The sequence below is a fragment of the Xenopus laevis genome, chromosome 3L (assembly GCF_017654675.1).
Source record: "Xenopus laevis strain J_2021 chromosome 3L, Xenopus_laevis_v10.1, whole genome shotgun sequence".
Lineage (NCBI taxonomy): Eukaryota > Metazoa > Chordata > Amphibia > Anura > Pipidae > Xenopus > Xenopus laevis.
In genome coordinates this window covers 24,946,860-25,018,948 of record NC_054375.1, presented here as the reverse complement: position 1 = coordinate 25,018,948, position 72,089 = coordinate 24,946,860, and the positions used below count along the sequence as shown (strand labels likewise).

The 72,089-nt window shown below is 41.0% G+C and overlaps 2 protein-coding genes and 2 long non-coding RNA genes across 8 annotated transcripts; 2 read left to right on the top strand and 2 right to left on the bottom strand.

The window, feature by feature from the left end:
- Positions 1–2,732: 2,732 nt before the first annotated feature.
- On the top strand, positions 2,733–7,238 carry LOC121401113. Its single transcript, XR_005966139.1, has 3 exons — positions 2,733–2,899; positions 3,745–3,783; positions 7,155–7,238. It is a non-coding gene; the product is annotated as an uncharacterized LOC121401113 (long non-coding RNA).
- A 6,810-nt stretch (positions 7,239–14,048) lies between these two features.
- Positions 14,049–55,781, top strand: LOC121401097. 4 transcript variants are annotated; one of them, XR_005966104.1, is made up of 14 exons: positions 14,049–14,144; positions 14,440–15,385; positions 26,206–26,436; positions 27,149–27,327; positions 36,095–36,175; positions 43,221–43,433; positions 44,141–44,235; positions 45,076–45,264; positions 46,422–46,511; positions 49,511–49,679; positions 51,060–51,699; positions 52,564–52,605; positions 53,719–53,853; positions 55,651–55,781. It is a non-coding gene; the product is annotated as an uncharacterized LOC121401097 (long non-coding RNA). The 4 variants fall into 4 exon arrangements; XR_005966103.1 differs by having other exon boundaries at positions 45,043–45,264; XR_005966107.1 differs by lacking the exon at positions 52,564–52,605 and having other exon boundaries at positions 45,043–45,264.
- LOC121401070 (serine/threonine-protein kinase N2-like) lies at positions 51,090–53,791 on the bottom strand. The gene is made up of 10 exons (XM_041585432.1): positions 53,706–53,791; positions 53,526–53,601; positions 53,347–53,438; positions 52,993–53,166; positions 52,329–52,391; positions 52,059–52,135; positions 51,834–51,976; positions 51,596–51,703; positions 51,409–51,489; positions 51,090–51,290 (listed from the first exon to the last, which is right to left on the bottom strand). The coding sequence occupies exons 1-10, from the start codon at positions 53,789–53,791 to the stop codon at positions 51,090–51,092; spliced, it is 1,101 nt and encodes a 366-aa protein (XP_041441366.1).
- Positions 54,953–57,623, bottom strand: LOC121401091 (serine/threonine-protein kinase N-like). 2 transcript variants are annotated; one of them, XM_041585464.1, is made up of 3 exons: positions 56,531–57,623; positions 55,733–55,790; positions 54,953–55,462 (listed from the first exon to the last, which is right to left on the bottom strand). In XM_041585464.1, exons 2-3 carry the CDS (start codon positions 55,778–55,780, stop codon positions 55,181–55,183), a joined length of 330 nt encoding a protein of 109 aa, XP_041441398.1. In that variant the 5' UTR covers positions 55,781–55,790; positions 56,531–57,623; the 3' UTR covers positions 54,953–55,180. The 2 variants fall into 2 exon arrangements, with proteins under 2 accessions (XP_041441398.1, XP_041441399.1); XM_041585465.1 differs by lacking the exon at positions 56,531–57,623 and having other exon boundaries at positions 55,733–56,523.
- Positions 57,624–72,089: the final 14,466 nt, after the last annotated feature.

The window sequence follows — 72,089 nt, the reverse complement described above, 5'->3', positions numbered from 1 at the left end:
CATTAGAACTACAACTATGCCGCAGGGGATGCTGGGAATTGTAGTTCAGCTATAGCTAGAGAAGAACAGGTTTAGGCTCAGCGAGACAGTGATTTGTGTTGCCTTTCTGTTCCTTAGCTCTGCACTACCCACTACAGGTCTCACTACCCCTAGCAATGGAACACGGGCAGATTTTGGGCACCTTGACACCCACAAGATTTAGTAGATTGGGGGGCAGGGCTGCCATCAGTAACCATTTTTTAGGGAATTAGGCCCTAGGGCTGTATTACTGAGTAACTGTAGGGATTAGCAATTCAACATTGTTTTATTAAATAATTCCCCTAACATGTACCTATTTGCCTCCCACAGCCGGGGTATATGAAGGAAAAGTGCATAAAGCGTACTAAAAACTAATTAATTATTTTTTTTTTTATTGAGAATTTAATTAAAAGTAGGTAGGTGTGTGTGGTATGGATGCTGGGATTTTCATTTGGAGGGTTGAACTTGATGGACTTTGTCTTTTTTCAACCCAATCTAACTATGTAACTATGTAACTCAATTAAATGTAGTTACATGTTAAGGTTGGTACATAAGAGCAATGGAGAAACCAGGGGGCACTGGGCAAATTTCTAAGGAGCCTGTCATACTGGGAACTAGAATAGAATGATAGAATTAGGACTTTTATGACATAGCCCATGGGTCTCCAAATGTTATCTTTTTATGGGGTCCCAGTTGAAAGAAAGTGTATATTTGCTGCTAGTCCTTCATAACTGCCAAATGCAGGGTCTGTGTCTCCCAACCAGCACGAAGATTAACGGAATCTCCCAAGCGCCTTTTAAGGGAATAATCTCCAAATTACCTAAAGTCAGTAAAATGATCATCATCTACTAGTCTGGGGGGTGTCACCCACCATTTCCCATCTTTTCTTACTAAAATAATGGTTATTTGGCCAAATAATCTCTCAGAAGGAATTTACACTTAACACAGAGCCAACCAACGGACTAAACCAACGGTCAAATCCCTGGGTATGATGTCTCCTCTCTTCTATGGGACCCTGCTGTATGTCCCCCAATCATTTGCTAGCACCCCCAAACTGTCCCTATGGCACGTGCTTCTGCTTCCCACCCCTAGTTCCAGTACTTGGATAAAGGGAACATGTATTTAGCTACAATGTTGGTACAAAAGAGCAGGACAGATACCCAGGGGGCAGATACCACAGGACAGAGGGGCAAAACTCTAAGGAGCCTGTCAGTACTGGGAACACCCTATGGTGTGGTACACTGCGTCCCCAAATGTTACCTTCAGTAGAAAAGGTGTACAGTATATTTGATTGCAGCGCTGCATATTTGCCAAATCCTGGGTCTGTGTCTCCCAACCAGCACTAAGACTAAAGGCATCTCTCAAACCCATTTTGGGGGACAATCCTCTAAATTCACTAAAATCAATGAGAACAGCAACATCCACTAGTCTGAGGGATGTCACCCAAATGTTTACCCTTTTTTTTGTTGTTAAGAAATGGGTTATTTGACAAAAAAATCTATCAGAGCAAAAGTACACTCACCTCTCTCTCGCAAGTCAACCAACCGGTCTGAACCAACTGTCATCCTTAGGGGGTGAAGTCACCTCTGTTCCCTGCTCTTAAAGGGGAAGTGTACCCTGTTGATGAATGAGGTTTATATGGCAATAATTTCCCATTAGATGTGCAGTACATACCCAGCTTATTATGGACACGGAGCTTTGCTTTGTATGTTTATGAGTTTGAGTCAGTGCAGTTTCTGTGCTTTATATCTATCAGATCCATTCATTCATCACTGCTGCTAAGTCTAGTTTAACCTGGGGGTCCTTTCCTTTACCTGAATAGTGGGTAGAGATGGGGGGTTACACTACACAATAGGAAGGGCTTTGTGCTTAGTAGGTGAAATGGTATATACAAGGTATGGATGGGGGGGCAGGTTATACTAATAAAGGGGCAGATGAGTGTTTAAGCAGCACAAATCATTCATTACTCTGGCAGTGACCAGGCTGCTTGACTGTTGGACCTGTACAGAGAGCCCACTCATTTCCCAGCATAGGTATTCTTCTGTATTAAACACTGTTTGCTCATAGCCTGTACAGAGATACTATAGAGCTGTGCCAGTATAGTTACTCTTCTATAATAAGCACAAGCCAGTAGGAACAGCCCCCTAAATTCCCTTACAGCCTGTACAAAGAGATACAGTAAGGGGGTTATTTATCAGAGGTTGAGTTTGTGAGGTTTTGAATTGCTCAGTTATTGAGTTTCTGAGCACAGAGCACTTAAAAAAATTCAAACATTGTGGAGGCTAAAAACATATTCGAATTGTTCAAGGGACCTCTGCCATTGACTTCTACATGACCTCGACAGGTTTTAGCTGGTGTATTTTCAGATTTGAGCTATTTCTAGCTTTGGTTCATAGAGTTTCCATGAAAGTCACATACATATTTGCATTTACTATGTGCAGTTCAGCAGACAATGCCCTGTATGTTTGTGCACAGCCTGTACATGGAGATAAGGTAGATTAGGGCAGACAATGCCCTGTATGTTTGTGCACAGCCTGTACATGGAGATAAGGTAAGTTAGGGCAGCAGAAATAGTAACCCCCTTATTGACAGAACCCACAGGGTTAGTACATGGGCAAGATGGCAGCAGGTCATGTTTCAATGGGCACCTGGAGCAGGAGTGCTGCGACCATGAGGCAAGATTGCACTGGACTCGCTCCGATTCTGAATTTCCCACTTATGTTCATGAAAACTAATGAGAGGCAAAATTGGTACTTCAGAGAGAACCTACAGAAGAAATGCCCTCCTGGCTGTGGAGAAGGTGGAGCTACACTTGCTTCCTGCCCCCTAGCTTGCACCCAAAGTCTTGTGCTAGAAGTTCAGCAACTACACACGTTTCATGGTATGAACATAGTTCTCATCAAGTGTTGAACAGACTGTAGTGCAAGATTGTGTTGTTCCATCCCAAGGGGGTTTGTTAATTGTGCAGACGTAATACCATATCGGCATGTTCCAAGATATGTCAGACAGAGATGCGTGGCATATAGATTCAACATGCATTAAATTGCTGGCTATTCACTTTTTGCTTTTTTTATTTTTTTTTGTATTTCAATAGCGTATATTAAGCAACATTTTTTATTACGTGTTAAAGCATTCCGTATCATATAGTTGTATAAATGGTAAAACATGTTTCTGTTGCCTGGTTAAAGATAGGGAATGAAAAGGAGATGTGAAAAGGGGAGAAATAAGAACGAGGAAGGCAACATTTGCAGCAAAGGTATAGGATCCATTATCCAGAAACCCATTATCCAGATATCTCTGAATTATGTAAAGTGTGTCTCCCATAGACTCCATTTTATCCAAATAATCCAGATTTCCTTTTTCTCTGTAATAATAATTCTGAAGTTTGTAATTGATCCAAACTAAGATATAATTAATCCTTTTTGGAGGCAAAACCAACCTTTTGGGTTTATTTAATGTTTACATGCTTTTCTAGTAGACGAATTACAGTAAGAGCCATTCTCTGAAAAACCCCAGGTCCTGATCATTCTGGATAAGAGGTCCCATACCTGTACATGCATTTGTATTGCAGAAATCGTATTAACAGAAAAATTCATCATATGGATTGACCATTCTAGTCATTGGGAGATGTAATCTGATTCCTGATGCACATTCAGTCTTGAATCTATTATGCTACCGTTGGATTTTGTATTTATTTAACTAACTATTCTTTGTTTTTCCTTGCAGGTAGAGAGTCCAGTGCTGTCCTCTCTCCTAATAGGATTGGTAAGTATTATGTATAGGTGCTGTCATCTCTTCCATTTCACAGATTTCTGATGTAAGGCAAGATGAGCTTGGGGAATTGTCTGTAACTGTGAGATCTTGTGTGTATAGTAAACAATGATTTTCTGTAACTGTGGGTTAACATAAAAAGTAAGGTTTTATCACTGATTTACATAGTAACATAGTAGGTTAGGTTGAATACTCATTTTCTGCTGGATATTTTGCGACAACCCCTAAGCTTAGCTTCTCAACAGCTGCTCAGAGCCTACTGAGCATGTGAGTGTCACAGACACTTCCAAGATGGTGACCCCCTGTGTTTGAAGTCCTGGATCATTGCTGCTATTGAGAAGCCGAAACTTTAGGCTGGTTCAATATAGAAAATATGGCATTTTTCACTATATTAATTCTTAGGGTTTAGTTCTCCTTTAAGTGTAAAGGGGCAGGGAGAGTGTATGGTTATATATACACTCATTATACATATATACAGTATATTCATTGACCCTTACCCTTACAAATTTTCACATTAAGATAATAAGTGTGCCATCTTACAAGTTATCCTTAATTTACTAATTGTTGGAGTTTGACTGTAGGCAGGACCGCCATCAGAAATCGCAGAGCCCCATATGACAAAATTCCCTGGGCTGCGCCCACCACAAGCCCCACCTTCAGGTCCGCCCCCCACCACACAGTAAAAAAAACAAAAAAAATATTGGTGGCTAGAGTTTCCACATGTTAATAAAAAATAAAAAGATATTGGTGGTCAGGCCCCCCCCCCAAAAAAAAAAAACATTTGTGGCCAGGGGCCGCCCTATTAAAAAATATTGGTGGCTAGGACCACATGAGAAAAAAAAGTTGGTGGCCAGGCCCCCCCCCCCCACATCATAAGAAAATTGTTGGCTAGGGCCCCTTAAATGTCCATGCCTTCCCGAAGTCAGCAGCTCTCAGAAAGATGGGGGGCCCTGCTAATCAAGTAAGTGTGGTTTGGCCGGCCCCCCCTTACCCTCGGGCCCCCTACAACTCTCCCCCCTGTCCCCCCCTGATGGCGGCCCTGACTGTAGGCCATAGTTACCTCTACACATTTGTATATTCCTGTAGTACAAATATAGCCAATCCATGTGTCACACCAATAACTGAATAAGTGAGATACCACCAAATGTAAAATGACTGTACATTGCACTTCAGAAACTACATATATTTCTATTTTTTATTACACTGTAATTTTTTACACACGGTTTCCCCTTGAAGGATTTTCACATCTTCATATTCCTAAACAAGGACTACATTTCTTACAAAGGGAGTTTAGTTTCATTAAAATTGGTGGCGGAACTACCGGGGGAGCAGGGGGTGCAATTGGACCAGGGCCCCCCAGTAGCTTGCACACTGATGAAGCCAGCCATAAAACTGTGAATGGATGGGGGTTGGGGGGCCTGGCTGCATGTCCCGCACCCTGGCCCACCCAACGCTAGTTATGTTACTGATTAAAATGGAAATGATCAGTTATGCCAAAAACATTTTCCACTCTTCCCCTGTAGTGATGTGCAGGTTGACCTGAAAGGGCTTGAAATTCGGGTGCCTGCTGCGGGTCTCGGTTGGTTGGGGCACTGACTGGGGAAGTACACTACTCCTCTGCTTTGGAAAATGTCTTCAGAAGCTCACAGAAGTAATGTTCAGAGAGGGGTGAGATGCAGGTTAGGGTCGGGTGCAGGTTGTACTGAGTATTTATTAGGCATTTTTTATAGTTTTGTTTTAATGGATGTTATTATAGGGATGCAACTTGCCTGGTCCATGATAAAACACTTGTGCTTCAGCACTGTACCCTTTAATCACACTGGTAGACTAAGGTTTGGAATGATTTGCACAAGAGACAAAACTTTAGATTATTGCTTGAAAAAGTCCTTAAAAATTCTTTTGGGTAACCAGATTCCTCCATACATTTTCTAACATATGGAACATTAACTTTACAGTGGATTCATGTGTAGGGCATTATAACACATGGTAGTGGGACAATGCACACAGTAATCCGTTTGGCAATTCTCTGTCACCATCAACTTTGCAAAGAAGTCCGGTTGATCGCCAGGGGGGTCGCTTTGGCAGAATGTGCGCTGCTGGGAGACAGGGCTGTAGTTGTGTCTAGGCTTATACTAGAGTCAATAAGTTTTCCCAGTTTTCGTAGGTAAAATTAGGTACCTCGGCTTATACTCGGGTCGGCTTATACTCGAGTATATACGGTACTTCTGTAGTTTAACTTTCCTTCTCCTCTAAGTTTACCACACACTGGACCTTTCCAGTACACTATGTAACAGGAAAGATCCCCAAACTGCATTTAAAATGTCTTTATTATTGGCACTAGGCACAGACTTGCAGCATTGCAATCCCATGGGAACATAACAAAGAGTCGTACAATCTGTATCAGTGCCCAGGGCAGCTAAAAAATGCATTTTTTAGCACAGTTTGGTGCTGTTTTACTAAATAAGGCATTCCCCCAACAATATTTGGATTAGGATTCTCTAGCAAATGATGGAACTGCTTCAACAGTCGGAGTTCCCTCAGTATTAACAGCAATAAAACCAAACTCATGAAAGGGAAGATTTTATTATCCCATTTATTTGAATAAAACTGTGATACAATCTGTTTGTCATGTCACCAGAAAAAGGAAATCCTTCTAAAGTAGAAATAAAATATTCTACAACTTTTGTACAGTTAGGACACTCCAAACTCTTCGCAGACATTCATTGAAATGTTTGTGTGCCTTGGATTTATTCCCATTAGAAAAGCATTTTTGGACTTTTTCAGGTCAAGCCCCCGCTTTTTGAGGAGCAACTTTTGGCTGGGGTATATTGTCCCTTTAGGAAGCAATGTTTACATCCCCTTAAAGTCAGCAAATTAATACAAAGCTGCCCAAACATGATAGCTCCCCTTTAAGGTACATGTATAGGATCTGTTACCCGGGAAACCCATTATCCAGAAAGCTCAGAATTACGGAAGGCTGTCTCCCTGGACTCCATTTTAATGAAATAATCCAAATAATCCAAAAAGAATTTCCTTTTTCCTCAGTAATAACACAATAATACCATGTACTTGATTCCAGCTAAAATATAATTAATTCTCAATAAAGGCAAAATCATACTATAGTATTTATTTATTGTTTAAATGATTTTTAAGTAGACTTAAGGTATGGAAATTATGAAAAGGTTATAAACCCCTAGTCCTGAGCATTCTGGATAACAGGTCCCATACCTGTACCAACTCTTATGTGAATATTTTCCCAATAAACTGCAATACTAATGCAATAACTTGAACTTCTTTTTAAATGCAATGGTGGGATGTTTCCTGCTAGCCCATTATATATTGTGTTCTTTACATCTATGTTTCAGACATCTGTGCATCCAATGCCTTGTGGCATCTCCAACAACTGTTATGAGGTGTGTCCCCTGAAACAGAACAAAGAAAGAAAGGTAAGAACATTGTTAAAACCATTGTTAAGACAAATCGTATCTACTGGATTAATAAACAAAGTACAGATCCTTGGGATGGGATCCTTTATCTGGAAACCCTCTATCCAGAAATCTACAAATTACCGAAAAGGCCTTCTCCAATAGACTCCATTTTATTCTAATAATCCACATTTTTAACAATGATTTCCTTTTTCTCTGTAATAGTAAAAACAATAGCTTGTACTTGATACAAACTAGGGATGCACTGAATCCACTTTTTTAGTATTCAGCCAAATTCCTAATACTTTGTGAAAAATATGGCCAAATACCAAACCGAAACAGAACCTAATTTGAATATGTAAATTAGGGAAAGGTGGGGGAAAGAGAACTGCGTGTCCACTGCGCGGTTCAAAAATGTTTTCCTTTTTTTTTGCTTTCTTTTGTCTTTTATTTTATGTAGGGTTTAAAAACCCAATAAAATGTTTCATTTTTGACTTCCTTGTTTGTTTGCCGAAAAGCCATGTATTTTTTTGGATTCAGGTTTGGTTTTGCCAGGCACTTGGTTTCAGCCAAATCCAAATTCTGCTAAAGAAGGCTGAATCTTTACCGAATTCTGAAATGAATCCTGGATTCTGTGCATCCTTAATCCAAACTAAGATATAATTAATCCTTATTGGAAGCAAAACCAGCCTATTGGGTTTATTTAATGTTTACATGATGATCGAGTAGACTTAAGGTGGGGAGACCCAAATTACAGAAAGAGGCGTTATCTGGAAAACCACAGGTCCCGAGCACTCTGGATAACAGGTCCAATACCTGTATTGGCAAATAGGCATGTGCATATGAGTAAATAGTATGCTTTTACATGTTTTCCTTTGAGCCACTGCATAGTAACATAGTAAGACATGTCTATCAAGCTCAACCTTTTTAGTCTATATATAACCTGCCTAACTACTAGTTGATCCAGAGGAAGGCAAAAAAAAAAAAAATTAAAACCTCTCCAATTTGCCTCAGAGATTGAAAAAATTCCTTCCTGACTCCAAGATGGCAATTGGACCAGTCCCTGGATCAACTTGTACTATGAGCTATCTTCCATAACCCATTCTGATTAGAAGAAAGAAGGTTCCGTCTAAATCTTCGGAAGGGGTTTTTTACAGTGAGAGTTATGAAGATGTAGAATTCTCTCCCTGAATCAGCCGTACAGGCTTTAAAAAGGGTTGGATGGCTTTTAGCAAGTGAGGGAATACAGTTAAATAATATGGCTCATAGTATAGCTATAGTTGATTCAGGGACTGGCCATTTTGGAGTCAGGAAGGAATTTTTTCCCCCTCTGCGGCAAATTGGAGAGGCTTCAGATGGAGTTGTTTGCCTTCCTCTGGATCAACTGGTAATTTGGCAGGTTTTGCTATTTTGCACTTGCTTGTAAATGAGCCATTAGGTCTCTGTAGTTTCATACTTATTGCTTTCAAATGAGAACACAATATCAGTTTACATCTCTTTTGTACCATTGGGGAAACAGATCCACACCACAAAATAATTTTTTGGAATCTTGTGGTTGAGTTGGTTTTGTCCTCAGGGATTGTGCAAATCAACTCTACTTATAATGCAAATTTGTTTTTCCACTCAAGCGTTTCATTTTATTTTGAATCCCCTGAGGCTACATAAAATAAATTATAATGTCAGTGGATTTAAATATACCATCAGAAAATAGATACAATCTTAAAGGTATCAGATTTTAAATGGTAAAATTAAATATATCAACAGTTTACAGGATGCTTTATACAAACAAGGAGAATTTGTATGTTTGTTGGCCGGATTAAAATCTGAGCATGAGGCCAGGTTCCATTGATTTAAGTAGGGAAACAAATTACTCTCAAAAGGCTATTTAGAACTTCTAGGAGTGGCAACTGCATGTTCCTGTGTGTCCTTGTGCCGTCTCAGCTGATAATGTCCTGGAAAGTATCATTGTCTGGTCTACTACTTATCCATCTAAAGTCCAGCACCCAAGACATCAGCATGTCCTCTGTGCAACTAGTGAGCCATAGCTGGTAGACATCTCTCCAATGGAATTTTTATTGCATTTATTCCTCTGGCTACAGCAACAGGGGCTAAGCATGTTGAGGTGCAAGGGCACGTTCTCCAAAGTTTGAACCATTGATGGTCTGTATCTTTCTCTGACAGACAAATTAGTACCTTGGGTGTGGAGTGATAAGCCGATTCCTATGGTCAATCACACTCAATGGTCAGATGCATTCAGAATACTCACAGGTCCACATTTCAATTTGGTTTTCCCCCTAGGCCATGACACCTATTTGAACCCCTGCACATATTATACAACAGTGTAAATTGTATAAATAACAGATAATAATGTTCCTCCAATTTCTACAGCCCAGTACATAAGTGGCATCCCTAAAAACCTGCTGCTATAGGCCCAGGCCTACTTTTTGCCCCAGTAAGTTCAGCCTGAGGGAGGGTATTGAAACTACAGTGTCCCCTGGGTGGACAAATAATAACAGATAATAATGTTCCACCAATGATACTGCCCCAGAATTTTAAAGTACAGAAGTCTACAGGCCTACTTTTCTGGAGTCATCCTGATCTACGTTTGCCCAGTCATCAGCAGTAATAGGTCCATCTCTCAGTACTTTGCACCCAAAATGTACCTGTTCCATTGAAATGAATAGAATCATTACACAAAGTCCTGTGATTTCTAGCTGAAGCAGGGAGTACAGTGCTGGGGTAGGTCAGGGTTGAATGGGGGGCAGGGTCAGACTGGGCTGGTGGGACACAGGGAAGAAAACAGATGAGCCCAGGCCCCTATTGGTCCCCAGACCCATTCTCTGCCTGAAACCATTGCCTCTGCCTTACCTCCCTCCCTGGCCCTGATCGCGGTTGTTAGAAGAAAGATTACATGAGGCTGTGGCAGGGGGCTTTGTGGCTGGGGCTCAGGGGCCAGTCTAAAGCTGATTAGGGATAGTGATTGGGGCAGAGCCAGGGGTGGGACATGCCTGCTTCAGTTGCTGACAAAAACCTTCATATCCAGGTTGGTCTCTCTGCTCTCTCCATGAGCCATTTTCATGCACTTAAGTCTAGATATCGGTTGTTGCAACAGTAGGGGGCACATCACCAAAGTCAGGCCTAGAAAACCATGGCATGTTTTATACAAAGAGCATCAGTCACACTCAAATTCCACACTAGCTATTGCTTCACAGAATACAGATCACTAAATTGAGTGTGAGAATATAAAAATACTGGAGTCCATGCTGGGATTATTTTCTGAGCATACACATTTGGTGCAGGATAATCCATTTTTATTTGACTGTCAGCACCTGTGTCTGCGGTTTGGGGAATGAGATTTGTAAAGCATGGAACTAAATGTGACTAATTCAGAATGTTAATCCTGATCAAACTGTATAAATAAGTGTAGCTACTGGGTCTTAATAACACTTCAAGGTCCAATACCAACAGATCTCTAAAGTAATTCTAATAATAATTCTAAGATGAAATATTTTCATTGTATGAATTGAGGGGATTTTTTTCAAATAAACACTATAATGCTGACATCTGGATTTGGCCATTGGGTCACATTTACGGACAGCACATGATTACCCACTGAACTGAATGAGGCTTGGCACTTGTCAGATCTAATGCTTTTATGAGACTCTATCAGGGCCTGGAACTAGGGGTAGGCAGAAGAGGCAAGTGCCTAGTGGTATAGGGGAGGGCAGGCACTTACCTCATCTGCTGCTTACCCCCATTCTGGACCTTTTTTCCTCACTGCTTAGCAGTTGTCTTCTGCGCTACCGGGTCGTTCATGCAGGCTTGCGCATCGCGAGGTTCGACAGCACGCGGTCCGGCAGTGTGCAATCAATTGTGCACGCACGTAGCCAATTGTGAGGCTGGGCAGAGAGCTGGAGGCTTGGTCGCCTCGGGTGCCTGACTGGTTTGGCCCACCTCTGGACTCTATTAAACAGGTCACGGCAGTATATTGCATAGTTAAGAACTGCCTCCTAAAAATGTTACCATTTAATCCTTTAGCCTTATATAAGTGGGTTGCTGCCTGCAAAAAAAACTTTCGCCCCTTTGCAGTGGCAAAGATGTTACAGGCCCCACAGCAAAATCATTTTAGGGCTCCTAAAATATGCAGAAGTTTTATTGTTTTACCAATAGATACAGTATTAAATTGACTCATTAATTAGGGCCTTATGGGCTCCCATACCACTTGGGCCCCCCTGCAGCCGCAGGGTCTGCTTCCTCTGTGGTTACTCCCGTGCCCCTTAGTGTTTCAAAGGGCAGCACTACAGAAAGCGATGCGGTGCGCAGGCGACCAGGCGAGGCACCGACTGTCGGATTGAAGACGCAGCGTGTGTCTATCACATACATTAAAATCGGAGTCTCCGACACTGGTCGTCTGCAGTTTCTTGCAGCGTGACCCGACGCTGGTCCTTTGATTACCCAGGCAGCCATTATCCTTTTCCCTGGGTCCATTGTAAATTGATCTGGTTATTAGTTGCCCAGTAGGCAGTAGTCTTTAAAAGGGTTGTTTACCTTTGAATTAACTTTTAGTATTATGTAAAGAGTGATATTCTGAGACAATTTGCAGTTGTTTTTTTTCATCCAAATGAGCCTAGCAACCATTCATTGACTTGGATGAGAGACTGGTATATGAACAGGAGAGGGCCTGAATAGAAAGATAAGGTCAAAAAGGAGTGATAGCAATAGATGTGTTAGCCATTTTTAGATGGGGTCAGTGACCCCAATTTGAAAGCTGGAAAAAGTCAGAAGAAGAAGGCAAATAATTCAAAAACTATAAAAAATAAATAATGAAGGCCAACTGAAAGAAAAGTTACTTAGAATTATCCATTCTATAACATACTATAAGCTAACTAAAAGGTGAACCACCCTTTTAAAAATAATCCATTAGTTTATTTAGTTTCAAAAGTTTTGTAAAAGTCTCTCTAGGAGCGAAAGTTAGAGGCAGGCTATTTAGTCAATAACTTTCTGGCTCCGACAAAGAGAGCAGTTGGGTGATTACCCTTGCTGTCAGTGGTGTAACTATAGAGGAAGCTGACCCCGCAGACGCAGGGGGACCCAGGGAAAAGGGGGCTTGGACTGTGGGGTCTGCTTCCTCTATAGCTAATAAAAAAAACCTCCACCCCAGCCTTCATTTTACCTGCTTTGAGGAAGGGGGGTGTAAGTGGGGTGGAGGCGGGACACGGGTGGAGGTGGGATGGGAAGTGAGCGGGAGGATGGGGATCAGAGTGTGCCAGGCCCCTCTGAAGATTTTTTTGCAAGGAGGCCCAGAGCACTCTAGTTAAACCACTGCTTGTAGTGAATATTCCACCAGACAGGGACCACAAGTGGGTGAGCTCAGGAGCAGGGAAAGTGCCCCATGGGATCCCTAGTGCTTGGGAAAATCACCAAGACAGGTTACACTACCCCCCTGAGATACACACACTCTGCTGGGAGTTGCCGACAGCACAAAGGTATCTGGGAGGCACTGACAGAAAGGCACACTAAAAATCACAGTATAATCTTACACTGCTAAAGGACACTTAAGGGTGGGCTACATAAAGTAAATCTCCTCTATATTTGGCCATATCATAAAGGCCTGACCTATGGATAAAAGGGATATAAGGGGTCATTTACAAAGTGCAGGGTATGGTTGCAAAATGCAAACAAAAAGGTGCAAACCACAAGGCTGTGGACTTTGCACTCTGAAATAAAGTGCCCTATGAAAAAAAAGTGTTGTGGGAGGCACATAGGCATCCCTCCTCACATCCCCTAACGTGTGTCATTCAGAAGCAGAACTTAGGCAGCCCCAGTGGACGCAGGACAAAATGAAGCTCTGTTCTTACCACCTGCCCTATGGTTTGTCCTAAGAGGCTCACCTAGTGCTCATTATCAATGACCCCTATAAACTCTTGATGATTGCTCTCCTGCAATATTGCTCCACCCAAATGCTGAACCCAGAGGGTTCTCGGCTATTATGTTGTTGTTCCTTTACCTGACTTATCACTGTAGTGACCCATAGGGTTAAGCAGGGCCAGAACTAGGGGTAGGTAGTAGAGGCACTTGTCTAGGGCGCAACGATGGGGGGGGGGTGCTGGGCAGGTACCAGTTAAATGGTCTTCTTGCTGGGTGTCTCTCACCTCCGTCACTCTCCCCTGCCCTCTCCCTCCCTACTGTTGAGCACACACCCTCAAAGGGTCACTATTGATCCATTTCTTCATAAAGCTGAGCTGCCATGTGCTCAGTGTCAGTCTACTTCCTGGTTTCTCTCCAGTCCGGAGTGCGGGGACTGTAGACAAGATGTAGGGGCCAAAGGAATTGAGAGGCCCGTGGAGGGCTTGGGGTCCAGGTCCCCAAGCCTTGTGAGCTCAACCAGTGTCGGACTGGCCCACAGGGATACCAGGAAAACTCCCGGTGGGCCCAGGTGTCAGTGGACCCTAATGCTGCTAAATATTTCGCCTATTTCATGGTCATTCCCTATTTCTATGAGAACAATGAGACTTAATAGATGGAATAATAGATTATAGTATGTTAAAAAAAGAGACTAGGAGAATAGAGGTTGAGTGAAGAGAGGAAGAAAATAGTACTGAGAGTGGGCCCCTAGTCTGAAGTTTTTTGGTGGGCCCCTGGTGTCCCAGTCTGACACTGCGCTCGCTCAACCATGGAGTTTAGAGCTCAGAGGCAGCAGAGAGAATGTGACAGGAGCCCATGGATGGATTTTCAGTTAAGGGGTATTTGTTGTGCTTGAACTGCATATAGTGCTGGGAGCTGTGCCTTGAAAAATAAACAAGGTTTGCTGTTTTCTCACTGCAGATAGAGCTGGGAGCTGTGCTCTGAAGATTTAAGCAAACTTCATGTGCATTGGATTGGGAATGTGGAGACACTGTGGATGTCTGTACCAGCTCTGTGTGAGTCCCGGTGAGTCTGACTAAGGGAGATATTGAAACTCCAGCGTGTGTCCCCTGTACTTTTCTTCTCTGCTAGTTATATAAAGTTCTATTTGTAATTGCCCTAACAACCACACATCAGTTTGGAAATAAAATTTGGAGATGAATAGTAGTTGGGCTTGTTACATACAACAGGACCTTGGAGGATATTGTCTCATTATCTAGTGATTGATTCAGTAAGACTTACTTTATGCAAGTAGATGTTACTAGCCTTGTGAGAAAAACTACTTTCTGTCTGTTTAATTACCTACATTTACCATGTCTAGAGTCAGTGACAAAGATGGGTATTTCTAACCCAAAAAAGCGCAAGAAAGAGGAGTCGTGGAAGCGCCAAAAAGATCAGAGATGAGCGTGTGACCTGCCAACCTGCAGCGGAGGAGCCGGTTCCTATACAAGACCAATGGAACACCCTCAGAAACATCGACAGAGAACTGAACATCTTTGAGGACTACGGGGAAGAGAGCTCTTCTAGCCCTAGAAGAGAAATTCCTAACATCGGGGATTCTCACAAAGCAGACCACCATTGAGGAAAGTCATTGGTGGGAAGTCACCACCATTTTAATCAAAGTGCACAGACACTTTTCACTGGACTTCTCCACCTTGTGCCTTGCTGTAAAATACATGGCAAGGAACATCTCCGTAAGGCAACTGAGACCTGGCATCCTGAAACCAGTGGGGGCGACTAGTTTGTATCTGGCCATTAAGATCATAGAAGACAATCCACCCAATGCAGAAGAGTTTGCGGATCTGTTTGGTGATTCTTTACCGAATGGAGTGTCGCCTGTACCAACCGACCATAGACTTTTTTCTAGAGCACTTCACCTTAATGAGTGTATCCATGGAGATGTTTTTTTTTTTGAGAACATCACTAGAGCAGCCAATGCTCTTACAGCTGCCAGGGGCATTGCAGCACTGACCATAAAGAAGTATGAATTTCATACTTATTTACCATCTTTAATGGCTCAGTGCTGCCTTAAAGCTGCTGAACCATCCTTGGATACAACTCACTAGTGGAGTTGCCCAGCGACCATCCAAGTCACATCATGCAGAAATGCCTCAGAAAAACTTTACTCCTGGCATCAGCCAACAAGGACTTTTTACACCAACTTATGCCAGGAGTCTTTCCTGAGGTATTTCCAAAGTTTACTTCTCCCCCACCATCCAGAGAGGAAGAACAGGAGCCAACATAGACAACATTTCAAAAAGGAAGGTGTGAGTATCCCCAACAATAATGAACCAATCAATTAAAAAATTGAAAAATGTATTCAGACATAAGAGCAAGACCTAACGTTTCGTGCCTGCTGGGGCACTTACTCATAGGTAGGGCGGACTCCCTGTGCGGGGAAAGGGGCAGGCGGGTGGGCTCCCTGTGTGGGTAAAGGGACAGAGGGGCCCCTTTTTAGAGAGAGAATAGGCGCACAGTGTGTTTTACTCCTCTGGGATTGTCTCCCCATGAGGGCCAAGCTGTTTACTACAGGTGACAGATGGGTGCTGCTGTGTATTAGTGCCCCCCCCCCCCGTGTTCTGGGTCATTATAATTAATATATCTTCATAATTATTATATGATAAGAGGATCTCTTGAAGTGGGAAGAAAGATGCCTGATGTTGGGCTGCCCTTATGTTGCGGAGATTCCCCTGGTGAGAAGAAGTGCAGCCGACAAGCAGGCAGCAAGGAGGGCGGGGAGAAGCACCAGAAGCAGGGTGGGGTGCAGCCCACAAGCAGGCAGCAGGGAGGAAAACAAAACCCGTTATACCCTCTCTCATTGCATAAAGCCATAGGATTGGACCATAGGATTTCATGGGACCGAGAACTAATCACAACCTGTTCCTACAACTGAACCTTAAAGCTGTGGGCCTAAAATCAGCCCCCATAGTGACTCGTCAGGGTGTGTAGATAATTGAAATAGATGTTTCTAAATCCTGAGGTGTGTGGTCCTCCTGCTACAACTCCCATTACCCCCTGTTACTATGTGGCCCTCCTGCTACAACTCCCATATCCTACCCGTTAAACTATAACTCCCTTATCCTCCTGACTGTGCCACATGCCCAGCACGTCTAATACCAGAACTGTTGGCGCTGGTGGGACCCTGCGCTAATGAGATATTTTGTTACAAATATCTTGTTTTTATATTCCATGTAAATCATTTCCCCTTTTCCTGTTCCTGGTGGTATCTCATCCCTGCCCCCACTCTCCCCGCTGTCCTCATTACATTCTATTGCGCTGGTTTCCCAGGGACGAGACAAAAGCCCCAGTTATTGGGCAGTGGGTGCCCGCGGGTATTTCTATTCATTGCACAAATACAATTAGTCAAAACAGAATCTTCTCCAGTTCTGTGTGCCAGAGGTGCGGGGAGTTGGGCAGAAAACCACACACAATGAGCTTCATGTGCTGCGTAACAACTGATGCCTTGTGTTTATTATAAAGGAGAAAGAACAACCCTGTCGGCCAATCAGAATGCAACTCCTGTGTGGGTAAAGGGGCGAGTGGGTCTGTGTGGATAAAACACATTTGCTATAGTAAGTACATATCTAACATGTGACTTATGGTACATATACTGTAATCACTAATGCAGCCATTGAGGAAGCTTAAACTGCCTTTTCCATTCAGTACCATGGACAGCACTCTGTGGCTGCAGCTCCTATTGACTGACACACTGGTTGGTGGCACCAAGCTGTCACAGCAAAGAGCCAGTTCTATACTAATACAGATAAGATTTGTATGTAATTATTCCTATTAGATATCCTTGTACCACTGATATAGGCTGGCTCTGTGGTCGGGCACGTATACATATAGGTTTACATGTGGCATATGGGGGCCCCAAAATGAAGACACCCCATTTGAGCTATCAGTTCTGCCATTCCTGCAAAATTAACACATTTACAGAAAGTACACATTCCCCCGAATACAAATTGGGTATGCTTATCTTTCTACTACAAAGCACCAAGCCATAAACCTTTCCTAAATTTTTCGGATTTCCAAAAATCACCTCAATGCTTTTACCTTAAAGTATCTTATCTCTCAAATAGTACTAGTTACCAAGATAAAAAAAACTAAATACTAGGGCTGAGAAGGCATTTGCCCTGGACCCTCCGCCAACATTATGGACCTCCCCCTCGACTCCCTCTGTTGCAAAAAGGTGAGCGCGCAAGGGGGGCAGCAAACTTCCTCAGGCAGTGGAGGGGCCACAATCTCCCCTGATCAGCAAGACAAAGAATTTGGGTCTGAAAGGGCAATATAGAGCTATGGGTTCGAAACTCAGTAATAAAGTGCCAAACTGATAACCAGGACATGTCAGTGGGCCCTGGTTCCCCCAGTTGTGACAATTCCTGCCAAATAAATGGATATCTGGTTGCTGTCTATCTGCTGTATAGTATAATAAAAAAACTTCTAAACCCTTATCTATGAATTACTTCTATGGCCCACTACTAGAAATTGTCATATTGGGCAATGCCGGACTAAGTCTGAGCTTGTTCTGTACTGACCAAAGTCATAATACTTACCATGAAAGTGTCCCAGGGAAATGTCTTGTTTTCCTCTGTCTTTTGATCTCAATTCTATCCCTTCTGCTTTATCCTTCTCTTTTCATCTGCTTCTTACTGGCATATTCCTGATACAGACAACAATGTATGAAAATTATTATGTAAAAAAAATATCAGGATTTTTTTGGGACAACTTAAGCTTTTCAAATCTACTATAATTTATGTGCAATCCCACTAAATACATAAAATGTAATCAAACCCTGCTTGAGAAATCAACATACTTTAGTTTCCAAGGCAAAGACTTCCGCTAACAGTAGGTTCACCCCACAAAATAGTTTCTAAATGTCCTACTTACTTGGGTCCTGCCAGTGGTTCTCCTGCAAAGTGGCTTCTTCAATAGATGTTCCTCCTCTGATGCACATCTGCCCCTGTGACTTATCTCCTTTCATATTCTTCTAAACTCCACCCTCTTAGAACCTCCTATGTGTTTCACTGCTCCCTCTATTGACCAAACACTATATATACAGCTAAAGTCTAATCTAACCCATCTCTACACTGCCATCTAGGGGCAGAAAATGGTAATTACAGTAGAATAGCTTTAACCGATTTGGCTGCTTTGATATGAAAAAAAAAATCATGTTTCACATAATACAATCACATATCTCAGAAAAATAATTTATTATATGAACAAGTACACAGCAGATATAGAAATTGTGAGGTCTCCTGAACGCGACAATACCAAATAAATAATGTTTTATGGATATTTGTCACTTGTATAGATCTCCAAACTACAAGCAGTACACTTTCCAAAGCATCATTGCACAAAACTTAATACTTCAGTTTCAAGGCCAACCTTCCACTAACAGTAGGTTTACCCTAGAAAACTACACACTATTTGAAAAAGCAGATTCTGAGGAATCAGAATCCCAAAATGGGTAAATATATTAAGTTATACCAAGTTGCAATTCTATCCTAAAGTCATACATTTTTATAGAAATTGTTAATTTTTTTGAAAAATTACCTCATAGCTTCCAGTCTACAGCATCATATCTACCACATATCTTTAGTTACCAAGGTAAAACACTCTAAATATAAATGCCAGGAGTCCATTGAACAGTTTGATTCCAAATGTGTATAGGTTTACCTAAGTATGTGGCATATGAGGGCACCAAAATGAAGATACCCCATAAGAGCTATCAGTTCTGTAATTCCAGATACTGCAAAATCAACACATTTACATCATTTTATGAAGGACAAAGCAATAAATAGGTATATTCAGCCCAGAAAACAATATATTTTTGTTAAAGGAGGAGCAAAGGCAAAATTTATGCACTACCTCCCTCTAAAGTACTTACATAGATGACCTTAATCGCTATATTTTCAGCTCACCTATGCAAATACAAAAGCATAAAATAATGCTTGAAGTTCTGCTCTGCTTCGGTACATGAGACGCCATCTTGCTAAAGGATTAGACGTTCCTTCTCCTCTCCATACGTATTGCGCATGCATGAAAAAAAACTTCCCCTGACTCCCAGGAGCACGTCACATATGACGTTACATTAGTGCCGCACCGTAACCTGCATTAAAAAATATTTTTGTCCCCTCGCTGTGCACCGCAAGCGATTCATGCTGCCAGGTAGCTGTTCCCTTCATGAATAAAAAGGAACGATTGTGCGTCTCTATAGATACGAGACGCTTGCAAGCTGATTGGCTGGGGGGCGTGTGTACAGGGATCAATGGTGACACGTGCATAGCTGGATCTGCATGCGTGACATCTTACAAGGGAGGAAAGCTGTGCCTCTGAAGCATGCGCAACAGGATAGAATTTGGCCCAAAACGACTCAAGGCTGCCTCGGGCAGCAGGGAGGAAGCTGTCTGGAAAATCAGTGACGTCATTGGAGTCCTACGCTAAATTCTAATCAGAGCGCAGTTCCTGCTACTAGACACCAGGGAGACAGTATTACCTCCGTTCTGTAAGTAATTAGTCAACCAGACTTGTGATAGAACTTTATTTAAGATTTAGCTTTGCTTCTCCTTTAAGTGCACATTTCCTCAATTCCAAATTGGGTATGCTTGTCTTTCTTCTCCAAAGCACCAAGCCACAAACCTTTCCTTAATATGGCGATTCTGGTGACATTTCCTAAATTCACTTCAAACCTTTCACCTTGCAGCATCTTATCTCCGACATACTATCAGGTACCAAGATAAAACACCCCAACGCCTGGGGTCCACTGAATAGTTATATGTCCAATATGTATAGCTTTACCTAAACATGTGTATATAGCGGAACTAGCTGGAGGCTACCAGCTACAGTGCTGCACGATCTGCTGGGGGGCCTTGAGGGGGCACGGACTCTGGTCCAATCACACCTCCTGCTCCCCCAGTAGTTCTGCCATTGATAGGGGCCCAAAAGAAAGACACCTCCACATTGTCTGTCATTTCAGGTACTGCAAAATCAACCCCCAGACTAATAGCAGAATGGAACAGAGGCAATTGCATGTAAAATACCCCCAAACTAAAAGCAGAATGGAACAGAGGAAATTGCATGTACACATACCCCCTGACTAATAGCAGAATGGAACAGAGACAATTCCATGCAAAAAAACCCCAGACTAATGTATTATTCTTAATACAATGGCTTCTTGCAGAAGGGGTATCATTATAAAAAATGAATATACGGTTACTTATGGATTTTTTGTCATACTCAAATGTATAGGAAAGGAATGGGTTAAAGCAGGCTGTTTCTTTTGTCAGGGTCAAGTCAAACATTCATCACCTTGGCACAGATCTATGACCCCTCGGGTCCTGAAGTTTTCTGGATAACAGATCTTCTGTAATTCGGATCTTCATACCCTAAATCTACTAGAAATTAATTTCAACATTAAATAAATCCAATAGGCTGGTTTTGCTTCCAATAAGGATTAAGTATATCTTATTTGGGATCAAGTACAATTTACAGTTTTATTATTACAGAGAAAAGGAAATAATTTTTTTAAAATTTTGTCTATTTGGATAAAATAGAGTGTATGAGACACAGCCTTTCTGTATTTCGGAACTATCTGGATAACGGATCCCTGATTCATGGGGGGGGGAGGTTCATCAGTTGGCAACCAAAAATAAACTCTCATTTTTAAAAACCAAGAATGTATTTATTAAAAGATCAGAATATAAAAAGTGCAAACAAATATAAAAGCGGAAAGAATCCAAATTAGGACAGGAAAAGCTTATTTTGAAAAGATCTGCGAGGTTGGCAAGTATCTGGTTAGTGTACAGCCAGTTTACTGTATTCAGTAAAATTATAGAACAGATCCTGGGTCTGAATATTTTTACAAGGCACTGTATTCTTCAGGTTCCTTTGTGCCATACCATATTGTAGGATATTATCTTTGCCCCCAATATTTCTTAGTTTTATTCAGTTGGCTGTATCATTACACTAACAAGTAGGGATGGGCGAATTTTTTCACCTTGTTTCGCCGTAAAAATGACGCCCATAGACTTCTATGGCGTTGTGCGTCAAAATAAAAAGACGCGCGTCCAAAAAAATTTCGCTGCGCGACAACATTTTTTTGACGCCCATAGACTTTAATGGGTGTCGGCGGCGAATTTTTGGCGAAACGAAACGGGTCAAATTCACCCATCCCTACTAACAAGCACATGTCTCTTTATCACTGGTGGATATACCAAAAATAAATAAATAAATAACTGTGAAAACATCCTTAAAAAGGGGTGGTTCAACTTCAAATGAACTTTTAGTATGTTATAGAATGGCCAGTTCTAAGCAGCTTTTCAATTGGTCTTCATTATTTATTTATTGTTTTTGAATGACTTGCCTTCTTCTTTCTGACTCTTTCCATCGAAAGACAAATGCTCTGGAAGGTTACAAATCGATTGCTACTTTTTATGCCTCATGTTTCTATTCAGGTCTCCTATTCCAGTCGCTTACTAACGTCAGTGCATTGTTGCTAGGGTAATTTGACCCCTAGCAACCAGATGCTGAATAAAAAGCTAAACAACTCCAAAAAAAAGTACAAACAATAAAAAAATGAAAAGCATCTCAGAATATCAGTCTCATATCCTACTGACAGATCATTTAAAGGTGAACAGACCCTTTAAGGAGAGCCAGAAAGCCAAAGATATTAAAAACGATAACTTCCACAATTCCCTGATACATCAGGAAGCGGATACCAGTGGATACCCCGACATTTTATTTTGGACAGGAGGGCGTCACACACACTAAGCAGCAAAACCCCACTCACTGAAACCCTTTATTTGGACCTTATTTGGACCCACGCGCAGATTCGGGAAAGGACTGCCCTTGCGGAACTCGGAGGCAGTCGCTTTATTATGCTGCCACGATCCTCCCCAATTCGGAGGCGCCACGTGACGTTGCGGTCCGGCTATACTGCACGATAGAGTAGATTCCCTTCTCCTACTGCTTTGCCGCTCTAGTCTGTGGTCGTCCTCGTTCGCTGGTGTCGCGGAGTGTTCTGCCAAAGTGACACTGAGGGTGACGCGCCGCATTCCCACGAGTCCCCGGCATCTCCTTCCGTGGCTGCTGCTCTGGCCGCGGATCCGTGTGGGGGACTTTTATGCACGAAAGGCGCCTGCAGATCCTATTCCAGGAGGACAACAAGGACGGAGACCTCTTCATCAATGACTTGGCGGTGGGACTTGCTTCGGGGTGCATCGCACTGAGCTGGAGCTGAGGGTGAGCAGTTTGTTGGGGGCCGGGATATACCAAGTGCTCATAGGGGTGCATAAGGGAGCAGCATTAACTAGCATGCTTGTATAAATATATTATACATCACTGGTTGCTATTGGTTAGGCCACTCCATAAGGTCATGGCTTGATAGTCGTAAAGGGAAACCACCCAAAAACTTTCAGTAGTGATTATATTTAACTTTAGAATTATTACAAACGTGAAGTGTTTTGGAAAGCTGCTTAGAAGTCTTTTGCCTTTCATTTATGCAAAAAAAGCAGTTTTTGGACAGAAATTCTGATTTACTAAAACCACTTGTTTTCCTTTATTGTGTATTTCCCTCCCTGTTCTGTAGGACCTGCTGTCCTGTCTGTCTGTCCCCTCTGACCCACCATGGTATCTGTTACTTGCAGCTGTCTAAAACTAGGCTCATCCATGACCTGCAGGTGCAAATCCTATTTCTAGCCAGCGTTGTGTGTATATATACAGGTATGGGATCCATTATCCAGAATGCTCGGGACCTGGGGATTTCCAGATAAGAGATCTCTCCGTAATTTGGATCTTCATACCTTAAGTCTACCAGAAAATAATTTAAACATGGAATAAATCCAATAGGCTGGTTTTGCTTCCAATAAGGATTAATTATATTTTAGTTTAGCTACTGTTTTATTATTACAGAGAAAAAGGAAATCAGTTTTAAAAATGTGGATTATTTGGATAAAATGGGAGGTGGGCTTTCCATAATTTGGAGCTTTTTGTATAACAGGTTTCCGGATAACAGATCCCATACCTGTATGTGTATATATCAGCTGCCAATACACAAGGCATGTTATCAAGTCCAAAAAGAGAGCAGCGTCGCTGTTTATACTTGTGAGTGATATTGGGAGCTTGAAGTTAGGAATTGCCTTATGTTCTTTGTGGCCAATAAACTTTTGCATTTATATAATAAATGACAAAGCCTATTTCTGTTCAACTTAAAGTAGTGGCTACTAATTTCCCTGTGTGACATAGGCCTTGTCGTTTTCAGAGCCTACTCACTGCTCAGCAGGGCTGGGCTGGCATTTAAAATAAAATGGGCCCTGGTATTTCAGGTACACAGAGGCCCAAACAGCCCCCACCAGCCCAATAAATAGTGAATGTCTATAGCATTTTACAGCAGCCTCTCTAGCATTTGCCAGAACTCGCAGATTACTAGTCTGGGCCTGCTGCTCAGGATGGCCTGGTATGGTGTGTGTGATTAGGGTTGCCACCAGGCCAGTATTTTACCAGCCTGACCAGTAAAAATGATGTTTGACCCCAATGTTATTAATAGGGAAAAAAATTAAATATACTGGAAGGCCAGTATTTTTTTCCAAAAAAGGTGGCAACCCTATGTGTGACCTATTAATAGTAGTAGCAGGCTGAGCTGCAAAATGAAGCTTTTCTGTTGGTTTTATTAAATGGGCTAAAAGAGGAACCCTTGGTATCGCATTATAAGCCTGCATGTGTGCTGAAGCCAGATCTCTTGTTGCATAATCTGCATTAACCGAATAGCTTTGCCCCACACAGTGATATGTAGACAAGCAGCACCCTTATTTGACGCTGCAAGAAAAAATATTGTATAAAATTGACCGGCTAATGCACGTTAATGTATTGACATTTGTACGTTGAAAGCTTGGTAGTTAAAACACGCGGGAAGCACCTGACTGGATAAATTCTAAGTTTGCCGATAAACACATGATTTTAGTAGTAGACAGGAGTGTATTGCCTCAAGCTGGGTGAAAAGTAAGGCAGGTAGCCGTTCTGCTCTGTGCAATGACAATAGCAAAGCTGTCATTTGCCTAAGAGCTGCCACTTCATTCTGTGAGGTCTCCCAAAAGTACAGAAGAGGCCTGAGTCTGAGGACCCTGGTGGGAAGAAAAATTATTCCAAACATGGTCTACGCAGTTCAAGGGAATGGCTTATTGGTTATGGAATGTCAAAAAAATGTCCAATACTTTGCATATTTGCAAGGGATGCAGGGAATACAGAACTTTGGCAGAATCTTTAGTGAATGGCTGAACCTAATCAAAACACTTCAAGTCATGTGACTAAATAACTTTATTAAGTATAGCATGAGGGAATAATAAAATGCCTTTTTGTAAATGTCATTTTGCCTCTGCAAGTGTATTCTCCATAGTCACCAAAACAACAGCAGTGGCCACAAACACATAGGGGCAGATGTATGAAGGGTCGAATATCGAGGGTTAATTAACCCTCGATATTCGACTAGGAACTAAAATCGTTTGACTTCGAATATCGAAGTCGAACGATTTAGCGCAAATCCTGCGATCGAACGATCGAAGGATTATTCGTTCGATCGAACTATTAAATCCTTCGAATCGAACGATTCGAAGGATTTTAATACAACGATCGAAGGAATATCATTCGATCAAAAAATCTCAGGCAAGCCTATGGGGACCTTCCCCATAGGCTAACATTGACTTCGGTAGCTTTTAGCTGCCGAAGTAGGGGGTCGAAGTTTTTCTTAAAGAGACAGTACTTCGACTATCGAATGGTCGAATAGTCGAACGATTTTTAGTTCGAATCGTTCGATTCGAAGTCGAAGTAGTAGTCGAAGGTCGAAGTAGCCCATTCGATGGTCGAAGTAGCCCAAAAAACACTTCGAAATTCGAAGTTTTTTTAATTCGAATCCTTCACTCGAGCTTTGTAAATGTGCCCCATAGTATATATAGGTATGGGATCCATTATCCGGAAACCAGACTATTGGGTTTATTTAATGTTTACATGATTTTCTATTAGACTTAGTATAGAGATCTAAATTACGTAACGATCCGTTATCTGGAAAACACCAGGTCCCAAGCATCCTGGATAACAGGTCCCATACCATACCTGCCAGCAATCAGCACCCATTTAAAAATATAAATACGCAAAAAGCTCTGCAACATATTCCATCCCAGTGTTCTAATGTGTTTACTATGAATTTCTATATTAGTAAGTAATCCTGCATCAAAAGTTTATTACAAAATAGGGGATCATTATAAAGAATTAAAGGGACAAATCATTTAGAGCAATATAGAAAATATAGAAAAAAGGTGGAATCATATAAAGCAAAAGAGCATTATGGAGAGGGGCTATACTGGGAAAATAGGGGGCAATATAGGAAGGGGATTATTAGGTAGTAGCAATAGGAGTTATGGGGCTATTTAAAGTAGTAGTAGGAGTTTATGGAGCAATGGGGGATAATATTGACACAAAATACAATAGAAGTATAAAGAGAAATGTGTATATAGTACAAGGATAGTAGTGTGGAGAAAAAGTCGCAATGGGAGGCATTCCAGGGAAAGGTTATATAGAATAATATAAGGCATTTGTTATATTATTTTATTGGTCACACTGATATACTGGAACATCCAGAAGAGCAAATGGGCTTTCTAAATATAACTGAAGGTGGAGCAGCTCTACAATCTGTGAACCTCTGAATTACAGGGGCAGTTTATATGTAACAACAGGAATTGTATGGATTTACTTAAGAGATGCTTGGAAGAGGTTAAGAACAATTACAGAGAACAATTACATTCACTCAAAAATAAATAACCCATTTCATATAGTGCCAGAAGATTTTGTTTTACAACCCACTTAATCCAGTGCCTGCCGGCGGAGAATCAGCCACTATGCCCCCTATCTATGTCTTGGGATAGTCATGTTTATTACCCCTGTTTTAATGTTGCCGGTGCTTTTGGACTACATTATTATTTTTTTAAATCTATTATTTCACATTCACTTTTATTAACTCTATTATTTCACAGTGCTGTTTTAAGTTACTTGTTTCGTGAATGTGCCCTTTAACCATGGTCTCCTTTCTTTCTTGCAGACTTTTTGCTGCAAAATGCAGTGGGTGCATGGAGAAGATCGCTCCTACGGAGTTTGTGATGCGTGCCGTGGAATGTGTATACCATCTAAGCTGCTTCTGCTGCTGTGTATGTGAGCGACAGCTCAGGAAGGGAGATGAGTTTCTACTCAAGGAAGGATAATTGCTGTGCAAAAGTGACTATGAGAAGGAGAAAGATCTGCTGAGCTCTGGAAGTCCAGATGGCTGATTCTGGTGCGTATCTAGGCTCCTTAACTTGCTAAATATTTGCCATTATATTAAGCTTGATATAGCATGATATAGATATCAGTGGAGTAACTATAGAGGAAGCAGACCTTGGCAGTTGTTGGTGGCCCCACTGAACAGGGGGCCCAAACTGTGGGCTCTACTTCCTCTATAGCAAAAAAAAACCCTACTCCTCAGCTGCTCTCTTACCTGTGGTGATGAAGGGCGCACAAGTCAGGTGGAGTAGGGGTGGAGGCGGGTCAGGAAGTGGGTGGGAAGATGAGGATCGGATAGTGCAGGGCCCCTCTGAAGAGTTTTTTGCAGGGGGGCCCCGGCGCACTCTAGTTATGCCACTGAAAACTGCACCGGCCCAGGGTTATTCCAGGGAGCACCAAGAAGCGCTTCTCTTCCGGCTTCTTCTTTCTTCAAATTTCTCAGGGCAGACACATACGCAGTAGAATGAAAAAGCTGATTTTTTTAGTTAAAGTTCAGCTTTTCACTCTAATGCGCAGCCGCGAGAAGAAAGAAGAAGCCAGAAGAGAAGCATTCCTAGGTGCTCGCTGGAATAACCCAGAGTTTTCTGCTAATAGGAGCACCGGGGACCCAGAGTTTCAAGTAAGGGGGTGCTTAACATTTGGCACCCCCAAGTGGTAAACCACTTTCCTTTATGTAGCAATGGGATTTTTTTTTTTGCAATAATAAGTATTCTTATGTGTTCCAGTAAAAAGTGATGATGAAGATGGTGATGTGAAACCAGGGAATTGCCATGTAAATCAGGGGAAAGGCAATGACGATGGGAAAGACCCAAGGAAACCAAAGCGGCCAAGGACAATCCTCACAACCCAACAAAGAAGGGCATTCAAAGCATCTTTTGAGGTGTCATCTAAACCATCTTTTGAGGTATCCTCCTTCCTATTGCTGTACCTTTAGCTTTCCTGGTATACTCCTTCCTATTCCTATACCTTTAGCTTCCCTGGTATACTCCTTCCCAATCCTGTACCTTTAGATTCCCTGGTATACTCCTTCCCATTCCTGTACCTTTAGATTGCCTGGTATACTCCCTCTTATTCCTGTACCTTTAGCTTCCCTGATATACTCCTTCCTACTGCTGTACCTATAGTTTCCTTGGCTAGGGGTAGGCAGAAAAGGCAGCTGCCTATGGTGCAATGATAGGGGGGCACTGTTCATCACCAATGAGAAATTGTGTATGGTTTGAATTCCCCATGCAACCCCATCCTCAGTGTAGGGACCACCAATCTACCACCACAAGTAAAGAGTTTGGGCAAACAAAGAGCTAAATTTGTTTATTACCCTGAGATGAATACTATCCAGTCCTGGACCTTTGCTCGCCTTTAGCCTTGTTCTAGTCTCTTAACTCAACTCATAGTTAGAGCGATCTTCAATAACGCTGTATTCCCTCACTTGCTAAATGACAATGGGACCACTCCCTGGATCAACATGTACTATGAGCTATCTTCAATAACCCTCTATTCCCTCACTTGCTAAAAAGTCATCCAACCCCTTCTTAAAGCTATCTAATGTATCCGCCTGTACAACTGATTCAGGGAGAGAATTCCACATCTTCACAGCTCTCACTGTAAAAAACCCCTGGTGAATAAAGCATTAGACCTACTGGTGAATAAAGCATTAGAAAGATGATTATATGGCCCCTTATATATTTATACATAGTTATCATATCATATTACCCCATAAGTTCCTCTTCTCTGGCCAAGCCTGGGCTGCTTTGATTATTTTGTTGCCCGGGCTGCTTTGATTTTTTTGCCCGGGCTGCTTTTTACTCCCAGTCCAGCCCTGTCCATTAGTGATGTGCGTGTTTATCCGAAATCCACAGTGACCCGTGGGTTTAACTCCAGTTAGGTGGGTTGAAATTTGGCCAACTATTGCAGGTTAGGGAAGTACACTCCTTTTATGCTCCCGAAGATTCCCAGGCGCAGACAGAAGTAGCATAGTAGCATGAGAAGACGTGGGTACAGATTAGGAGCAGGTCCTACAATGGCAACATTTTGCAGGTTAGGCTCAGGTGCGGGTCGAGTTTTACCTGACCCTCACATCACTAGCCCTACAGAGCATTTGTTTTTTAGATGGAGTCAATGAAAACTAGAAGGAATGAGAAAAATATTTCATTAATTATAAAAATAAAGTAGCAGAATTAGCCATTCTATGTTAACTTAAACGTGAACCCAATACAGGACCCCACTAAAAACTTTGTTTTACTCCTTACTGCAATAACCTTTTCCATCTCTATTTTGTCTTGTCTGATAGCTTTTTTGCCTCCTAGTTTAGGCTGTCCCAGATAACTTGAACGCCTTTAAAGCAAGCTTTTTCATACCAATCTCAACACCAACAATAAAGGTTTTGATTTGCGATGACTTTCTTCAATACAAGAGGAATATATTGACATGTATACAGACTTAAGGTTGAACTTGATGGACGTGTGTCTTTTTTTCAGCCTAACTTACTATGTTACTATGAATATTTATTTAGCAGGTTTTTAAAGACATTCCATAATGAAATCTTTCCCAGTAAATATACAGTGGTGTGAAAAACTATTTGCCCCCTTCCTGATTTCTTATTCTTTTGCATGTTTGTCACACAAAATGTTTCTGATCATCAAACACATTTAACTATTAGTCAAAGATAACACAGTTTTTAAATGAGGGTTTTTATTATTTAGGGAGAAAAGAAATCCAAACCTGTGTGAAAAAGTAATTGCCCCCTGAACCTAATAACTGGTTGGGCCACCCTTAGCAGCAATAACTGCAATCAAGCGTTTGCGATAACTTGCAACGAGTCTTTTACAGCGCTCTGGAGGAATTTTGGCCCACTCATCTTTGCAGAATTGTTGTAATTCGGCTTTATTTGAGGGTTTTCTAGCATGAACCGCCTTTTTAAGGTCATGCCACAACATCTCAATAGGATTCAGGTCAGGACTTTGACTAGGCCACTCCAAAGTCGTCTTTTTGTTTTTCTTCAGCCATTCAGAGGTGGATTTGCTGGGGTGTTTTGGGTCATTGTCCTGCTGCAGCACCCAAGATCGCTTCAGCTTGAGTTGACGAACAGATGGCCGGACATTCTCCTTCAGGATTTTTTGGTAGACAGTAGAATTCATGGTTCCATCTATCACAGCAAGTCTTCCAGGTCCTGAAGCAGCAAAACAACCCCAGACCATCACACTACCACCACCATATTTTACTGTTGGTATGATGTTCTTTTTCTGAAATGCTGTGTTACTTTTACGCCAGATGTAATGGGACGCGCACCTTCCAAAAAGTTCAACTTTTGTCTCGTCGGTCCACAAGGTATTTTCCCAAAAGTCTTGGCAATCATTGAGATGTTTTTTAGCAAAATTGAGACGAGCCTTAATGTTCTTTTTGCTTAAAAGTGGTTTGCGCCTTGGAAATCTGCCATGCAGGCCGTTTTTGCCCAGTCTCTTTCTTATGGTGGAGTCGTGAACACTGACCTTAATTGAGGCAAGTGAGGCCTGCAGTTCTTTAGATGTTGTCCTGGGGTCTTTTGTGGCCTCTCGGATGAGTTGTCTCTGCGCTCTTGGGGTAATTTTGGTCGGCCGGCCACTCCTGGGAAGGTTCACCACTGTTCCATGTTTTTGCCATTTGTGGATAATGGCTCTCACTGTGGTTCGCTGGAGTCCCAAAGCTTTAGAAATGGCTTTTTAACCTTTGAAATTGAACTCAGGTGTAATAAACCACAGTTAAGTTATTTTTTAACAAGGGGGGCAATCACTTTTTCACACAGGCCCATGTCGATTTGGAGTTTTTTTTTCTCCCTTAATAACGTAAACCTTCATTTAAAAACTGCATTTTGTGTTCAATTATGTTATCTTTGACTAATAGTTAACGGTTTTTGATGATCAGAAACATTTAAGTGTGACAAACATGCAAAAGAATAAGAAATCAGGAAGGGGGCAAATAGTTTTTCACACCACTGTATTGCAGAGATGCCTTGCCAGAGGTGTACTGTCAATTTATTGCAGTTCTGGATCTATTGCCTCAGCTGTACTAAAGGAGCACCTCTTCTAATCAATAAATCTGTCACAGCACCTAACGTTACAATTCCAGCAAGGGCTCAGCAAGACAAGTTTGCAGCAGAACAACACACTGTTCATTAGATGGGGGTTTTTGAAGGGAAATAATTAACACACACCCCTTCAACCTAAATACTGCAACTCAAGAAACAGAGGCCAGATTCTCTGCCAATCGCAGAGTCTGGGGAAATTATACATAAGGCACAACATTTTAAAGGGGTGGTCCATCTTTAAATAAACATTTAGTATGATGTAGAGAGCAATATTCTGAGACAATTTGGTTTTCATTTTGTTTTTATTTGTGCTATTTGAGTGCTATTTTGTGCAATCTGTCATTTCACCAGAATAAGGAAATCCTTCTAAAGTATAAATAAAATATTCCTACAACTTTTGTACAGTTAGGACACTCCAAACTGTTCGCAGACACTCATTGGGGAAAATTTACTAAAGGGCGAAGTGACTAACGCTGACGAAAATTCTCCAGCATGATGTCATTTCGGAAATTTGCTGATTTACTAACGGTTGCTGGCGTAACTTCGCTAGCGAAGGAGATAGACTCTAGCGGTACTTCACACCCTAATGCCAGGCGAAGTTGCGCTCTGGCGAACGAGTGTAACTACGTTAATTCACTAAGATTGAGATTTGACTGAACGTTACCTCTTGCGCCAGACTTGCCTTCGTCAGCTCAGACCAGGCGAAGTGCAATAGAGTAGATAGGACCAGGTCAAAAAATAGATGGCGTCTTTTACTTTTCACAGGTTGATAGGCTGCAAAAGATCATATTTTTTTTGGGGTACCCAGCTTCCCCCCTACATTCCCTAACATATGGCACATAAACTATACCCTGGGCTCATGTGTAGGGCAATATAACAACTCTAGTTTTTTTTATTAAGGTTCCCTGGACTTGTGTAGTACAATGTATTGGCTGCAACATATATGTCCATTTAACTTGCCGGCCTATGCAAATTAGCCAACGCTTAAGTAACTTCGCTTTGCTTGCCGCAGTAAAGCTAGCGCAACTTCACACGCATTCGGCGCCCTGGTCGAATTTTCGCAAATTACCGTTGTTCTGGCGAATCTACGCCTGGCGAAGTGTTGCGATGTCAGCAAAGCCAAAGCAATTTCGGAGGTAAGGTAAATTTATTTCCATTAGAACAGCTTTTTTTGGACTTTTTCAGGTTGAGCCCCCGCTTTTTGAGGAGCAACTTCTGGCTGGGGTATATTGTCCCTTTAGGAAGCAATGTTTACATCCCCTTAAAGCGAGCAAATTAACACTTTAACCACCAAGCACGTACAGCGTACTTGCTGGCGGTTCAGGGCTCAGGCTGCCAAGAACGTACCTCGTACGTTCTCCTGCAGCTGAGCCCTTCTCTCTGCATCGGCGGCTTTTGCCACCTCTGCAGAGAGTCAGGAGGGTTGACAGCCCCCTGGGCAACAAGGCTAGGGGACTGTCAAGTCGGTTCTGCGACACGATTGTCACAGATCCGACTTCAAAGTGGCAAACGCTGCTGCTGCTCTCTTTCCTGATCTCTGTCGCACATCCACCCACTCACTTCCTGCTGTGCAGTGACTCTGCAGAGACACTGTCCTGGCTGCCTCCAGTGTTTCCGGTGATCCTCCTGCTACAAAAACGGTAAGTGCACGTTTTTTTGCACACTTACCTGCACGTACACATACTTATACAGTACATTTATACACTTACACACACGTAAAGATTGGTATTTTTTATTTTAGCACACTTTGTCCCTTTTGTCAAGACAACTTTTAGAAGTGCACAAAAATGTATTCACAAAAACTCCAACAGGTGTTTTTTTTTTTTTTTTTTACTTATTCATTGTACCGTTTGTTTTGCCTAAAAACATGTTATTTTGACAGCGTGACTATTGGATAATCTATTTTGGCCACTAATTACACTGTCAGATCAGTGATTTTATTTCATTGATTTACACTATTTTTGCGGTTTTATTTTAATTTTATCCCTGCATTATTGTTCCTTATGTATCTTTAGTATAGTTTTGCTGTTTGGTGCTTTGGTATAGAAACATTTATTTTACTTAGTTTGATTCGCCAGAATATATGCTTTCCAAAAATATATAGTTTTCTGGGGATCTTTTTACAGTTTGGGGGTCTTACGGCACATAACGCACAGTTGGGGCTCTCTTTTCTGCAGCTTAGCTGGCTAGCGTGAAAATTCATATGCATGTTTTTCATTTGGGGTCCGTACACGCCACATACTTTGGTAAATCTATGCATATTGGACATCAAACTATTCATTAGACCTCTGACGTCCAAATTTAGGGTGCTTTTTCTTTGTACGTAAAACATTGTGTGCGATAAATGCGGCAAACTGCAACAATTTTAGGCGATTTTCAGAAATGTTGTAAAAACCTCTACGTTTATGAAAAGCTTTGCAGTTTGGTGTAGAAAGACGTCTTTATCTTTGTTGGATTCGTCAGAATGTGTACTTTCCGAAAATATATGGCTTTGCTGTTAAGAGGGTCTTGAGGCACATAATAAGAAGTCAAGGGTCTATGTTTACAGAAGGCGAATCGCCATTGGAGAAAAATCATATGCACTATTTTCATTTGAGGTCCGCACATGCCAGCTGCCTTTGTATATCAATGCATATTGGGCATAGAACTGTTCAGTAGACCCTTGGCATCAATATTTATGGTGTTTTACAATTGTATGTAAGAAATTGGGTGAGATAAATGTGGCCAATTGCAATATTTTTAGGCAATTTTCAGAAATGTAAAAACTGTTGCTTTTATCGCCAAATTTAGGAAAGGCTTGCGACTTGGTACTTTGGAGTACAAAGACATGCATACCCAATTTGTATTCGTGGGAATGTGTACTTTCAAAAAATATATGGTTTTCTGGGGTGAACTTACTTTTTTCTACCTTCGCCCCCCCCAAAAACGATGTAAATGTGTTGATTTTGCAGTACCTGAAATGACAGACCATATGGGGGTCATGTTTTGGAGCCCCTAATATGTCACGTGCTTGGGTACACCTATACATATTGGGCATCAAACTGTTCAGAGGACCCCAGGCTTTCATATTTGGGGTGATTTCTCTTGATACCTAAAAGAATGTGGGCAATTCGATGCTGCAGGATAGAAATTTTGAGGTGATTTTTGGAAATGTCACCAAAATCAACAGATTTAGGAATGGTTTGCAGCTTGGTACTTTGTAGTACAAAGACATGCATACCCAATTTGGATTCGTGGGAATGTGTACTTTCCGAAAATATATGGTTTTCTGGGGTGAGCGTACCTTTTTCTACCTTTGCCCCCCCAAAACGATGTAAATGTGTTGATTTTGCAGTACCTGAAATGACAGGCCATATGGGGGTCTTCCTTTTGGGGCCCCTATATGTTACCTGCTTGGGTACACCTATACATATCGGGCATCAAACTGTTCAGAGGACCCTAAGCTTTCATATTTGGGGGTGATTTATCTTGATACCTAAAAGTATGTGGGTAATACGATGCTGCAGGGTTGAAATTATGAGGTGATTTATGGAAATGTCACCAAAATCACCAAATTTAGGAATGGTTTGTGGCTTGGTACTTTGGAGTACAAAGACATGCATACCCAATTTAGATTCGTGAGAATGTGTACTTTCCTAAATATATGGTTTTCTGGGGTGATCTTACTTTTTTCTACTTTTGCCCCCCCCCAAAAAAAAAACGATGTAAATGTGTTGATTTTGCAGTACCTGAAATGATGTACCAAATGGGGGTCTTCCTTTTGGGGCCCCTATATGCCACGTGCTTGGGTACACCTATACATATTGGGCATCAAACTGTTCAGAGGACCCTAAGCTTTCATATTTGGGGTGATTTCTCTTGATATCTAAAAGTATGTGGGTAATAAGATGCTGCAGGGTGGAAATTATGAGGTGATTTTTGGAAATTTCACCAAAACCACCAAATTTAGAAATAGTTTGCCGCTTGGTACAAAGTCATGCATACCCAATTTAGATTCGTAGGAATGTGTTCTTTCTGAAAATATATGGTTTTCTGGGGTGAACTTACTTTTTTCTACTTTTGCCCCCCCCAAAAAAAAACTATGTAAATGTGTTGATTTTGCAGCACCTCAAATGACAGACCATATGGGGGTCTTCATTTTAGGGCCCCTATATACCACATGCTTGGGTACACCTATACATTTTGGGCATCAAACTGTTCAGTGCACCCCAGGCTTTCATATTTGGGGTATTTTACATTGATACCTAATGATGTGTGGGAGATATGATGCTGTAGATTGGAAGCTTTGAGGTCCTTTTTCAAAAAATTCACCAATTTCTATAAAACATAACTTTAGGAAACAATTGCAACTTGGTAGTTTGGAGTACAAAGATATATTTACCCATTTTTGATTCACCAGAATCTGTTCTTTCTAATAATGGGTAGTTTTCTAGGGTAAACCTACTGTTAACGGAATGTAACGTAACGTAACTAGAGGGGGGGCGGGCCCTGGTGCGTGACGTGCAGCTGGGCCCCGCCCCCCCTCCGTATGGCCGCATTTTCAGTGGCGCACGGGCTGCCAGGGGGGGGGCCGTGAGGGGGTGCGGGCCCTGGCCCGCTCACACCCCCTGCTCCCCCGGTAGTTCCGCCATTGTCTGGCCTTGAAATCAGAAGTATGCCGTTTGGGGAGCGGTGCTTTGGAAATTTGGTAGTGTACTGCTTGTAGATTTTGAGCTATACAAGTGAGAAATCTCCTTAAAACTATATATATATATATATATATATATATATATATATATATATATATATATATATATATATATATATATATATATATATGGTATTGCCGCATTCAGGAGACATAGACCTTTCCAAATCGGCTGTGTTCTGGTACACAAAGTAAATGATGTTTCTGATATATGTGATTGTTCTTTGTGAAACATGATTTTTTTCATTTTATTAGACACTTAGAAGCCTATATTTTTTTACAGAAGTAGAATTACACCAAAATTCTTGCATATTTTGAAAGTCCAGGTTGTCCGGAAAAAAACAATATATTGTTTTCCTGGGTAAACTAAAAGACCACCCCAGGAAAGGCCCTTAAAGTGAAAGAGTGCAAAATATCTAAAAACTGCTTGGCAGTAGATGTTCGCATCTAGGACAAAACGGCTGGCAGGGAAAGGGTTAATACAAAGCTACCCAAAAATGATGGCTCCCATTTAAGTTAAACATATAGGATCTGTTATCCGGGAAACCCATTATCCAGAAAGCTCAGAATTACGGGAAGGCTGTCTCCCTGGACTCCACTTTAATCAAATAATCCAAAGTATTTCCTTTACCCTGTAATAACACATTAATACCATGTCCTTGATTCCAGCTAATATATAATTAATCCTCAACAAAGGCAAATCATACTATTGGATTTATTCATTGTTTAAATGATTTTTAAGTAGACTTGCAGTATGGAAATTATGAAAATGTTATAAACCACAGGTCCCGAGCATTCTGGATAACAGGTCTCATACCTGTACCAACTCTTATGTGAATATTTTATCAATAAACTGCAATACTAATGCAATAACTGTTTCCTGTTAGCCCATTATACATTGTGTTCTTCACATCTATGTTTCAGACATGTGTGCATCCAATGCCCTGTGGCATCTCCAACAACTGTTATGAGGTGTGTCCCCTGAAACAGAACAAAGAAAGAAAGGTAAGAACATTGTTAAAACCATTGTTAAGACAAATCCTATCTACTGGATTAAAGGAAAAGTCAAGTCGCTTTGTCATTTGTGTATTACTGTGTAGCCTACCTTAGCCCAATGTGAAACGCAGTAGTTGCGCTTTGAAAAGCGCTCCAGTTTCCCTGCACCGTCGCATTGTATTCACCATTGCGTTCTGATTAACCCGGCGGCCATCTTTTCCTATGTGCGCGCTTCCTTGTTCCAATGCGCATGCGCCAATTGCCCCATCCTCCTGACCTCTACACTGAGGTTTCACCGACGCTTAACAGAAGATTTTTTTGCTGAACTGCGCATGTGCGCATCGCCAAATTTCAGCGTGCATTCCTAAGGGAGGGGGGAGAGAGGCTGCGAGTGCTGGAAACCAGACGGAAGAGTAGAACAACATTGCTGCTTCACGGATTCATTGTCAAGGACTTCAGTGGTCGGTATGTACACCATTTTAAAAGGCTTTTCTCTGGTAAAATTTATGTTAGAGGGGTTGACATGTCCTTTAATAAACAGATATGGGATCCTTCATCTGGAAACCCTTTATCCAGAAATCTACAAATAACCGAAAAAGGCCTTCTCCAATAGACTCCATTTTATTCAAATAATCCAAATTTTTAACAATGATTTCCTTTATCTCTGTAATAGTAAAACAATACTTGAACTTGATACAAACTAGGGAGTCCACTATTTTAGTATTCAGCCAAATTCCTAACCCTTTGTGAAAGATGTGGCCAAATACCAAACCAAATCAGAACCCTAATTTGTATATGTAAATTAGGGAAAGGAGGGGGAAGGTTAAACAATGTTTTACTTTTTTTTTTGCTTTCTTTTGTCTTCTATTTTATGTAGGGTTTAAAAACCCAATAAAATGCTTCATTATAAAACATTTCTGACCTTGTTTGTATGACGAATAGCCATGTGATTTTTTTGGATTCAGATTTGGTTTTGCCAGGCACTTGGTTTCAGCCAAATCCAAATTCTGCTAAAGAAGGCTGAATCTTTACCGAATTCTGAAATGAATCCTGGATTCTGTGCATCCTTAATCCAAACTAAGATATAATTAATCCTTATTGGAAGCAAAACCAGCCTATTGGGTTTATTTAATGTTTACATGATGATCTAGTAGACTTAAGGTGGGGAGATCCAAATTACAGAAATAGCCGTTATCTGGAAAACCCCAGGTCCCGAGCACTCTGGATAACAGGTCCAATACCTGTATTGGCAAATAGGCATGTGCATGTGAGTAGATAGTATGCTTTTATATCTTTTCCTTTGAGCCACTACATAGTAACATGGTAACATAGTAAGATGCACGTCCATCAAGCTCAACCTTTTTAGTCTACATATAACCTGCCTAACTGCTAGTTGATCCAAAGGAAGGCAAAGTCCCTGGATCAACTTGTACTATGATCTATCTTCCATAACCCTCTATTCCCTCACTTGCTAAAAAGTCATTCAACCCCTTCTTAAAGCTATCTAATGTATCAGCCAGTACGACTCAGGGAGAGAATTCCCCAACTTCACAGCTCTCACTGTAAAAAACACCTTCCTCATATTTAGCTGGAACCTCTTTTCTTCTAATCAGAATGGGTGACCCTGTGTCAGCTGGAAAGACCTATTGGTAAATAAATCATTAGAGATGTTATTGGACGATCCCCTTATATATTTAGACATAGTTATCATATCACCCTTTAAGCACCTCTTCTCCAGTTTGAACAACCCCAATGTGGCCAGTCTTTCCTAATTGCTGAGATTCCCCATACCTTTTACCAGCTTAGTTGCCCTTTTCTGTACCATCTCTAATTCAATAATGTCCTGTTTGAGCACTGGAGACCTAAACTGTACAGTGTATTCTAGATGGGACCTTACCAGTGCTCTATACAGTGGAAGAATAACCCCCTCCTCCCACAAATCTATGCCCCTGACACTGTTTATGGGAATAATTCAGTTTCTAACATAAACGTGAAAATGTCTGTGTATAATGTTCTCTTTAAATATTCCCAGAACCGATTATAGCACCCCAAAGTAGGACTTGTAATCTTAAATTTCACATGTAGATGATGAGAATCATTCCTGCAAGCACTACATCAGTCATCTTCTTATGTAACATATTGGCCTGCAACTTCAGAATGACTGTGTCCACAGCAACAGAAAGAGCAAATGCCCTTGGAGACCATATGAACAATAAAGAATTTAATTTACAGCAAAGTATAAATATATAAGACTGACTTTTCCTTAAGCTTGATTGTTGGATGCTCCATACATTTTCCTAGCAACTTGCAGCTACTAGTATTGACTGCTTATACCTCCATTCCGCCTGTTCCGCCCAATTGTTTATATAGTCCATAGAGAACCCAGGAACTACTGCCTGTCTGGACCACATGGTCTAGTGGGTCGTGACCATGGATGAAACTGGCTTGCAACAAAAAAACTTATGTTAATGCATTATTGACAGCTCTCTCAATGGCATACACCATGCCAACTCTGAAACTATGACCCAGAACTTGTGCCCAGCTAGAGGGGGCATCACATGCAGCTTTTACTACTTAGTGAGTGCCTGATGGAATTCTGGGCAACGAAACACTGCATTGTGCATACATTTGTATTTGAATTGCACTTTATATAAGGGGATCACGGTACGTAGAAGGATCACCGGCACACAGGAGTTTAGTCAGCAGGGCAAGCCCTTGCAATTTTATTAATGCAGTGCGATTAAAATGATTAAAAAAGGATTAAAATGAGCATGAAGCCAAAACTCAGAGGTTCCATTTGAAGTAGGAAAACAAATTACTCTCAAAAGGCTATTTAGAACTTCTAGGAGTGGCAACTGCATGTTCCTGTGTGTCCTTGTGCCGTCTCAGCTGATAATGTCCTGGAAAGTATCATTGTCTGGTCTACTACTTATCCATCTTAAGTCCTGCACCCAAGACATCAGCATGTCCTCTGTTCAACTAGTGATCCATAGCTGGTAGACATCTCTCCATTTTTATTGCATTTATTCCTCTGGGGGTCTGTATCTTTCCCAGGCAGACAGGTACAGCTTGTATTAGAAGACAGGCATTTGAATCTACCACCCATTTCCCAGTGTGGTTCCCTGCTTTTATGGTGTAAGTTACATAACAGATAATAATGTTCCTCCAATGATACAGCCCCGGACTTTTAAAATACAGAAGTGGCACACCACCCCAAAAAAACCTGCTGCTTTAGGCTCACATACCTCCCAACATTTTGGAAATAGAAAGATGGACACAAAGATTTGTCACATGTATCACAGCGGTAGCAGTATGTGTGGTCACACACCCCCCAATTTCCATGTTCACTTTACTAAATTTGGCAGGTTATGAAAGTTTGAACACATTTCAGTGGTTTTATGTGTTATTACAGTTTTGCTAATGAAGGTGAATTGCCCTTTAAGCTGCAAGTCAGTTCCCCAAGAGACCTGCTTATCTTAAATTGTTACAATTTCTTTGCTTATATCAAATTGTTTAATTGAATCTAAGTGCACCTGCCACATATTCTGGCCTCTCTGCCAAAAGCCAATTACGTTTTAGAAACTTTGTATATTTTTCCAGCTGTTCACTGCAGGAGATCAAAGAGAATATCGGGACTTTTCAGTAACAATCCGGGACTGCGGGTTGAGCTGTCAAAATTGGTACTGTCCTGGGAAAACTGGGACAGTTGGGAGGTATGGGCCCAGGCCTACTTTCCTGGCGTCATCCTGAGCTACAGTATGTTCGCCCAGTCATCAACAGTTATAGGTCCTTCTGTCAGTAATTTGCACCCAAAACTTACCTGCTCCAATGAAATGAATATAATCATTATCCTCTGATTTCTAGCTAGAGCAGGGAGCACTGTGGAGGGGGAGGCCACGGACGAATTGGGGGCAGGGTCAGACTGAGCTGGTGGGGCACGGGGTCCCCAGACCCGTTCCTGCCTGAAACCACTGCCCCGACCTCCCTCTCTGGCCCTGATCGCAGCTGTGATAAGAAAAATGTACATCAGGCTGCTGCTGGGTAGGGAAGGGGGTTTTGTGGCTGAGGCAGCAGCCCCGGTGAGCCCCAGTCCAAAGCTGAATGGGGGTGGTGATTGGGGCAGAAGGGGCAGAGTCAGGGGTGGGGCATGCCTGCTTTAGACACTGCCAGAAACCTTCAGATCCAGGTTGGTCTCTCTGCTTTGTGATGTTCATGCAGATCCAGGCTTAAATATCCTGCATCCAGTAATCTTCTTCTTGTGAACTACAATTCCCATAATTCCCCACAGACCTCCCAACTGTCCCATTTTGAGTGGGACAGTCCCTCTTTTGACAGCTCAATCTGCCCCTGTTAATTTTAAGATTAACAGGTCTCTTGGGACAAGTTAGACTCACATCTTAAAGGGTAATTCATGTTTATTAGCAAAACTGTAATAACTGAAAAAAACACAGAAATGTGTTCAACCTTTCATAACGTGCCAAATTTTTAAAATTGATCATGGTTATTAGGGTGTGGTTAAAAAAATCCACTGCGCTATTCGCGGTGACTCTTTTTGGCCCACCTTTTTATTACCAAAATGTTGGTAGGTATGGACTATTCCTGCTTAAGATACATTGACACAATTCAACACCATGAAACTGGGGATATTTAACTGAATTTGGGAATCTTCTGTGAGCTGTTTTCATGAACTCAAGTCTAGAGATGGGTCGTTGCAACAGTAGGGGGGCACATCACCAAAGTCAGGCCTAGAAAACCATGGCATGTTTTATACAAAGAGTGAAGTATATCACACTCAAATTATACATTAGCCATTGCTGCACAGAATATAAATCACTAAAATAATAGATTAAGACCATTCATTCAGACCTTGTTTTGATAGAAGTCCATGCTGGGATTATTTTCTGTACATACACATTTAGTACAGGATCATTTCTATTTGTCAGAACCTGTGTCTGAAATGTTTTCATTGTGTGAATGGAGGGGATTTTTTTCAAATAAACACTATAATGCTGACTTTGGCCATGGTCTGGATTTGGCCATTGGGTCACATTTACGGACAGCACATGATTACCCACTGAACAGCATGAGGCTTGGCACTTGTCAGATCTAATGCTTTTATGAGACTCTATTAAACAGGTCACGACAGTATATTGCGTAGATAAGAACTGCCTTCTAAAAATGCTTCAGCACTGTACCCTTTAATTGTTTATCCTTATATAAAAGGAGTAGCTGTCAGCATATTTAATCAACTCTCAAGCTGCTGACGTTCATGCCCCCAAAATCTCTTCTCTCCTTTGTAACACTAATAAGAGAAGTTTCTAGGATTCCACCTCTACCTGAATTAGATGCATCATACTCACTGGGTAAATCACATCATCAAAACAGACCCTGAGGTTCAGGTATGATTACTCAGACAGTTACCCTTTGTCCCTGGTCCCTCAGGGCTCGGTATTGGGTCCACTTTTATTTAACTTGTTCATTAATGACTTAGGGGAGGGTATTGTAAGTAATGTATCAGTGTTTGCAGATGACACAAAACTATCCAGCCCAATTAATTCCATCCAGGATGTGGCATCCTTGCAACAGGATCTTGACCAACTGTCAATCTGGGCAGCTAAGTGGCAAATGAGATTCAATGTTGATAAATGTAAAGTCATGCACCTGGGATGTAAAAATATCCAAGCCACTTATACCCTTAAAGTGGTGGTTCTGCTTTGAGTTAACATTTAGTATGTTATAAAATGGCCAAGTCTAAACCAGTTTGCAATTGGTCTTCATTATTTATGTTTTTTAAACTGATCCCATCTAAAAGCAAATGCTCTGTAAGGCTACACATGTATTGTCATTGCTACTTTTTATTGCTCATCTTTCTATTCAGGCCTCTCCTATTCATATTCCAGTCTCTTATTTAAATCAATGCATGGTTGTTGGGAAATTTGCCTTCCTCTCAGTTAGGATCAAATATAAGGTACTGTTTCAGTGGTTGTTCACCCTTGAATTAACTTTTAGCATGATGTAGAGAGTGACACTCTGAGACAATTTGCAATTGGTTTTTATTTTTGATTATTTGTGTTTTTTGAGTTATTTATGCAGGAGCTCTCCAGTTTGTAAGTTCAGCAATCTGGTTGCTAGGATCCACATGACCCTAGCATCCATGCATTGACTTGGATGAGAGACTGGTATATAAACAGGAGAGGACCTGAATAGAAAGGTGAGTAATAAAAAGTAATTAAAAGAAACTAATAACCAGATCAAAATGAAGCTCTCTTCTTACCACCTGCCCTATGGTATGTCCTAAGAGGCTCACTTAGTGCTCACAGTCAATGACCCCTATAAACTAGTGATGATTGCTCTCTTACAATATTGCTCCACCCAAATGCTGAACCCAAAGAGTGCAGGGAATTGTTGAAACTGCCAACATTTCAGACCTGAACTAGGGGAGCGCAAGCAGAGGAGGTACATGCCCAGCACCCCAAGGTAACAAGGTAACAAGCAGAGCACAAAACACAGTCATCCATATAATATGCATCCCCAAGGATTGGGAAGTGTGTCCACCAAAGAACCCTACATGCAGTGGATGTTACTGGGCACAACAGCAAATTAATTTTATTGCACCCAACATATCCAGCGGTTGTCTTGTTTTACCAATATATGTTGAAATTGCTCTTAACGTTTGGGGCCCTCTGCAGCTGCAGGGTCTGCTTCTTCTGTAGTTCCACCCCTGCCCACAAGACAGGCAACAGGGCACTGGGCAGGTACCTGTTAAATGGTCTTCTGCCTACCCCTAGTCCTGGGTATCGTTCTCCCTCTGTTGTACTCACCTCCCTCTCTTCCCGACTGTCACTCTCCCCTACCTTTATCCTCTGCCCTTCCCTCCGCTGCTCTCCCTGCCCTCCCCACTGTTATTGCACATGGACACGCACACTTGTGCACGCTCAAAAGGGGAACGTGGCCCTTGATTCCAGTAAAGGGGGATTTGTTGTGCTCGTACTGCATATAGTGCTGGGAGCTGTGCCCTGAAAATTAAAGAAGGTTTGTTGTATTCTCACTGCAGATAGAGCTGGGAGCTGTGCCCTGAAGATTAAAGCAAACTTCATGTGCTTGGATCGAGAATGTGGAGACACTGTGGATGTCTGTACCAGCTCTGTGTGATTCCCGGTGAGTCTGACTGAGGGAGATATTGAAACTCCAGCGTGTTCCCTGGATGAAGACAAGTGTTGTCTGTGTGCCTGCTACGTGGGAGCAACTACTCTGTCCAACAGGAGAGGTATTCGGGCAGGTAGCACTATCTGGGGAAAGTTAAAGGGGTGGTTCACCTTTAAGTTAACTTTTAGTATGTTTTACAATGATCAGTTCTAAACATCTTTTTAACTAATCTATATCATTTATTTTTTATAGTTTTTGAATTATCTGCCCTGTTCGTCTGACACTTTCCAGCTTTCACATCGGGGTCACTGACCCCATCTAAAGAATAAATGCTCTGTAAGGTGACACATTTTTCGTTATTGCTACTTTTTATTACTTGTCTTTCTGTTCAGGCCTTATTCATATTTCAGTCTCTTATTTAAATGAATGCCTGGTTTCTAGGGAAATTTAGATCCTAGTAACCAGATTACTGAAATGGCAAACTGGAGAGATGCTGAATTAAAAACGTAATAACTCAAAAACCACAAATAATGGAAAAAGATTACCAATTGCAAATTGTCTCAGAATATCACTCTCTATATCATACTAAAAGTTAATTTAAAGGTAAGAGCTCTTGTGGAAAGGGACTGTGACTCTCTTTATAAAACAGGAGTGAAGTGTGAGACTTTGCCTGGTGAGGACTGTGCCACACAGGTTCCCCAGGGCAATTGTGTTATTGATTAATACTGTGTATTTGCACTTTTCTTCTCTGCCAGTTATATAAAGTTCTATTTGTTTTACTGCAACAGTGGGATTAATCATTTGTTTTCTTGTGGGGCCACCCATCAGTGCATCCCTGGATCCCACTAGGTGGAGACACTGCCATGGAGAGACATTCCCTGTACCCTTTTTATTTAGCAAAGGGGATTCAGGACCTGTGTATGGTAAGATATTAATGATGTATATCCTATAATACAGGTGGTGGCCAAGATTGGGTTACGTCACTTTCTGGTTGGTCCATCAAACTGTGCCAGTAGAATCCCTTTAGAGGGAACATTTACAGGGATGGCTCATCTTTTTTTTTACTTTTGGTGTATTATAGAATGACCAGTTCTAAGCAACTTTTCAATTGGTCTTCATTATTAATTTTTTATAGATTTTTAATTATTTGCCTTTTTCGCCTGACTTTCAAATTGGGGTCATTGACCCCATCCAAAAACAAATGCTTTGTAAGAGTACACATTTATTGTTATGGCCGCTGTTTAATACTCCTTTTTGTCTTCAGTCCCTCTCCTATTCATTGCTGAAATTACAAACTGGAGAGCTGCTGAATAAAAAGTCCACAAATAATAAAAAATGCCAATTGCAAATTGTCTCAGAATATCACGCTTTACATCAAACTAAAAGTTTATTTAAAAGTGAACACCCCTTTTAAGAAATGTTTCATGTTTCATCAATCCAAAAGCGCTTTCAAAATTAAGATTGTAAACAGGCCTCCCCTTTCTAATGATGATTGCAATAAATGAATATATATTTTTGTGGTATATTTTGATGTTGCAATAAATACATTTTTGCACTATGAACCCTATACCTTTATTAACATTATAGATGCAGCTTATAGGTGCAGGGTATAGGGGTAATACTTATGTGTGATTTATAGCAACTGTAATGGGGCTTTCCCCATAACTAAATATGAAAGCTGAAACCTGTCAGGTTCAATGTAACCCTAAATATGAATTTGTTTTAATAAGGGGAACAACTGATGGAATATCCCATTTATCCAGATGAGACCGTTACATATATTTGGCAAGTGACTCAAGGAGATGCCCCATTGTCATCTGATCCACGTTGTCTAACAAGACTGAACTCCAGCTCCTTTGATCCACAGAAATATTTATCTTCTGGGCCTTTTGGACCTGCAAGATTCGCAAGATGGCGACGGTGAGCTCCGCTGCGCTTCTCTGCATTTAAGGGTGAGAATCTTTTAAAGAGGGTTTTTTTACACTAAAGCACATTGAGGAGAGGGGAGGGGCAATGCCTGGATGCTTGGGGGGCTTATGGTAGGGGGGGTTTAGTTCTCCTTTAAAAAATCAGAATAAGAAAGTATGAATGGAAAATGATGGTCTAAAATATAAGAATACCTCGAAAACCTCCAAAAAAATTTAGTTTTTCTGACAATTTCTAGCGAAAAAATTCCAAAATCCTATAAAAGTCTGAGTTGATGTAAAGAGGTCCAATAGGATCAGCGCAGCTCCCACTGACTTCTATAGGACCTAGACAATTTTTACCTGACAAAGTTTTGATATCAGTGGTTTTATGGTTTTTACACTTAATAAATCTCACATTTTTTGAGCTTCTTTAAAAAGTGAGAAAACCACCAATTCTAATGGTTTGTGGAAAAAACAGCCCGGTAGTGTTGGTATCAGGAGAAGAACTGCACAAGCTAAAGAGTCTTCTGTACCACATGTATAAATTGTGATGTACAATAACTAGTGTTTTATATCAAAGTTGACACCTTTCTTCAGGCAAGTGTATTGTTGAGATACTCAGAAGCCACTGTGTGCTTTAAAAAACAAAATTTCTTACAAAAGGCTACTGCATTGTAAACACTGTGTGGGTTACAGTGACATTCAGAACGCTTACTAAAACTGTATTATACTATGCCAAAAAAGCTTTGGTGTTGAAATGGATGCCCCCCCAACCTCCCACATTACAACATTGGTTGTCACTGATAGGAAAGTCATTGGTAAATATAAAACTGGCGTACAAAGCAAGAGGGTGCCCCACCAGATTTTGGTCAAAATGGTCCCCCTGGCTGGAATTACACCCAGAACAAGAACCCTGAAAGGGCACTGTAGATGATTCCCCTAGGACCCGTTGGGTGATTAACCTCAACATCACTACTGATGGTAATATTGCTCAGTAACTCATGCTCCTGACTCAAACAGCAGACATTACTACGTATGTTTCATTTAACAAATATTTCCTTGTCTTTTGTTTCTTTTTTGTATAGTAACCTTTTTTCCATATCCCCTTCCCTTCCCTTCCTGTTGAAACTCAATAAATATACGCTTTTAAAAAAAAAAAGCAGGGGACATTACCAACTCTATCGGCATTTTTTTCCTTTTAGATCATGTTTTCTATGCTGGTGGTGCAACTGTTCATCTTCTTAGCGGAAATCCTCCCGAGGGCACATCACCAGGTTTTGCCCTGTTCCCAGGTACCCCTTGCACCTCTCTGGGTGGACAAATGCACAGGGAAAAATATTTGACTCTCATGAACGTTTTGTTCATACTGTTTACGATGCAGTGTCACAGATTTGTTTTTCAAGCTGCAGTTTAAGCATCCGTTTGGAATTAAAAATTGGGTGATTTTGGAAAAAAGTATACTATCCGTGGCAATTATCATTAGCCTTGCACATGTTCCCTGTGGTGGGAGCTGGTTAGAGAAATGTGAGTAAAGGGAGTGGGTAGTCCAGATCTGTCTATGGGCCTTAGCAATAAATCAAAAGTCTAGTGATCTGCACAGAAATGTTTTTTAACTAATCTCCAGCACTATTCAGCCTCGTAGCTGGTGACACAGGCATGTGGTCTATTTCGGTTATGGGAGAGGCCCCTGTAATCACAGAATTGCTTTACTTTCAGCTCATTTAACTTGGGTAAAGGGGTTAAAGTTCACAATCCAAACAATTTTTTAGCTCCAATGTTTCCTAGCAATTTATTTTTTACCTGATTTCCCATGAGCGGGTTAGTAAGGGCTTGTTGCTGTTTTAAGTATTACAATTCTGGATAACAGGTATGGGACCTGTTATCCAGAATGCTTGGGACCTGTGTTTTTCCGGATTACAGATTTCTGTAATTTGGATCTTCATACCTTAAATCTACTATAAAATTATTTAAACATTAAATAAACACAATGGGCTGGTTTTACTTCCTAGTTGCGATCAAGTACACACCACAGTTTTATTATTACAGAGAGAAAAGGGAATTATTGAAAAGAAAAATGGATTATTTGGATAAAATGGAGTCTTTTACTTCATAAAAGATCTCCTGATAACAGATCCCTGTTTATTATTTGATTTATTTCACAAAAGCATCATATCAAAACTTTTATTTCTATGAATCCAGATGTGTAATTGGTACCGTGTATTGCGTATCTCTCTGTACAGGCCTTTGCTGTTTATCTTTCACTCTGACTTCTAGACTGCTGCTTGGTTGTTGGCATGTTTGGCCACAGGGGTTCTGCCCACTGGTGATTTATTTTGTCAGTTCAATGTTGTTCTTCAACTCTGAGCTCCTGCACAGTAGGTTTGTTATCTGTTGTTATTATCTTCCCTAAGCTCAGATAGCTTGTGTTTTAGGAATTATTCAGATATGGGGGAGACTTGCTTATTATACATATCTGTCGCTGGTTCTCATGTTCAGGATAAGAAGTGAATATGGCACCATCTTGGATTTAATTTCCCTGTTTGCTTCTACACTGGGTGCTATAAAACGCTGTCATTTTGAGACATGCATCTTGCTTTTTCCTTTAGCCATGAGGGGCCCCTCTGCGAGGGAGGTATTGTCTGCTTGGAGAATCGCTTAATGCATTTCCCCCTTTAAACGCTGTGGAAGTCTCTCTTTGGACAGGAGCTGACTCTGCCTGTGTCTAGCTCAGTTCATGGCCGAAAGTGGGAGACAGGGTGCAGAACTGAGATTGCAGGCTAAAGAGGAAGGTCCTGGTGGGGTTTGCGGGTCCTTACCGGACCCCCTAAGTCTGTGGGCCCCTTAGGATCATAGGGTTTTCTTCTTGTTGGTTACACCACTGTATACAGGCTTAGGGGCAGATGTATGAAGGGTCGAATATCGAGGGTTAATTGACCCTCGATATTCGACTAGGAACTAAAATCCTTCGACTTCGAATATCGAAGTCGAACGATTTAGCGCAAATCCTGCGATCGAACGATCGAAGGATTATTCCTTCGATCGAACGATTAAATCCTTCGAATCGAACGATTCGAAGGATTTTAATCCAACGATCGAAGGAATATCCTTCGATCAAAAAATCTCAGGCAAGCCTATGGGGACCTTCCCCATAGGCTAACATTGACTTCGGTAGCTTTTAGCTGCCGAAGTAGGGGGTCGAAGTTTTTCTTAAAGAGACAGTACTTCGATTATCGAATGGTCGAATAGTCGAACGATTTTTAGTTCGAATCGTTCGATTCGTAGTCGAAGGTCGAAGTAGCCCATTCGATGGTCGAAGTAGCCCAAAAAACACTTCGAAATTCAAAGTTTTTTTAATTCGAATCCTTCACTCGAGCTTTGTAAATGTGCCCCTTAGTGTTGGAAACCAGGTTGCATTTTATTGATAAAAATGTTCTGAGGATGCCCATGCCTGCTGGTGGGTCACAGGTACTGTAGCACTTTCTGCACCCTCTAATAGTAGTTCCCCTATAAATAGGTTTCTGATATTGATGTTACAAACCCACTCGGTGACACACAGTCTTGGAGTGACCTAGACAATGTTGGCTTGGAAACATTATAGATTGTAGGGTGGGGAGAAGGTGATATCCATAGACACCTGCTAAACACCTAAGCATCCAATTCCAGACGTGTAACAAAGAAGATGAAGATTTTTGGCCAAATCCCTGAATGTTTCCCTGCCTGTTAAACTTACAATACACTCGGAAAGGGATATGGATTTGACACATAGAAAACAGTTACTCATGTGTCACAAATCAGAAGGATTTCCCGTTATCTTAGTATGGGGATCTGTAATATGGATGAATCGTGTGCATTTTTGCTTACCTGCCAGTATTCTGTGTTCACAGGAGAAATGGCTGTATAGTAACCCCACAGGGCAGGTTCAGGCTTTGTACCCACATGCATCTTCTCATCTGCCCAATGAATATTGTGTTGTGCATTTTAACCTTCATTGATTGGGGCTCAGGGCTGGAGAGAAGGGAAGGTGAGAGCCAGTTTGCTCATGTGTGTTATATTCCATATGGTGGAGGCACCTGATAGGCCAGACTATGAAAATAAGAATGGGATCCATTCCTCATATTAAATATGGTTGCTGGGTATTGGAATATAGACTATGTCTCTATACACTGAATGCTTTCAAAATGTTTTATTTTTCATTCCCTTTTATATCCATATGCTCTTAATGTGATACATTCAAGTGTCAGTTTCAATTAAACTCTGGTTTATCTTATACATTTTTTTTCTTTCCCTCCAGGTTTTTGATGTGCGTGTGCCAGTGGGTGCACTGAGTATACAGCCTTATTGCCATGATGGAGGATGCCCAGAATGACCATTATAAACAGAATCTCCATCCTGTTATCCCAGTGTAAGAATGCTTGTTGCAGCAGCCATGCCCGCTGGAGGACTGTGTCTCTCACCTACAGGTACTAAACCTTTCAATGTTTCTTCATTGCTAATTTGGTCAATTCTGTCACTCAGAATAAAGACACACACACAGTGGCTTATCGGTTAATCTGTGCAAGACACAGCTTTATTAATCATAACAATGAAAAATGTGCGATTTTTGATCCAGAGGAAGGCAAAAAACCTCTGTGAAGCTTTGTTCTATCTGCTTCACTAGAGGGAAAAATTCCTTCCTGACCCCTTAACGGCAATCGGATTTGCTCCCAGGATCAATGCACCATATTACATCAAGTGAAAGGAAAATGGCAGCATACACATGAGCACCAGTAAGCTGTTTAGTGAAAACTGCATTCCCTTTCATTCCATTCTGCAGACCCCGGCCTCTACAGTTTGAGAGATGGAGTAAAATGGAATGCAGGTTTCACCAAGTGGCTTAAGGGTACTCCTGTTTATGATGCCATATTTTGGTGTAAAGAGGAGAAGAGGAACTGCTGATGGTATTACAGTGCAAGGAAAGGAAGGCACTGCTGGTGATATTACAGTGAAAAGGAAGGCACTGCTGGTGATATTACAGTGGAAAGGAAAGGGAGGCACTGCTGGTGGTATTACAGATGAAGGAAAGGAAGGCACTGCTGGTGATATTACAGTGGAAGGAAAGGGGAGGTACTGCTGGTGGTATTACAGTAGAAGGAAAGGGGAGGCACTGCCGGTGGTATTATAGTGGAAAGGGAGGCAGAAGAGACATTATTGGTAATGCTATGGTCGATGGTAGAGAAGGCACTGCAGGTGGAATTGGGGTACTCTTACCTGGTGGAGCTGTCAGGTGGTGCATTTTCCCAACTCTAGCCTGCAAAAGACAAACAATATAATTTGAAATGCATTCCTCATATTTTACTTTGCAATTGATATTCCTGAAACCCTATAATACTTTGGGGCACATTAATCACAAATTGGGTGGTTTGTTGAAATAAAAATATTGACTAATTGTGGTTGCAACTTTTCCAACAACTTGTGATTACAAATCATTGGTTTCCATGTATTTTTAAACAATTTGTACAGTTGTGATTTCTGTGACATTTGGGGTGAAATTTATGGTGGCTTTGTACTTGCCCAAATGATGAAGATACACTTCCATTGGTTTCCTTGGAATGTGAACAGGTTTCATCAGCCTGAGAGTTTGTTGTGATTGTTTTTGCCACGTATACAAAAACCACAAAATTAGAATCATCATAGGGATCATCTTAATATTTCAATAAAATCCACTTTGCCCCGCATGCACGCAATATGGCTGCTTCCCATAGCCAGCTCTGCTCTGATCAGTGCCCCTGCACCCATAACTCAAGGAATACTAACGCTAGGCACTTCTTGTTCTGACTTGTGCTTCATGTATTTTTAATTAGGTCTTTTCTTACCCATCATCCCCTTTGGACTTAAAATGCTGCATAGTTAAAGTCCAGAAAGGCTTCATCGATCTCGCTTGCCATCTCAGCAGGGGGTCCTTTGGGCTGGGTCAGATTCGCAGACAGCTTGGTGAACTCCTCATCGAAATACCCCACATCCTCCGGTCCATTTAGGCTGGGCACGAACGGAGCTGTTACGTTCTTCTCAATAATATCATCCCAGACAATGCCCTGCAAAATAGGCACCATAACAAATGCTCATTATTAGAGTTTCATCATTAGAAGCTGAGGATATGAAAGGACTGTATCTCTTGGATAATTATTTGGACAATACAGACAGGGGACTTACATTAAAGAATGGATGTTCTGCTACATCTGCGGCATTCCCCGGGGTGGAACCTAGCCTCTCCTCAGGATTCTTCTTCAACAGCTACAAGAAGTGAAAATAGCAGTTACACTGAAGAAGCAGAAGCTTCAGGGAACTCAAGAGAAAGTGGTCACTGATTATAATAAACTGAAAGCTCAGCGCTACTTACCTGTGATATGAAGCTTACTGCTTCGGAGTCCAGGGATGAGGGGTAGTGTGGCTCATCCTCCACGATGGAATCATATATAAAGTCCCTGTCGTATCCGGTGAAAGGTCTCTGAAATGATTCATAGGTATTTATTAGGAGGCCATTCTTTTTACACAGAGTGTTTGATGAGTATAGATAAAGAACAGTATTTAACTTTAATACATCCACCTATAGCTGGCCAGTGGCAATTGCTGCTTACCGTTCCGAGGAGCATCTCATAAACGATGACGCCAAGAGCCCACCAGTCGACGGCTCTTGAGTACTCCTCCTCCATCACGACTTCGGGCGCCATATAAGCAGGACTCCCAACCATGGTGTTGGTGCGGTCTCCATATCCAATGCCTTTATAAAAAAAGAAAAAATATAATTGTATGCCCTAAATGAGTTCCCTTTGCTCTGTGTAATAATACAAGGTGGCTCTTACCAGTTTTGCTCATCCCAAAATCGGCGATCTTGATGTAGCCGTCTTGATCCATTAGTAGATTCCCCGGCTTTAAATCTCTGTATTAAATTAAAAGGAAGATGTTATGACACATTAAAACTGCTGTGAAATAGCTGAGCCATAAGCCAAGCTCAAAGAATTCTGGTTCCTGTCCTTTTTCCTACCCTTAGCTTTCCAAGCAGTGACTTTCAACCTGTAATTGTCCTGCTACTAAATTGCAACAGCTACAAACCCCCCTTTATTAACTCTTACCTGTGTATGACGTCCTTGCTGTGAATTCCTTCTAAACCAAGCGTTATACAAGCAGCGTAGAACCTGCAAGAATAAGAAAATGACATTTGATTATTATATGGCGCATTCATAGAGGTATCTTAAAGGGGTGCTTAACTATTATATTATAGAATGGCTAATTATTAGCAGCTTTTCAATTGGTCTTCCTTTTTGTACATTTTTTTATTTATTTGTCTTCTTATTCTGGCTCTTTCAGGCTTTTAAATGGGGATCACTGGCCCCATCTAAAAAGCAAAAGGTACTGTGCACTGTAAGGTAACAAATGTATTGTTATTGCTATTTTTTATTACTCATCTTTCTGTTCAGACCCTCTTCTTTCCAGGCTCTTATTCAAATCGATGCATGGTTGCTAGGGTTATGTGGCTAACTAATTGCAAACTAATTGCAAACTGGAGAGCTGCTGAATAAAAAACTAAATAACTCAAAAACCACAAATCATAAAAAATTAAAACCAATTGCAAATTGCCTCAGAATATAACTCTCTACATCATACTAGAGATTAATTCAAAGGTGAAAACCCTTTACTATTAGTGTAGCTTACCTCTGCCACTGTCATTATCCTCCCCTACTCCTCAGTCTTCTATAACTCTGGGACAAATATCCACCTACTGCCATTTATACTTACTTGGTTGTCTGTAGATCAAAGTGCTGGCTCCTCATCAGGTGGGTTCTTAAACTGCCTCCTGCCACAAACTCCATGATGAAAAACAGCTGGTTTTTGGTGCTGAATGTGGCGTATAAGTCCACTATAAAACTGTGTGGATTCACCAACTGTCCAATTTGCTTCTCTGTTAAAATGCTGAAATATAAAAGAGAAAATGAGTCCGGCACAGAGTAAATTATCTTGGTAACAAAAGCAACTGGGTGAAAGGAAGGGAAGTGAAAGAAAAGTATATAAAATAGAAAAGATTGTGAGACAGAAAGCAACTGCTCCAAAAGCAAAATGAGAGGATTATGGAATCATTCTCAGTGAACTTACTGTTCTATATCATCAGTGGAGTCGATGTTGTCCTTCTTGAGCACTTTAATAGCGCAATAGATGTTTGCTGGAAGATACTCTACTAGTAGAACCTGGAATTAGAAAGTGAGTTTAGTGTCATTGTTACCCTGTATATGCTGCTAAAGATCCAAGTCCTAATTAGAGACTCAATCAGTTACCTTGCCGAAGCTTCCTCTGCCTAAAACCTTAATCCGGCGAAAGTCCTTTGCTGTAAAACTGCTGAACTGTAGCTCTCTGAAAGGGAATAACATAAATTGTGTTTTGTGCAGCTTGAAAAACAATGTATATCTATATTAATAATGTATGTATTTATGTCTTATATTGAGGGTTTGTCTTACTGTGTCGTTTCAGCCTCCTCTACTGTCATCTCTTCAGCCTGAGAATCCTCTGGAATGGGGCTGTAATCGCCGGGGAGAGGACCCATCGATGTTTCAGAAGAGTCTTCTTCATTCTCAGGAACTTCACTATTGGGAAGAGGTCATTGAGGTACATGATTAGTATAATGCAAGTTTATCGTAGAAATCAGTCTTAACCGCAGCCTCCCATATAAAGTGTGAGTTTACCTTTCTTCCTCATTCTGTTGTTGTTGTTGCACTGGATCTTCTTCAACAACAGATTCTGCCTCTTCCTCAGCCTCCTCATTTGTATCTTCTACAGGTAAGTCCCTTTAAATATAATGACGGGTTAGTGTTTATTCTAATTCATTTTTTTCCCTTAGTGATTTATAAGCTTCACGCTATCCTCTTTTCTTCCCTTAGCAAATACATTCTCCATAATCCTTAATACTACAGCACCCCTAGCCATAATTCATAGATGGCACTGTACAATTATGTATTGTGGAATCTCCCGGCCAAATGAAGGGGCATCTTACCACCTGTCCTCTTTTTTTATGCCAATACTTTCATCTGTTGGTACCTTACTTTAATTAGAATAATATTCCTGTTATTGTGAAGATATTTTTGTTCTTATTTGAAGGGATAATCTCTAATAAACTCCAAAATATCCTTACCTGTCAGATGGTTCTTCAGGCAGGCTGTTCTGTCTCTGGAACAGGTTCCTCAGATGATTCATCATGTTGATGCTGCAAACAAGAGACAGGCAATTATTGAATGTGGCTTTACATGGATATGATAAGGGCAGTGTTTGTGTCCAAGAAAGGAATGGTGTCAATGTAATATACTCACTTGTGATGAATCACTGGCGGGGTCTGAAATGACCTGAACCTCAGGCGCAGCGATCTCTGGTGCAGGGAAGTTGACATCGGTGTCCCTTGTAGTCTCCAGAACTGCAAATAAATTTGAAGGATATTAGGATTTTCAAATACAACATTCTTGAATCTAAGGCTTAAGACCTTTTTCTTGATTTGTTAAGATGCTGCCAATGAACATTGTTTTAAAATATAAATTTAAAGGATATGAAGGTCATCTATAGTTCTGTGGGGCTCAATCTAATGGTCCACATCAACACCAAAGAATTGGACGGCACTCCGATCAAAAGGAATACAGGTTTATAGCATACTCCTGCAGGGATCCTACGCCCAAGGATCCCTGCAGGAGTATGCTATAAACATGTATTCCTTTTGATCGGAGTGCCGTCCAATTCTTTGGTGTTGATGTGGATCTTAGCAGTGGGGATGCAGCAGACAGAGCACCCGATAGGAAACATATGAAGCAGCTACAGGGAAGAGCTTTGAGCAGTCCTTTTGTTTTTGAGCTCAATCTAATGGGGGTCAACCTAATGTCCATGAAGAGGTAGTGTATGTGATGTTATGATGACACACATGTAATGCCAATAGGAAAGAGGCCAGAGACTGTTATATCTTACCTGGAGAATTCTCTGCTTCCCTCTGAGCTAGCTGCACATTGAGCTTGTGGAGAGAGGAGAAAAGGGCTTTCACCTTCCTCTCACTGATGTTCCTCAGCTCCTTCACTTGGGCTTTGGTCTGTCTGTCCTTGGTGACAAGGTACAGCTTTTGCGCCCCTGCTGCTATCCTCATCTCCTTCCGGATGTCTCTCAGCAGCTCCTGCTTCATACCTGAAAAGCAAATACTCACCCAGGGCTCACAAGCATCAAAAGACTGATTGATGTCAACAGTCTATAGAGAATAGGGAACAAAATCAAGAAAAAAATGATTAAGCAATTGAAATCCTCCCAAACTTTTTAATGAATATGGAACATTTTTTATGTGATATTTGTGAAGAACATCTGAAAAATGTAATAGTAATGTTTGTCAAACAGGTTTGTAAAATATTTCTTGTAAGCTGAGGATTTTCTCTTTTGCAGTGACAGTTCCCCTTTATATCTGGTGGCAAGGACTCTAATCGTCAGGCATGAAACAACGACTTTATATTTCCATCTGTCTTACCTCAGTATGCCGGTGCCGGTGCAGGATGTTGCACAGTTTGGCGCCCATCTTGACGCTCCTGTATCAGGAAAAAAAGGTTGGTATAAGTCACTGCTTTAGTGGAGATAAAGAATACAAATGTTTGTAGCTGCTGGTAAATGGCAAGCTCAGGACAAGCATCTCTCTGTAACTTTCCCACTACACATATTAACAATGAGCTGCTGTTACCATGCATAGGACATTCTAAGAGAACTAGCCCTTAAATTAAACTATTATTTAAACTAATATCATTAAACTATTAATTAAACTATTTTAGTTGCTTATAAATGTACTTATACAAGTGCTTATTTGCTGCTAGTTTACCCCTGGAACTATATCAGCATGACTGTCGCGCTGTGGGAAGCCCAAATATTGCTCCGGGATCTCAGCCCCTGACTCCCAAATATATATATGTGGAAATTTTAAAGACTATTTGTAGCTAAAAACTACAATAATCATTGTCTTTAATATGTCCCCCCATCCCAGTGTCTTTATCGGCTCCACTAAACCCTGAATTCTGAAATAAAAACTTGCTTTCTGTACCTGTCACAAGTCAAAGGTCCACCCAGACCCTCCCCTTTTTCAGACAATCCCCTCCCATTTATTTGTTCCACAAATCAGACCATTATAACTGTTAGCCCCCACTTTCCTCTGGATCAGCTAGCAGTTACACAGGTTTTATTTAGACAAAAAGGTTGAACTTGATGGACGTGTGTCTTTTTTTCAACCTCATCTGCTATGTAATAAATATTACCAGAGGGATAAATTCAGGATCCCTACCTTCCTCCTGATGACCCGCAATGGGTTGAGCAGGTTGCTGTAATTTCTCTGCTCTTGATGTAAGTTGGTAGTCTTTAAAAAGACTGTTTTTTTTCTTCTTTATCCTCTTCTTTGTCGCTTTTTGGAGTCGCTGCAAATCGCTCAGATCACTAAGATCGCTCTTAGTATTTCATTTTTTTGGGGAGAGACAAAAAGAGATTGTGAGCCAAACACTCTTTGACACATAAAGCTTTGAATACTGTTTTTCCCTTTCTCTATTCTTCCCAGTTATACTGCGCTACTGAATATGTTTGCTGCTCCGAAATAACCAGTAACACCACCCAGTAGCAGCTTTAATAGAATGAAGAAGCCAATTAGGGCACATACAAAAGGTTGGTACAATCAAGGCCCTGGACACCCCTGCCAACCAAGTGTGGGTCCTGGTGACCCCAATGTACTTAGGGGACTGTACAGACTAACGGTTAAAAACAGCTGAATATTACTGCCGTATATTACTGGCAGGGGACCTACTCTGATCAGTTCCCTGCACCCATAAACACTAGGGATCTTTATTGTAGGAATTTATTCTTCTGATTTTTGCTACTAATATTTCCATTTTGGCCCTTCCTTACATATCATCCACACTAGTGCTGATGCTAGGGACAGTTGCTTATTACAATTTCTAGGATGAGTGGTACCCTTAACACCAAATGAAGCAATAAATAGACAGGGAACATTAAATACACATTGCATTAGAACTACAACTATGCCGCAGGGGATGCTGGGAATTGTAGTTCAGCTATAGCTAGAGAAGAACAGGTTTAGGCTCAGCGAGACAGTGATTTGTGTTGCCTTTCTGTTCCTTAGCTCTGCACTACCCACTACAGGTCTCACTACCCCTAGCAATGGAACACGGGCAGATTTTGGGCACCTTGACACCCACAAGATTTAGTAGATTGGGGGGCAGGGCTGCCATCAGTAACCATTTTTTAGGGGAATTAGGCCCTAGGGCTGTATTACTGAGTAACTGTAGGGATTAGCAATTCAACATTGTTTTATTAAATAATTCCCCTAACATGTACCTATTTGCCTCCCACAGCCGGGGTATTTGAAGGAAAAGTGCATAAAGCGTACTAAAAACAAATTAATTTTTTTTTTTTATTGAGAATTTAATTAAAAGTAGGTAGGTGTGTGTGTATGGATGCTGGATTTTCATTTGGAGGGGTTGAACTTGATGGACTTTGTCTTTTTTCAACCCAATCTAACTATGTAACTATGTAACTCAATTAAATGTAGTTACATGTTAAGGTTGGTACATAAGAGCAATGGAGAAACCAGGGGGCACTGGGCAAATTTCTAAGGAGCCTGTCAATACTGGGAACTAGAATAGAATGATAGAATTAGGACTTTTATGACATAGCCCAGGGGTCTCCAAATGTTATCTTTTTATGGGGTCCCAGTGGAAAGAAAGCGTATATTTGCTGCTAGTCCTTCATAACTGCCAAATGCAGGGTCTGTGTCTCCCAACCAGCACGAAGATTAACGGAATCTCCCAAGCGCATTTTAGGGGAATAATCTCCAAATTACCTAAAGTCAGTAAAATGATCATCATCTACTAGTCTGGGGGGTGTCACCCAACCATTTCCCATCTTTTCTTACTAAAATAATGGTTATTTGGCCAAATAATCTCTCAGAAGGAATTTACACTTAACACAGAGCCAACCAACAGACTAAACCAACGGTCAAATCCCTGGGTATGATGTCTCCTCTCTTCTATGGGACCCTGCTGTATGTCCCCCAATCATTTGCTAGCACCCCCAAACTGTCCCTATGGCACGTGCTTCTGCTTCCCACCCCTAGTTCCAGTACTTGGATAAAGGGAACATGTATTTAGCTACAATGTTGGTACAAAAGAGCAGGACAGATACCCAGGGGGCAGATACCACAGGACAGAGGGGCAAAACTCTAAGGAGCCTGTCAGTACTGGGAACACCCTATGGTGTGGTACACTGGTCCCCAAATGTTACCTTCAGTAGAAAAGGTGTACAGTATATTTGATTGCAGCGCTGCATATTTGCCAAATCCTGGGTCTGTGTCTCCCAACCAGCACTAAGACTAAAGGCATCTCTCAAACCCATTTTGGGGGACAATCCTCTAAATTCACTAAAATCAATGAGAACAGCAACATCCACTAGTCTGAGGGATGTCACCCAAATGTTTACCCTTTTTGTTGTTGTTAAGAAATGGGTTATTTGACAAAAAAATCTATCAGAGCAAAAGTACACTCACCTCTCTCTCGCAAAGTCAACCAACGGTCTGAACCAACTGTCATCCTTAGGGGGTGAAGTCACCTCTGTTCCCTGCTCTTAAAGGGGAAGTGTACCCTGTTGATGAATGAGGTTTATATGGCAATAATTTCCCATTAGATGTGCAGTACATACCCAGCTTATTATGGACACGGAGCTTTGCTTTGTATGTTTATGAGTTTGAGTCAGTGCAGTTTCTGTGCTTTATATCTATCAGATCCATTCATTCATCACTGCTGCTAAGTCTAGTGTAACCTGGGGGTCCTTTCCTTTACCTGAATAGTGGGTAGAGATGGGGGGTTACACTACACAATAGGAAGGGCTTTGTGCTTAGTAGGTGAAATGGTATATACAAGGTATGGATGGGGGGGGCAGGTTATACTAATAAAGGGGCAGATGAGTGTTTAAGCAGCACAAATCATTCATTACTCTGGCAGTGACCAGGCTGCTTGACTGTTGGACCTGTACAGAGAGCCCACTCATTTCCCAGCATAGGTATTCTTCTGTATTAAACACTGTTTGCTCATAGCCTGTACAGAGATACTATAGAGCTGTGCCAGTATAGTTACTCTTCTATAATAAGCACAAGCCAGTAGGAACAGCCCCCTAAATTCCCTTACAGCCTGTACAAAGAGATACAGTAAGGGGGTTATTTATCAGAGGTTGAGTTTGTGAGGTTTTGAATTGCTCAGTTATTGAGTTTTTGAGCACAGAGCACTTAAAAAAATTCAAACATTGTGGAGGCTAAAAACATATTCGAATTGTTCAAGGGACCTCTGCCATTGACTTCTACATGACCTCGACAGGTTTTAGCTGGTGTATTTTCAGATTTGAGCTATTTCTAGCTTTGGTTCATAGAGTTTCCATGAAAGTCACATACATATTTGCATTTACTATGTGCAGTTCAGCAGACAATGCCCTGTATGTTTGTGCACAGCCTGTACATGGAGATAAGGTAGATTAGGGCAGACAATGCCCTGTATGTTTGTGCACAGCCTGTACATGGAGATAAGGTAAGTTAGGGCAGCAGAAATAGTAACCCCCTTATTGACAGAACCCACAGGGTTAGTACATGGGCAAGATGGCAGCAGGTCATGTTTCAATGGGCACCTGGAGCAGGAGTGCTGCGACCATGAGGCAAGATTGCACTGGACTCGCTCCGACTCTGAATTTCCCACTTATGTTCATGAAAACTAATGAGAGGCAAAATTGGTACTTCAGAGAGAACCTACAGAAGAAATGCCCTCCTGGCTGTGGAGAAGGTGGAGCTACACTTGCTTCCTGCCCCCTAGCTTGCACCCAAAGTCTTGTGCTAGAAGTTCAGCAACTACACACGTTTCATGGTATGAACATAGTTCTCATCAAGTGTTGAACAGACTGTAGTGCAAGATTGTGTTGTTCCATCCCAAGGGGGTTTGTTAATTGTGCAGACGTAATACCATATCGGCATGTTCCAAGATATGTCAGACAGAGATGCGTGGCATATAGATTCAACATGCATTAAATTGCTGGCTATTCACTTTTTGCTTTTTTTATTTTTTTTTTGTATTTCAATAGCGTATATTAAGCAACATTTTTTATTACGTGTTAAAGCATTCCGTATCATATAGTTGTATAAATGGAAAAACATGTTTCTGTTGCCTGGTTAAAGATAGGGAATGAAAAGGAGATGTGAAAAGGGGAGAAATAAGAACGAGGAAGGCAACATTTGCAGCAAAGGTATAGGATCCATTATCCAGAAACCCATTATCCAGATATCTCTGAATTATGTAAAGTGTGTCTCCCATAGACTCCATTTTATCCAAATAATCCAGATTTCCTTTTTCTCTGTAATAATAATTCTGAAGTTTGTAATTGATCCAAACTAAGATATAATTAATCCTTTTTGGAGGCAAAACCAACCTTTTGGGTTTATTTAATGTTTACATGCTTTTCTAGTAGACGAATTACAGTAAGAGCCATTCTCTGAAAAACCCCAGGTCCTGATCATTCTGGATAAGAGGTCCCATACCTGTACATGCATTTGTATTGCAGAAATCGTATTAACAGAAAAATTCATCATATGGACTGACCATTCTAGTCATTGGGAGATGTAATCTGATTCCTGATGCACATTCAGTCTTGAATCTATTATGCTACCGTTGGATTTTGTATTTATTTAACTAACTATTCTTTGTTTTTCCTTGCAGGTAGAGAGTCCAGTGCTGTCCTGTCTCCTAATAGGATTGGTAAGTATTATGTATAGGTGCTGTCATCTCTTCCATTTCACAGATTTCTGATGTAAGGCAAGATGAGCTTGGGGAATTGTCTGTAACTGTGAGATCTTGTGTGTATAGTAAACAATGATTTTCTGTAACTGTGGGTTAACATAAAAAGTAAGGTTTTATCACTGATTTACATAGTAACATAGTAGGTTAGGTTGAATACTCATTTTCTGCTGGATATTTTGCGACAACCCCTAAGCTTAGCTTCTCAACAGCTGCTCAGAGCCTACTGAGCATGTGAGTGTCACAGACACTTCCAAGATGGTGACCCCCTGTGTTTGAAGTCCTGGATCATTGCTGCTATTGAGAAGCCGAAACTTTAGGCTGGTTCAATATAGAAAATATGGCATTTTTCACTATATTAATTCTTAGGGTTTAGTTCTCCTTTAAGTGTAAAGGGGCAGGGAGAGTGTATGGTTATATATACACTCATTATACATATATACAGTATATTCATTGACCCTTACCCTTACAAATTGTCACATTAAGATAATAAGTGTGCCATCTTACAAGTTATCCTTAATTTACTAATTGTTGGAGTTTGACTGTAGGCAGGACCGCCATCAGAAATCGCAGAGCCCCATATGACAAAATTCCCTGGGCTGCGCCCACCACAAGCCCCACCTTCAGGTCCGCCCCCCACCACACAGTAAAAAAAACAAAAAAAATATTGGTGGCTAGAGTTTCCACATGTTAATAAAAAATAAAAAGATATTGGTGGTCAGGCCCCCCCCCAAAAAAAAAAACATTTGTGGCCAGGGGCCGCCCTATTAAAAAATATTGGTGGCTAGGACCACATGAGAAAAAAAAGTTGGTGGCCAGGCCCCCCCCCCACATCATAAGAAAATTGTTGGCTAGGGCCCCTTAAATGTCCATGCCTTCCCGAAGTCAGCAGCTCTCAGAAAGATGGGGGGCCCTGCTAATCAAGTAAGTGTGGTTTGGCCGGCCCCCCCCTTACCCTCGGGCCCCCTACAACTCTCCCCCCTGTCCCCCCCTGATGGCGGCCCTGACTGTAGGCCATAGTTACCTCTACACATTTGTATATTCCTGTAGTACAAATATAGCCAATCCATGTGTCACACCAATAACTGAATAAGTGAGATACCACCAAATGTAAAATGACTGTACATTGCACTTCAGAAACTACATATATTTCTATTTTTTATTACACTGTAATTTTTTACACACGGTTTCCCCTTGAAGGATTTTCACATCTTCATATTCCTAAACAAGGACTACATTTCTTACAAAGGGAGTTTAGTTTCATTAAAATTGGTGGCGGAACTACCGGGGGAGCAGGGGGTGCAATTGGACCAGGGCCCCCCAGTAGCTTGCACACTGATGAAGCCAGCCATAAAACTGTGAATGGATGGGGGTTGGGGGGCCTGGCTGCATGTCCCGCACCCTGGCCCACCCAACGCTAGTTATGTTACTGATTAAAATGGAAATGATCAGTTATGCCAAAAACATTTTCCACTCTTCCCCTGTAGTGATGTGCAGGTTGACCTGAAAGGGCTTGAAATTCGGGTGCCTGCTGCGGGTCTCGGTTGGTTGGGGCACTGACTGGGGAAGTACACTACTCCTCTGCTTTGGAAAATGTCTTCAGAAGCTCACAGAAGTAATGTTCAGAGAGGGGTGAGATGCAGGTTAGGGTCGGGTGCAGGTTGTACTGAGTATTTATTAGGCATTTTTTATAGTTTTGTTTTAATGGATGTTATTATAGGGATGCAACTTGCCTGGTCCATGATAAAACACTTGTGCTTCAGCACTGTACCCTTTAATCACACTGGTAGACTAAGGTTTGGAATGATTTGCACAAGAGACAAAACTTTAAATTATTGCTTGAAAAAGTCCTTAAAAATTCTTTTGGGTAACCGGATTCCTCCATACATTTTCTAACATATGGAACATTAACTTTACAGTGGATTCATGTGTAGGGCATTATAACAACTCTATTAATTAAGGTTCCCTGGACTTGTGTAATGTATTTGCTGCAACATATATACGTCTATTCAACCTTAAATGTCCCGCCGTATGCAGATTAGCCTGACCGAAGACCTCTAACGAAGTTGCACTTGGATTTGCTCGCTTTGCCGAAATAACGCTACAGAAAATTAGCCAGCGTTCGGCGCCCTGGACGCAAATTTAAATGTTAGTAATTTAGTGCTGTCTGACCGAATTTTCGCCTGGCAAAGTGTTGCGATGACTGTGAATTTTCACCGCTTAGTAAATTTACCCCTAAAGGTCTTCTGCATTCAGCCAATTATCAATATATTAAAACAGGGATTATTTTGTCCATATATTGCAATACAGTCAATAACGGTCTTTCCGTTATTTGGCTCTCCATACCTCAATTCTACTAAAAAAAAAAAACCATTGTTAAAAATGTGACTTATTTTAATATAATGGAGACTGCCTTCCTGTAATTTGGAGCTTTCTGGATGACCGGTTTCCAGATAACGGATCCCACACCTGTATATTCAAACTGGCCAAATATGTCAATGTCATCCCTGGTCTGGCCAGTCCTACACTCACTTCATTATACTTCTTTATTATATATTTTACACAGGGACTAAATTATACCTGCAACTCTATGTATGCTGGGTGAAAACAAACAAACATAACAAACAACCAGAAAAAACAGGCGTCAGCACCCTAATTTGCACATTCACAGCTAAATTTGCATCATTCGTAAACTCAGTTGGCCAGCAAAGTCACATGACAGTCAGGGGTTGGAGAAACAGTTTTAGGGATATAGATTCCTTATACTGCACCTCTAATAAACAGATCAGGATGGTTTAGGGACACTAAAGCCGAACATAAAGCTGCCCCATTGAGGCCTCCAGTGCACTATAGAAATTGACTTAAAGGGTGGTTCACATTTAAGTTAACTTTTAGTATGTTATAGAATGTCTAATTCTACGCAACTTTTCAATTGGCCTTCATTTGTTTTTTATAGTTTTTGAATCATTTGATTTCTGTATTATTTCTTTATAATACACAAGAGCCGTGAATATCCTGTAAATTATATCTGTATAAAACTGAAACTTGGGTATTTTAATTAATAAAGTACCCCCCGTTGCAAAATATAAGGATATTAGAAGTCACTGTCAGCCTTGTGCTTTTATATGATCATGGAACTCCTTGGCAACTAATAACATCCTTATATTTTACAATAGTGAGTACTTTATTCATTATATTATTTGCTTGCTATTTCTGACCCTTTACAGTGTTCAAATGGTGGGGTCACTGACCTCATCTAAAATGCAATTGGTCTGTAATATTATTGCCACTTTATATTGGTAATTGCTAGGGTAATTTAGACCCTATAAAACCAGTTCCTAAAATTGCAAACTTGAGAGCTGCTGGATAAAAAGCTAAATAACTCAAAAACCACAAATAATAACAAATTAAAACCAATAGAAAATTGTCTCAGGATATTGACCATTGAGAGTGCTGATTCCCAGCAGTATGTCAGCCGTCTTGCTCTAATCTTAAAATTTCCTTAGACTATAAGAGTGGCCATACACAGGCAGATTAAAGTTGTTGATATTGGTCCTTTAGACTGATTCAGCAGCTTATGTGTCTGTGTGTGGGGGCTTCTGACAGGTCTTCACGATTGAAATCAGGCCAAAAATCAGATATCAATCTGGCTGGTTTGATATTTCTTGCAATCAAGGACCATATTGATGTGGTCCTACAACCCGTTGGCGCCCATTTCATTCGTATAATCTGATAGTTTGGCCCGTGGGCCGAACGTTTGGATTAACCCAATGTCACCTGCCGTTTGGGACCTCCCCAAACGAGTGGATCTTATTGTGTATGACCACCTATAGATCTACTCATTTGGTTAGGTCACCAAATCTGCCTGAGTATGGCCACCATTACACACAGAGATTTATGTGCCGTTTTGGGGACATTATATTACACTGGAATCAAAAATAGGGAGGAAGGACAGACTTGTTCAGTCCTAGGAAACTGTACTTAATGCTTCCAACTCCAAATGCAGGAACAAAGAACATGGAGCCTTTAAATGAACTGTTAGTATGAGAATGATATTCTGAGACCATCTGCAATTGGTTTTCCTTTTTTATTGTTTTTGAGTTATTTAGGTTTTTATTCAGTAGCTCTCCAGTTTGCAATTTCAGCAATTTGGTTGCTAGGGATAAAATGACCCTAGCAACCGTAAGAAACTGGAATAAGAAACTGGAATATGAATAAGAGAGGCCTGAATAGAAAGATGATTAATAAAAAGTAGCAATAACAATCTGTAGCTTTACAGAGAATTTGTTTTTTGATGGAGTCAGTGACCACCAATTTGAAATCTAAAAATGTCAGAAGAAGGCAAATACTGTAAAATTATAAAAAAGGAAAACTGAAGGCCAGTTGAAAAGTTGTTTAGAATTTCATATTCCATAATATACTAAAACTTAACTCAAAGGTGAACCACCAAGTGACGACATGTAACCAGCAGTTATTTATTATATGAGGATTTATAAAAATATCAGATAGTGCTCCAGGCATCCCACCCAGTCTAGGGACAATGGAAACAACATAGCATTTTCATTGGTCACCCATATATGGCTCAATTGCTTGGGATAATGCAACGTTTTGTTATCGTGGTGCTAAGTACCAATTTAGTGGTTTCACTACTTACACTACAAATATGGGATCCATTATCCAAAAACCCAGGCCATCTCCCATAGACTCCATTTTATCCAAATAATCCAAACTTTTGAAAACGATTTCCCTTTTCACTCTAATAATAAAACAGTAGCATGTACTTGATCCCAACTAAGATATAGTTAATCCTTATTGGAAGCAAAACCAGCCTATTGGGTGTAATTAATGTTTACATGATTTTCTAGTAGACTTAATGCATTAAGATCCAAATCACAGAAAGATCTGTTATCCAAAAAACCCAAGGTTCCAAGCATTCTGGATAACAGGGCCCCATACTTGTACTACTCATTAGATCAAAAACCAGAAAAACATCCCAACTCCCAGTTTTGTCCGGCTCATCAGTCATACTTGACATTGATTCTTTTGCTCCCATTAGTTTTTCAAATTAGACATCCCAAGTAGTAATGCTCTTGTTTGGCAGGTTTGGACCTAGCAATTACTCCTCCAGCAGGTCACAGGCATGTGGGAGATCTGACTCTCTGCCAATCCCTTTATCCTTCCTTGCCGTGACCCAACAGCTTATTTTCTGGTGTCCGAAACGTCTTTCTGCTTTTATTTATAAAGGAGTACCTCCAACAATGGTAACATCAGAGATGAACTGGAGGCCATACTGAGTACATGCATTTACTAAGCAAGTGTCCCAGCCATGATATGAGATGAGGCAACATACATGCACGTATTGAGTAGGCTAGCATGGGCAGCACTCGGGAGTAGTCTTCTGGTATCAAGGAAATATATTATCCAAAAACGCTCTGCCCGCTTGGTTCAGGAAAAGGGTGCAACTTTCCTCGATCAGGTCACAGATATCCTGATATCTATAACTGGATTTATAGGGAAATGAGGAGAGCACTCTGCAAGCATATAAATGCTGTGGTTATCCTTTTATTAGTCGACTACTTGTACACGACATGTTTCTGGCCTATATGCCCTTTATCAAGTGTAACAAACAGAACGTGTCGGCTTCTTAAAACACCCCTACTATCCCTCACCAGTGAAATCCCAAGGAGGTGTGTGTAAAAGTCCATCTTTTCAGTCCATATGTAAATAGTTAATCAACAGGTGTGTGGATATCTTTGAATAAAGGTTCAGAGTATCTGTGTTTGTGTCCATTCTTCAACCTTTCCACACAATTGTAACATAGTAGCAACATTTATAATCACTTCCGTGTTCAAAATCATTTTGATACATTGTTTTATTCCCACATTACTTTCTACTCATGTCGTGTACAAGTAGTCGACTAATAAACAGATAACTGCAGCATTTATATGCTTGCAGAGTGCTCTCCTCATTTCCCTATAGATCGAGTAGTCTTCTGATGTGGGGGGTACAGCACTTGAGTGGTTTTAGCCCCTATTACTATGCTCCTGCTACTCTTAAGTGCAGCATAGCCAAGTATCTACACAGTGTCTGTATCACTTTAAGTTTATCTAATACTGTATAGGAGAGGCTTAATTTTGTTTGTGTTTGTTTTTTCCATTCTATATTGATTTGATCAAGAATTATGAATTAGGCCTATCCTGCTGTGAGATGAAATACAATCATCTTGAATGCTATATGTAAACTATAATGGTCAATAATGGTTTAGGTCTGTAGATGGAGCCACCAGCTAGCATCTGCAGTTTGCTGCAGTATAATACAGATTTTTATTATTTGACTATTTGCAATAGTGCAAGCAACATCTGATTGGCTAATACAGGTTGTAGCAGAGCAGCCATACCTTGGTTAGTCAATATGGTAACTCGTAATTTCATAGCTGTCAAAGGGACTTTAAATTTTCTATATGTGGGTCATTACATACATTCATCCATACATTCCTCGCGAGAGTGTCATTGGCTGTCAGCAAGAGTATGCTGGGAGTTCTGCAACATTTTGGTGGTGCAACAATGCTATGAAAGGTATATGTCACCTCTAAATTTCAGTTGTACAATGGTAGGTAGCAAACACACTATTATATGGATGCACCAAATACACTATTTTAGGATTTGGTGGAATCACAAATCATTTGTGAAAGATTTGGGCGAATACAGAACTAAATCCGAACCCCAATTTGCATATGTAAATCAAGGAAGTGAGCAGGAAAGAGAACCACGCACACAGTGGGCTGCTAAATAAATCCTCGACCAAACTCACAGCGCAATGTCTTCCAATCCGACACACTGAGAAGCCACCTACGCCTACACCACACCTACAAACTACATGCATCCGACACAACACAACTTTCAGAACGCCACATGATGCCTCTTCACCCGACAGTCGTGTTGTATGTAGTTTGTAGGTGCGATGTTTCTATAACTTACATTATATTTGGCGCTTCCGACTGGTCGTCTGCGTTTCCTCTCAGTGCATCAGATCTGAAGACATCGGTCCATGGAGTTCAGGCCTTAGACCTTCAAATGCTGGGCTAGAATAAGAGGGAACAGCTGATAATAAAAAAAAGTTACTGAACTTCTATCAATGTGTGCCCATAAATAAGTGACTTTGTACTGTCTCTCTCCATGGAGCGATCTTCTTTCGTCATCCTCCTTCTTCGCGCGGCTGCTCATGCGCAGTAGAGCAAAAAGCCGAACTTTAAATAAAAAGTTGGCTATTTCGTTCAACTGCAAATGCGTTTGCCCCAGGAAATTTGAAGAAGACGGAAGTGGATCGCTCCGTGGTGCTCACTGGTATAACTCCGGGCCGGTGCAGTTTTCTGCTGATAGGAGCACCGGCCCGGGGTTTCAGATACAAGTCAATACAATCACTTGGGGGTGCCTACTATTTGGCAACCCAAGTGCACCAAGCCTTTCCTTCTCCTTTAAGTAAATATTGCCCTTTTACATATTTTGCCTTGAAGCACCATTTTGTGATGGTCTGTGTGCTGCCTCAGAGATCACCTGACCAGAAATACTACAACTGTAACAGGAAGAAGTGTGGCAGCAAATGAAAGAACTCTGTCTAATAATTGGCTCATGTGACCTAACATGTATAGTTTGTTTGTGTGCACCATGAATCATACAATGCCAGGGGGCGGCCCTTATTTTTTAATATGGCAGTTTTCTATTTATGATTACCCAATGGCACATACTACTAAAAAAGTTTTAGGAATTATTTAATTAAGAATTAGGAAAATGGTTTATTTACATGAAGCAGGGTTTTACATATGAGCTGTTTATGTAATATACTTTTATAGAGACATTGTTTGAGGAGTATAGTTTTCCTTTAAAATGCTAAGAAGCTACACAAAACTGCATAGTCTGATGCAATAAGTAGGTTCAATTTATTATAATATGGTGTGTGTTTGACAATAATAATATATTATTTCAGTGTCTACATACTTTATTCTTTCAGATTGCATGACTGGCTGGACTATAACTTTCAAGATTCTCCAGCATATTGGGAGCTATTGTCTAACAACCATAAAGAATGCTGCACAATAACCCCCATATGTAACAAAAGGCACAAAGTTTGCACAAGTGTGGTGACCTGTAGCAACCAGTTTGCTTTTAAAAAGGTGTCCATTAAATGCTACCTGCTGATTGGTTGCTATAGGTGATTAGACCTTTGTAAATGTGGCACCTTTAATTACTTTAATATTCCCCTTTGACCCAAGGATAACTTGCCAGTTCCTGTTCCTAGTGTATAAAAGCGAAGGCAAATGAAGGAACAGGTATTCACTCCACTATAGGAGGACCTGGAGTGAATGTAAACATCAGTGCAGGAGTCCAAGACCAAGCCCTAAGGTAATTCCTATGGGAAACCAGGGTGAAAGGAACCCATGAATGAGGCTTAGCAAGTAACAGGATAGTTCCTGTGATAGTTCACCCCAGGAGTGTAAGAGAGCAGGGCTAGTGAGCGAGAGCAGTGCTGTTCTTCACCAATGAGAAATTGTGTATGGTTTGAATTCCCCATGCAACACCCTCATCGGTGTAGGGACCACCAATCTACCACCACAAGTAAAGAGTTTGGGCAAACAAGGAGCTAAACTTGTTTATTACCCTGGGATGAATACTATCCAGTCCTGGACCTTTGCTCACCTTTACCCTTGTTCTAGTCTCTTAACTGAACTCATAGTTAGAGCTATCTTCAATAACCCTATACTTCCTTACTTGCTAAATGACAATGGGACCAGTCCCTGGGCTGGATCAACTTGTACTATGAGCTATCTTCCATAACCCTCTATTCCCTCACTTGCTAAACAGCCATCCAACCCCTTATTATATTATTATTATATGATCCCCTTATATATTTATACATAGTTATCATATCAACCCATAAGTGCCTCTTCTCTGGCCAAGCCTGGGCTGCTTTGATTTTTTTGCCCAGGCTGCTTTTTACTCCAAGTCCAGTCCTGTCCAGTAGTGATGTGCGTGTTGACCCAAAATCCACAGTGACCCGTGGATTTGACTCCAGTTGGGTGGGTTGAAATTTGACCAACTATTGCAGGTTAGGGTTAAGGAAGTACACTCCTCTTCTGCTCCTGAAGATTCCCTGCCTTTTATCCAGAGGCGCAGACAGAAGTAGCATAGTAGAATGAGAAGACGTGGGTACAGATTAGGAGCAGGTCCTACAATGCCAAAATTTTGCAGGTTAGTGTCGGGTGTGGGTCGAGTTTTACCTGACCCTCACATCACTAGCCCTACAGAGCATTTGTTTTTCAGATGTCAGAAAAAAGACAAATTTTCATTAACTATGAAAAATAAAGTAGCAGAAATTAGCCATTCTATAACAGTTAACTTAAAGGTGAACCACCCCTTTTAAGAAATGTGAACCCAATACAGGACCCCACTTAAAACTTTGTTTTACTCCTTACTGCAATAACCTTTTCCATCTCTATTTTATCTTGACTGATAGCTTTTGATTTTCTTCGCTTACAAGGGGAATATATTGACATGTATACAGACTTAAGGTTGAACTTGATGGACGTGTGTCTTTTTTTCAGCCTAACTTACTATGTTACTATGAATATTTATTTAGCAGGATTTTTAAAGACATTCCATAATGAAATCTTTCCCAGTTAATATATTGCAGAGATGCCTTACCAGAGGTGTACTGTCAATTTATTGTAGTTCTGGATCTATTGTACTAAAGGAGCACCTCTTCTAATCAATAAATCTGTCACAGCACCTAACGTTACAATTCCAGCAAGGGCTCAGCAAGACAAGTTTGCAGCAGAACAACACACTGTTCATTAGATGGGGGTTTTTGAAGGGAAATAATTAACACACACCCCTTCAACCTAAATACTGCAACTTTGCAGAACCCAAGAAACAGAGGCCAGATTCTGTGCCAATCGCAGAGTCTGGGGAAATTATACATAAGGCACAACATTTTAAAGGAGTGGTTCATATTTAAATTAACTTTTAGTGTGATGTAGAGAGCAATATTCTGAGACAATTTGCAACTGGTTTTCATTTTTTTTATTTGTGCTTTTTGAGTTATTTAGCTTTTTATTCAGCAGCTTTCCAGCATTCTATTTCAGCCAACTGGTTGCTAGGGTCCAAATTACCCTAGCAACCATGCATTGATTTGAATGAGAGACTGGAATATGAATAGGAGAGGCCTGAATAGAAGGATCAGTAATAAAAAGTAGCAATAACAATACATGTGTAACCTTACAGAGCATTTGTTTTATAGATGGGGTCAGTGACCCACATTTGAAAGCGGGAAAGAGTCCGAAGAAGAATGAAAATAATTGGAAAAAAAAATTGGCCAATTAAATAGTTGCTTAGAATTAACCATTCTATAACAGGTAACTTAAAGGTGAACCATCCCTTTAATGGCACACTGCTCACACTTAGGGTGTATTTATTAACATTGGAGACAAACACCACCAGTGATGTTGCCCATAGCAACCAATTAGCCATTAGCTTTGAACAGTCACCTACAAGTTCCAAAACCAAAGCAAAGATCTAATTGGTTGCTATGGACATCACTGGTTATATTTGTCTCCAATGTTAATAAACATGCCCCCACTAGAGTAGATGGATGAGGGTTAAATGAGAACTAAACCCTAAAAATTAATATGGCTAAAAATGCCATGTTTTATATTCTGCACATATTGCACCAGCCTAAAGTTTCAGCTTGTCAATAGCAGCAATGGTCCAGGACTTCAAACTTGTCACAGGGGGTCACCATCTTGGAAAGTGTCTGTGACACTCACATGTTCAGTGGGCTCTGAGCAGCTGTTGAGAAGCTAAGCTTAGGGGTTGTCACTAATTATCAAGCAGAAAATGAGGTTGGCCTGTGATTTAAGCTGATGCTACAGGGCTGATTATTAAATTCTGATGCTAATTGCACTGGTTTCTGTGCTGCCATGTAGTAATTATCTGTATTAATTACTAATCAGCC

Bases quoted from the DNA above. Each gene is read 5' to 3' on its own strand.
- LOC121401070 (XM_041585432.1), bottom strand. From the start codon at position 53,791: ATGGGTCCTCTCCCCGGCGATTACAGCCCCATTCCAGAGGATTCTCAG. The intron at 53,602-53,705 runs GTAAGACAAACC...ATTCCCTTTCAG, and splicing joins GAGGAGGCTGAAACGACACA to AGAGCTACAGTTCAGCAGTT. The intron at 53,167-53,346 runs GTAAGTTCACTG...TTTATATTTCAG, and splicing joins TCCACTGATGATATAGAACA to CATTTTAACAGAGAAGCAAA.
- LOC121401091 (XM_041585464.1), bottom strand. From the start codon at position 55,780: ATGGGCGCCAAACTGTGCAACATCCTGCACCGGCACCGGCATACTGAG. The intron at 55,463-55,732 runs GTAAGACAGATG...TATTCTCTATAG, and splicing joins ACCGGCACCGGCATACTGAG to ACTGTTGACATCAATCAGTC.